Here is a 72,089-nt window from a genome sequence, read left to right as displayed (position 1 = left end):
TCTCGAGGGCGACCCACAGGCTCCACCGGGAAACGAAATTCAATATTTAACCACTAAAATATATAAGATCAAAGCAGGGATAAAATGAGGTTGATCCCTATGTAATAACGCCTGCCTTATCCTGGCAGACCTGCTCTCCCCAGGGGCTCTCCTTATAATGACTGACAGCGCGCAGTTAGGAGTCCTTTAAAGTGGCGTCTTCCTCTAATGAGAATTCCCCCGCATGAGGGCTCCTGGAAATGTTCTGTCTGCCGCGGTTAGCGCTCATCAAGCTGCTTGTGTTCAAGTGAACAGCAGGCCGCCCGTAATAACTGCGGTTTGGGGAAGCAATTATTTCACAATTATAAGAACTTGTCGAAACCTTCGGCCATACTTCAAATCAATTAAAAAGTGCAGCTCATGCAAATTTGTTGAAACTGTTAGCTGCAGCGCGCGCAACGAAAACAAAGAGGCACAGATAAAACAACTCACAAAAGGTCTTGAATGTGCAGACGGTAATAGCACAACACGCTTAGGAGGTAGTGTATTGCATAGAGGAGGCCGTTCTACTTAGTTTTCTAGCAGAATATAAATTTTAAGAGGAAATAATTCTATTAAGTATTGGGATGCAAGAGCTGCCGACTTTGGAACCGGGTTGGAGTCCTGGAGTCCTGGAGTCGGCTCAACAGCCTGTGATGGGCATTTCACTTACTTTTCCTGTGTCCAAAAACAAAACAAAGCAAAAAAATGACTTTGTGTAATGTAATCTGATGCTCATGTAAAACCCTCTAATGCATTTGCACTATATACAACTGCTAAAAAATAGCAGGAGAACATAATGGACCGAGTTCGCATAAGGACGGCTGTGATTTACTCTTGTAGCACTCCTGAATTTCACGAAAAATCCAGGAGCACTACAGCAAAATGTCACACTTACTCATACACCAGTCTTTGTGCATCACACCCATGTCCAGCTGCAAATGGGCAGAATTAAAGGACTTGATTAAAATAAAATCGAGGTAAAAGTGAGTGTGCTGGTCTTTGAATGTGATGAAGTATATTGCATTTCCCTATCGCCTTTTCTTTTCTCCAAGAGAAAGAGTCCAAGTATGCATATAGGTAATCGATGAAAAAAATAAATGAATACATCGGGCAGCCAAATGTATGCCCTTATTGAAAGTTTTTCAATTAACTTTCAATCTGCTGGTGTTATGCAGTAGCGGCTCCTGGAGGGAGTGCTGCGGGATGGGGGAGGGGCAGAGTGGGGGGTAGTAAACTACGCATACGGCCGAACGGAGGTAAGTAAACAAATAAATAAATAAAACAAATGTTGTTGCGCGTGCCGCCCGGAGCATTCCCTCCAGGAGCCGCTACTAGTGTTATGCCATTTTATGTTATCTTAATTTATAACGCGTACGAATCAGCCCGAGAGGGATGTCGCGGCGCGATACCAGGACAGAGGCAAAAGAAAACCACACTAATAGGATAAGGCAGTCTTAAGTCGTTTCCTGAACTGGCAGCGATCCAAGCAAGTTCAGATTTGAAGAGGCAGCTTATTCCAATAAAGGGGGGCTAGGTACGAAAATGACCTGCCCCCTGAACGAGACTTTCAGACCCTTGGAACAGTGAGCAAAGCTTTGCCAATTGATCTCTAAGCTTTGAAGACAAATAGCTGGGACCTTCACCTATCTGAGCCTTGTAAGTTAAACAGCAGATCTTGAAGAAGTGTCTGTTTCGTACCAGTAGCCAGTGTAATGCACGCAGGAGAGGTGTAGATGCAGCTCCAGAAGGAAATTACTGATGAAATGGCGGCTGGCGTGTTCTACACCACTTGTAATTTAGAGAGAAACATCTCATTTGCTGAGGCCAATAAGGCATTACCATAAACCAAGCGGCTGATGATGAGAGCATAGACCAAAGCTTTCCTCGCTGTAAGTGGTAGGAAAGGAAAGGCTCTTCTTAGCAAATGCATCATAGGGAGGAAACACTACAGCGACCCTGGCAGAAGCAGGTGTTCTGTATGTCAAGATTATCACGAAAGCAGCAAGTGATTATCCATAGAGGGAGCAACTTCTGAGGGCAAGGTTTATTGCAATAGAAATAGGCCTTGTGCCATACTGGAATTTCTGCTAACTGGTGACACTTGCATGGAAGTGCTGATGTATAGTGGTCTTTCCTGGTGTTGATGTCACCAAAATGGCGATGGCCAGTTACTGTAATCAAGTGACTGGTTCATCAGCATTTTTGGTGGGATCAATCAAACCTAATGATGGGCACAATGGTGGAGTCCGTACAGCTACTGCCACCTGGCTTGTTAGCCTTTACTTAATCTCTAAATAGAAACTGAAAAGCTGGGTAGGCAGTCAAAAAGTATTTCTGCATTTAACACATAGGAACGTTGTGAATTACTCACTACAAATAAAAACCCAAGTCCTGAAAGTTTATTACATTTTGGTTGTCTCACCCACATTTGAAACCAAAGGCTGTTAGCAAGCAGCAGAAAACAATTCAGGGCCTTCTCATTACCATACCTAAGTCATCATGCCCGGAAAAACACTAGAACATTAAAAAACATACTTAGCACACCCAAGCAATCCAGAGAAAAACTCACAAAGAAATTCATACTGTGAAATGGAAAACAAACACATACGAGTAAATGAAAGGAATTATCAAGAGCCCACCACATAGAAAATCTGCATAAAATGCTACATTGCCTGCAAGGGAAAAATATCTATCCTCAGGTCGGTGTGCGTATATGTGCTAAAATATTGGAACTTCATGCGGTGGAACATCTCTATATTCAAAATTCAGTCATCCGGTTTTCTTGATGATATGCGAGCTGGGTTTTGTCCCACAGATATGAGGACCTCTGCATGGACAGTTATATGGTCTTGAATAATGCCTTTGTCCTCCTGGACCTGTCGACCGCATTCGATAAGGTAGACCATGTTATTCTCCTAAATTGAAATCCAGCTGCAAGCTTGGTGAACTGCTTTGACCTGTGTTTGGTTATTTTTGTCTGAAAGCAGACAAAAGAAGAAAATTAGCCATGAACCAGCAACTTCGGTTATGTATGGAGTACCGCAGGGCTCTTCCTTATTGCAGCGCCTTTTAATATATAAATGGTTCCACTTGCTGAGGCACTGACAGACATGGACCTTAAAATGCACAATAGGAGAATGACTTGCAGATACTATTATGTCTGCCTAAAAAATCTATCCACGCATGAGGCCTACCAATGGGTCATGACATTTATCGAGAAGTGGATGGCAACCAACTGCTTAAGGTTGAATGCGGAAAAGGCAGAAATCCTAGTGGGAATGCCTACTTTTAGCAGTTAATATATTGGCCATGCCACCTGGGGCCATGCCCTGAACCATCCCCTGTAGTGAAGAGCTAGGTGTTAGGGACCGATAAATCACCTACTCTTCAAAAACAGATTTCTGTGATTGTGTCCACCTGCTACTAGCAGTTGCACATTTTGTGGAAAAAGCAGGAAAATGATATTGATGGCGGTCACTCTTATCTCCTGTTCGAATTATGCTAAATGTTGCATCTGAATTTACCCCGATTCTCAATCCAAAAGCTGCAAGTGGTTCAAAATGCAGCAGTTAGACTTGACCTACTGTGCCTTAGTGTTCCTCTTCTCTCCCTTTGTTGATTTATTTGCATTGGCTGCCTATATCCTCGTGTACTCGACTTGTGAGATATTTCCCTAGCCACAGCCTTTGACTGTCGCCTGAACATCTGCTGAAAGGTCCAAAGATTAGAAATTTCAGAGTGTGAGGCAAATTTTTTTCTTTCTGCGTCTCTAAACTTTTAAACTTATTGTCAGATTCACTTAAGGTAGAGACAGGTTATAAGATTTTCAAAACAGAGTTAAAAACCTGGGTTTTTAAACATGCATTTTAGTCATTGTATACCTTCTCGTCTTCCTTACTGCGAAGTGCCATGAAACCTTAGGGGTGTATGTTTGTTTTATACATAGACGTTACCATAATATAAAATAACCTATGTAGTTGCATGTTTCATTGAATCTCAATCACTGGGACGATATAGTGACCTTCACATGTCCTGTCTGTCGACGCTTTTGAACTTGGATTTCAAGCTAGCAAAAAGCCCTTTCTTGATTACTCAATGGGCTTGGGTGCTTTTATGTAGTTTTTTTTACATTCTCCAGTCTCTCTCCCACAGCACTGAATCAATTACTACCTTTCTTCCATTTACAAACTCCCCTACATTGATATGGAGTCTTCATGCCCTACAGCACCAAGGTACCCCCCTTTCCATAGTTGGCGCCCAGTATGAGCTCAAACACAGCCCCGGGCTCCAGCAAGCTGCATTTACCTACCACCACCCGGCCTTCTACACCTATGGCCATCGCCAGCTCTGGGATCGCTCCAGGCCCTAGATCACTGTCTATGAGTGCAACAGCACCCTGAAGGCCTGGCTGAACGAGCACTACAAAAACCCCAGCAATGGCGAGAAGATCATGCTATGTAAATATGTAATATATATTTGTCCAACCATAATCGCTTCAACTTTTCTTAAAATGAAATCTTGAGTGAATTTGCAACTTGCATATATGCAACCCCAACCACTAGTATATGTAGGAAACATATGCACTTAATACCAATTTTATATGAGTTTAGAGTTTATCTGTGTTGTATCTTCTATGTAATTCTTGTACTCTGAAGTCCTTATGTAATGTAACTGGTTCTACTGTAAAGCGCTCTGACAACTTCAGATAAAGTTTGCACTATATAAAAACACATGAATAAATAATCAATTAAAATTATCCCATATTGTCTATTCAATACATATTCCCTTCGATAAAGGCATTGCAATTCATCATTGGCACTGTATAGCTAATATTATCAGTATTTATTAAAGGAAAAGTACACAAAACATAGAGATAATGCACTTTTTGTGTGGAGCGAATTGCAGCTTCATGCATGAATATTTTTCAAACGTGCACTGATCAAGACCTTACTTTGCTATCACGTTTTTTTGCTCACAGAAATAATACAGTGTTGAGTAATTGAAATTATAGAGCTTGCAGTGTGAGTGCTATCTCAAATCTTGGACGAAAGTATTGATTTGTATTCTTCTACTACTGCTACCCTCAAAAACTGACCATTAAATATTTACTTTTAATGTTCTTAAGGGAAGAGTGCATTGGGTTTGGGGTAACTTAATGTTGTACTTTGATGTCTGCAAATACTGATGTATTGCATGTTTCTATTTTTATTGCACACCTATTCATCTATAGATCTAGAAGGTGCTACCAAGCATATCTGGTGTTAAGAAATAACAATGTCTTATTACATGGGATTTATTTCTCAAGCGCCGCTTTTTAGCATCTACTGATATGTACATTTTTTGTTTACTAACTAATGCATAAAAATGAAAGTGAGCATTATTGGCATCTTAGTACAACCATTTGCAAGCAGATCATTTTTATTCATTTTAATGACATGAGCTAGTGTGCACTGCAGGGCTGATTTAATCCAACATATATTGCTTTTGCAGAAGGCTAGAGTCCCCTATCTTCCTTAAAGACAGAACGGTCGATGAGATTCAATCACCGGGAAAAGCTTGCATTGTGTTTAAATCAACTGTTAGAAAGAACATACTTTATACTAACAGACATACGCTTCGGAAAGCCAGCTCCATATCTTTCTCTTATTTAATGAATTTACTATTGAACGTTCTTCAGGGACAACATTGTTTCTTGAAGTAAATCATTGTGGATGAACATGCTTTTGCAGTAGTTGTAAAATGGATAAAATAATGTCTTCATAAAAATATAATACTGCTCGTGCAGTTTACTAACACCGTTCACTATCAATAGCAGTCTAACTGTGCAAGTGATAAGACTCTAACCCTCTCTCTTCTATACCTAGAGGGACTTTGGGATAATCGCATCTGTGTGTTTTAAAATATGCAACAAACTAAACTTGATTGAAGGAGGCCACCAATCAAAACAGCATCATAGGTATTTTTATTATGAACAGTACTCAATAACACCTTATTGCCTGACAGCTCAATGCAGAGGAAGGAGCATTCTTAGTAATGTGAGAAAGAAATGTGCAGTCTTCATCACTTCAGGTGGTACGGTCGAATTGTGACTCCACTTTTACATGTTACAAATACATAACCTAATCGTTCACTTAGTACCTTGCCGGTGTGACCTAATGACAATGAATATAACATTTTTGCCCTTGACATCATTACTGCAGTGCATTCACTGTAGAATTGGAGAATTCGCACATGACACTTTGTGCCTTAACTGTATTAAAAGAGCTAATCTTTGGAGACTTGATGAATAAACCATCCTCACATATTTAGAATGGGATTATTCTAGAAACAATAACGGATTGATGTAATGTGTGAACTAATGTTACACGTATATTTCCTATAACATGTAGTTCTTAGCCACACTTACACATGATTAATAAAGATTTACTGTATGCCACATGCAGTATGAATCTAATGTACTGACAAGAGTTATATTCATTAGTGTATGAAAGTACACAAGCATATTAAATGTGCAGCATTGATTTAATATTCTAAACTTGCACTTACTGGGCCGCTAGCAAATGAGCCCCCATCAGGACTTCCAGAGCGTCTCGGCCATCTGTTAGCGGCATTGGAAAGCATTGCCCATGACCAGATGGCCGAGCTCAAAGAACGGGCATCTGGTTGCACTGTGCCTTAATGAACAGGGCTTCCACTTGTCCGTGGAGGGGATGGGGGCTCTGCAGCCCAGGGGCTCAGAGCCCAACCTGACCCAGAGGCACAGGGCTGCGAGGGGGCACTGATGAGCCTGTGACCCGGGTCCCGAAGGCACCTTAACATTAACAAGCAGGCAAAGCCTAGGACCCCCGAACTGGGGCCTTGGCCAGGGGGCAGGCTGGGAGCCCAGGGTGGGAGCACCCTTTCCAGTGCCCAGCGGGGCCCCGGGCCCAGTTAACCCTGCCTCCCACATCAAACAAGCATTTTAAGTGATTATATACAATGGTTACAAGGATAATTAAGACTCAGCATTAGAGGAGTCTATTGCAACATGTTCTTCCACAAATATCATTAAGGCAACAAAAGTTGAAACTCTTTGTTAGTACCTAATGTTATCAAGCAATGTATTTTCTTTTGAGAATACTGTCATTTGTGTGGCCATGCAAAGGTTTTTATGCATGCAGAATCTTTCCAAAAGGATTGTGAGTGTGGAGAAACTCAGCAATGGTCTTGTCTATTCTGTCTGATATTATTGCTTAAGCACAGTTGCTTACAGACAAGTTTTGTAATATTTATTAAGATTTTGATTAACATAAATAAACAATTTACTAATAAAATATAAGCTATTTTCCCTTTTATGTAATTCAAGAAAATAAGTTTAAAGTTAACAGGGCTATATTGTCAAGGGTATGTACAGGCATCACATGCATGAGTGCGTCAGTGTCTGGCACCATTTTCATACTCTCTCACCCTGTTTCCAGTAACACATGAGATGACCACCATCAATGATTGACCAGGTTTAACACTGTCGCTATTCATAACAAAATGTGAACACTCAGGGGAAATAATACACAATTGTATGTGTGAATCTGGAAGGAGGGCAAGCTGTATGTAATAGTCAAGGGCATTGCAAAGCTGTATATATGGGCAAGCACAAGTGTGCATATAATGGACTCCATTTCCAAAGGGGGCCTATGTTTTCTGAATCTTTCCGCAAGATTTCCATATCTCCGTGAACATATTGAACAGGAGGGCTTATAAGTAACTCTCTCATGACCGCACCCTGATAGGCAATCTTGCCTCAATAGACTGTTCTTCTCCAGAGTGGCCCGTGCTAATTCCTGAAGCCATAGAGATTGCAACTCACCTCGTAGTCCTGCGCTCCTTTCTTGATCGCCCAATTCACTCTTTCCTATTTGAATGGCAATACAGCCAACTGATCAATCCCATTGATTAAACTAAATTATACATTACTCTATGATTTCTCTGCGTTTTGTGGGAAAATTAAGAACCTTTATTAGGGTCCACAAAAATGTAGTAGTAAAACATAGAGCTTTATTAGGAGCTTCCACAATGTAAAGCAGGCAAACTCCAACTGAATAGAACATCACAAGCAGTTTAGAATGGCCAAAAGTGAACCAATGAAAACAAAGGTACACAAGGGTAAAGGATAGAAGGATGTAGTTAACCATGCTGGGTTAAAGAATAAAGAATGAAAATAACTTAACACTCTAAAGATTTAAAGTGCTAATTACCACATACCTCCCTTCCTTATAACAGAATGAAACAAAATAAAATGGTAAAAAGAAGGTACAACAGAGCAAAGTTAATACATGACAAAATCATTGTACTTTAAAAGCAACTTAACATTTCTCTTACTTCTCTCAGCAAATTCAGGTACAGCATCACGGAAAGTTTTCCTTTCTGATACATTCTTGGAAAAAGATTTGCTGCCAAAATCAGGAACATTAGTAAAATTGCTAAGAGATTTCATTGGGGAGTAAGTTTTGAAAGGAGAGAAAATTTTAGCAAATCTGGACAAACTCCATCAAAATCCACTGTCGAGTTAAGCTGACGTTTTTCCTAGTCTGATAATTTTCCTGACCTTGGAAAACTTTGAACAACCTTTTTGAACATGAACAGGTAGTTTGATCTTGACTGCATCGGCAACACACAACTTATTTTACGTTTTTTTGAACTCCTGAACCACAGTGTTAGTTCCTTTTATTCCCACATTATGTTTGACCACATCATACATTTGCTTAAGATTACAAGTCATGATTTTGTGAAATAACCACCCAGGATTGAGTTTTTCTCTAGGAGACCTCCCTTTGAGTAACAAAAAGGGATAAGATTTGATGGTACAATGAGGAGTACAATGATAAGACCACAACAAATCAGCAATATTTTGTTTCACATCAATTCTGGACTTAAGAGCCAACTGAATACCCTCCACTAGAGTCCTGTTAAATCTTTCCACCAAACCGCTCATGTTTGGTGAATAAAGTGCAGAAGTAAAGTGATGAATACCAACATCTTTAAAGAAGTCTTCCATGGCAAACAAAGTAAACCGGGAACCATTCTCATTTACAATACTGTCAAGAAAACCTTCTTTCTTCAACACTTCTTGCAGAAACTCAATAATGGTGATGGTATCAGGACGAACTATCCATTTTAACTTAACCCATTTAGAAAAATCACCAATAAGAACTAATATATATATCTTCCTAGAATCAATTCCTTCATATGGTCCTAACATATCCAAGGCCAACTTGGCCCAAAGTCTGTCCGGAAAAGTGGTTTGAATATGATCACCAGGTTGGGTCTTCAGAATCTTATCAGATTTATTACATAACGGACAATTTTCAAAAAATTTGACAATATCGTTGTCCATGTAAGGCCACCACAAATAAAATTCAGACTTTTTTAATGGTACTGGATTGACCCAAATGACCTAAATGGGCAATAGAGATCAATTTGTTTCTGATACAAGAAGGTTGAACAAAACAACAACCTTTTATAATAAGATCACTTTCAATAAACAATTCATCTGTGACCTTCCAGAAAACTTGCAAATCCTTAGATAAAAGCTTCTCTAAAGGGCAACCATACAAAATATAACTTTTGAGAGATATCAAAACATCACCTACGTCATTGTTGCGCTGCAAACCATTCATCCTTAGAAATACCGCCACCCACGGAAAGTACAACATCATCAATGGATGCGACAACACAGTCCTCATGAGATGAACAATTAGGGCTTGCAGCAACATCCCCTGCCAAACGAGAAAAACAATCAGCTCGAACATTTTGTGACCCAAGGATGTATCTCACTGTAAAATTGTACTCATAAAGTTTTAATAAGATTTTAACCAACCTAGAAGAAGCTTTTCCCATGCCATGCTTGGAGAGCAATGAAATCAATGGCTTATGATCGGTTTTGAGATGAAAATGTTTTCCCCCACAAATACATCTTAAAATGTTCCACAGACTATGTACACCCCAGAGCTTCGTACACAGTGGTGGAATATCCAGATTCAGCTATAGATAACGTTCTTGAAGCGAACGAATTGGTGCGTTCAATCCCATCTTTGATTTGACTAAACACAGCACCAAGTCCAGTCGAACTGGGATCAACAGTGACCACATTTGCAGCCTCATGTGAAAAGGCAAACAAAGGTTTTGACTCGATGATAGCTTTTTTAAAGCACTGAACGCTGAGACATGAACTTTCATCCACCCAAATTTTACACTTTTTTTTAACAATGACCACAAAGACTGGATGAAGACTAGCTGTCTGAAACTGAACTCGGACAAGACAGAGGTCCTCATCCTCGGATCTACCCCCTCCGCATGGGACGACTCCTGGTGGCCGGCCATGCTGGGAGCTGCCCGACACCTACCAACCACGCACGCAACCTGAGGTTCATTCTGGCAAGTTAACGCTGTTTCCTCCTCCTGCTTCAACACCCTCCGCATGCTCCGAAAGATCTACAGATGGATCCCCACCGAAACCAGAAGAACAGTCACCCAAGCACTCGTCAGCAGCGTGCTGGACTACGGCAATGCCCTCTACGCAGGAACCACGGCCACACTCCAGAATAGACTCCAACGCATACAAAATGCCTCCGCACGCCTCATCCCCGTACTCCTTCAATACAGCCACATCACCACTCACCTGAGAGACCTGCACTGGCTACGGTTCAACAAGAGGATTACCTTCAAGCTCCTCACCCATGCCAACAAAGCACTCCACAACGCCGGACCAGCATACCTCAACGATTGACTGTCCTTCTACACCCCAAATGGCCAGCTTCGCTCCACCGACCTTGTCCTCGCCATCGTCCCATGCATCCGCAGAATGACCACCGGCGGCAGATCATTCTCCCACCTCACCGCCAAGACGTGGAACACCCTCCCCGCCCAGCTGTGGCAGACCCAGGACCTGCTGACCTTCAGGAGACTTCTCAATACCTGGCTGTTCGACCAGTAGCTGCTTCCCCCACCCCCTTAGCGCCTTGAGACCCTCACAGGTGAGTAGCGCGCTCTACAAATGTCTTGAAAGGTAAAAACAATGTCTGCGAAATTTGGCGTAAAACTCGCAAAGCCCCAAATAGGATTTGAGTTGGTCTTTACATTTAGGAAGTTGCATATCATAGATAGAATTAAGCAAGTCTTCTTTAGGAACAATACCAGCCCTGGAAATGTTCTGTCCTAAGTACTCTACTTAATTCGTGGAAAATTTGCACTTATCTAGACGCCCAGTCATACCTTTCTCCTCCAAGATGGTTAGCACTCTACTTAGTAAAAAGCATGCTGATCATTGGTTTTGGAGAACAGGAGGATGTTTTCTTGGAATGTGATAACCCCATCGATACTTTCAAACAGGCAAAACATCATTTTTTGACATACTGATGCGGCAGACGCTAAACCAAACTGCATCCTGACATATCTAAATTCTCCGTCAGGTGTAATAAACGTAACTAAATGTCTTGACTAGGGAGACAACGCGATCTGACGATAAGCAGATTTGAGGTCTATGGTCGCAAAAACATTCGCCCCATCCAATTTAGATAATAAATCTTGAATTCTAGGCAAAGGATGACAATCAACTAGAATTTGCTTGTTAACAGACCTCAAATCCGAACAGCGACAAAGTTCCCCATTTAAAAAAATCAAAAAAAAATCTGAGAAACCCACTCTGATGAGTCAACAGGTTCGATAATTCCTTCAGCACATGTGTTCTTAAGGATTTGAGACAACTCTGCACGAACAGACAGCGGAACATGTCTCAATTTATGCTTAACAGTTATAGCATCTTTTTTCAAGTTAATTTGACCTAGTTCCTTGCGAAAAAGATTTTAATGTTTATCTAGGATACACTCTAATTTGTTATCTTTTTCAGTAACACTTTAAATACAACCAGCATCCTCAGCAAAACGAACTTTAAAATTAGGATGAAGAGTAATATTGAACTTTCCTTGATGTCTCCAACCTAATACTTGTAAACCATCAATAGCAACATAGACTTTACCAAAAATAACTTTATGTCTGATTTTAATCTCAGACATAAAATAACCACTTATGGCAATCTCTTTTCCTCCAAACCCATACACTTTGATATCAGAAGGTTCTAGAACATTGTCATGCCAATTTTCCTTGAAAAACAAATCTGAAATGATGGTGTATGGAGAACCTGAGTCTGCCATGACTTTTAAAGTTCTTCTGTCAATTGTAACATAGGTGAAACATATGGCTCTCCATCTACATCAGGAAACACCAGAAATCAACTGACATTCATCAGATTCACTCATACAAGATATTGCCACATTCCTCTGAGATGTGGTTGCCCCAGCATCAGAAAATAAATGATCTTCTGTAAATTCTGCCGGTTCAATTGAAACTACATCTTGAGAAGTAATTATGCAAATATCCCTCTTCTGAGTAGACATATCAGAACTTTAACCCTCTCTAATGCATAACAAAACATCACGAACGCACTGTTTTTCATTGACATTTTCTTGGATCATAGAGACTCTTTTACTTTTGCTTAAACACACATTTCCAAAATGACCATTTCCCGCATGAAGCACATTCTCTAATTTTGGCTGGGCAATACTAGTATCAAGCTGAATCAGTTTTATAACTACAATGACTGCACACTAATTTTGACATAATTATTGTAAGGGGTGAAAGGTTTTGAAAATGTTGCTTTTGCAAATCCAACTTTACTATTATCTTTGACTGATAATGCTGCTACTCCCACAACTTTGGTGTCTCCATTTATCGTTTTGAAAGACCTAACAGAACGCTCCACACTTTTAGCAATGTCAATAGTCTCCTGCAGGGAAGGATCACATTGAAGAAGGAGCTGTTCTTGAATTTTTTTGGGGGGAACATTGAATGATCAGCTGATCTCTGATATAGGTATCAACCTCAATGCCCAACACACAATCAGCAGCAAGAACTCTTAAGGAAGAGACAAAGGCATCTACAGATTCATCAATCAACTGGTGACGAGTATAAAAATGGTATCTTTCTAAAACAGTGTGTGGCTCTTACTTAAATCTTTTCTTTAATCGATCCAAAGCTTCAGAAAAGCAAGCATAGTCACCAGCATCCACTCCATGCGGAGGTGCTACAGCAGGTAAATGTTCAAAAATATCCTCTGCATCATTACCCATAAAGTTTCAAAGTAAAGCTGTTTTCCTTTGGGGAGGAAACGTTGCAACCTTAATGACCAATAAGTAATTATTAAAATGATGAAACCATTTGTCCCACTTTGTGCAGAACTGATTGGGACCTTTGAAAAATGTGGGTGGAGGATTACCACAATTGGTACTGGCCATGATAGATAAAAATGCTACCCCAAACTTAAAGGAACAAACAATAGAAAAATATTAAAATGAACAAAGCGTCAAACCTATAGATTTTCACTCCGTTAGATACCAAACAAGATAAGCAAAGTTGTGAAAAACAGCTTGTCGCAGAGGATCGGGCTGAAATGCATGTAGAAAGCTGACATTAGAAGGGTTTCCAGGTAAAGTAAGGGCTGGATGCCTCACCCAAATGCTTGAATCGAAATGCTGCCTCGAGGAATCTTCTTGTGCCGTTTCCAGGCAACACAGCGTCTGCACGACGCGTGCCGTATCTAGGCAATAACATATCAGGTCGACGTGTGGAGGAATGCTCACGATCTGTCTCCAGGAATCGCTCACAACATCAGCACAACGTGTGCTGTATCTAGGCAACACCACGTCAGGACGACACCTCGAACAATGCTCACAAACTGTCTCCAGGAATCACTCACGTAAATAGCACAAGCGCAACTGCGGGCTGTCCAAATTAAAAAGAATCTAAAAAAACCTTACTGCAAAACCAGCTTCGAGTCATCAGCAGTATAAAAGCGGAAGCTTCCAGAGTTGAGTTCAAGCGAGCCCATCTCAAGACATAATTGACGCATGTGAGTACAGCCAAATTCCAAATTTCATGAATAGTTGCTTCAATGATGTGGAAGGGAGTGGATGCTCCTGCCAAGTGAGTACTTCACCACTCGTCGCCAAAATGAAGTAGGGTCCACAAAAATGTAGTAGTTTAACTTAGGGCTTTATTCGGAGCATCCACAACATAAAAGAGGCAAATTCCAACTGAATAGAACATCACAAGCAGTTTAGAATACCCAACAGTGAACCAATGAAAACAAAGGTACACAAGAGTAAAGGATAGAAGGATGTAGTTAACCAAGCTTGGTTAAAGAATAAAGAATGAAAATAACTTAGCACTCTAAAGGTTTAAAGTGCTAATTACCACAGAAACTCTTCAATAGAAAGACCCATCTTCTATCTCAGGACCACAAATTAATTACACTAAAACAAGGATTGCAAGATTTATTGATGTATATCACCAAGTTTAATCGACTAATATTTAAAAAGGAATGGCCCATAGAGTAACAAACATACTTGTTCGATCAAGGCTTACACAGCACATTGAGAGATGTGCTAGCTGGGGAGGGAAACCTAACCAGTTCCTGTGAGGAGCTAATTGAACTAACAGAACAGCTAAAACATAGACTCTTAGAGAGACAAGGTGCTAAAACTAGGGGAGACTCAAAACTAATCATGGTTCATTCAAAAACCACAAGCGAAGAAGGGTCTAAGAACATAGCCAGGGTTGAACACATGCAAGTGAAGGACATTCGAGGAAGAGCATGAGAAACAAAGAAAAGCGAAGCTTTGCATTCACTGCAGAATAAGAGGGCATTTCATTAAAGAGTGCCAAACTCCAACTAGGGATGAGCTGACACCTGGAAAAAACCAGACAGTGGTCCACAAGGGTTCCAAAGACAATATGGAGTAGGAAAACTAGACACCCTGAAGAAGACCGAGGTCTCTTGTTCAGGTGAAAATGAAATAGAAATCTAATCAGTCATTGCTCACACGCTACAAGTTTTGGTGGCACATATAAACCTGAAAGTGACTTTATGGTTGTCAGATGGGCATCAAATGAAGGCCCCGGCCTAGTTAGAATTAGGGGACACTGGTTTTTTTATTGATCAAAAGTTAGATCAAGAAATAAACATCACTTGTATTGCAAAAGGAACTCTGGGAACTGGTCAAGGAAGTAGAGGGCACACCGTTAGCCTCTGGCCCAGTGCAATATCATACAGACACCCTAATAATGCAGCTGGCCATGGACCACTTGAAATCACTGCACTTTGACCTAATTGAGGCATCACAGTTCCAGTTAATACTGGGTATGCCATGGCTTACACTACATGACCCCACAGTTCGCTGGGCCAATCGCTCTGTATTCATGAATTTCTCATTCTGCCATAAACACTGCACTAAGCATCAAATGTTCTTGCGTACAGCTTCAGATAACCCCTACCAAACACCCGACCTATCGCAGTTCAGGTCCCCAGATATGCTGCACTGTAACATTACCAGAATCCTATTGGCAGTATCTCTCCCCGTATCCTAACCACCAAGTGGTGCTGTCGAAAACCCAGTAATTGAGACTCCATTCATATTATCAGAGACTGAGTCCAAAGAATACACAATTTTTCTTGTGACACCATCTGACAATTTTCCTAAAACCCTTAAATCTCACCTACAACCCATAGTCATTCAAGCATGTGTGCAAGAAGATCATGAAAACAGATCCTAAGAGGGAGAATTTTTGTATCTGTGCAAAGCCTTGTATATACCCAGCAATACATTAGAACAACAGGTATTAAAATGTGTCCATGACTCAACCTTGGGAGGCCACATGGGAAGGGAATATGACCATGAAAAGCCAGTTGGTCTACTATGACCAATTCGGGGGCACTCTAACTCTGGGCAAACTATCTCAAAGAACTTCATTGTAGCGATGCACCTTAGTGAAAGTAACACAGTTATTCCTGTGGTGGGACACTTTATGCCTTACCAAAACTATCAACTGCTGCAGAGTTAGCCAACCTGTTCCTACAACACATTGTGAGATTACAGGGTATTCCAGCGGTTCTTATAACGGATCTTGGATCACAATATACATCTAATTTTTGCAAAGACTCTGTGAATCCATGCATATTGAGGCTATGTCATCTACTAGTTACCAACCTGAGAATGACGGGACAGCTGAGTGATTAAACCAAACACTAGAGCAATGCCTTAGGTGTTCAGTACTACAACGGGGGAAGACCGGAATCCCCTCCTATGGCTGGTGAAATTTGCCAACAACAATGCAGACCACACCACACTAGGGTGCTGCCCCTTTTATTGCTTAAGTGGGATTTACCCAAACACATTGCCATTCCAGTGGCCGTCCACAACCACCCATCCTTCCATACAAGAACACCATGAACACCTTTGCCATGTTATAAAGGAGGCAAAAAGACAGCTAGGTAAACAAATTACAACAGTAAATATTTTTTTTACCGGAAACGCTCTCATGAGACCCCATATCAAGTAGGAGATAAAGTTTGTCTCTGACACTGAACCCTAAAGGGAAACCGTAAATTGAAACCCAAATATGTAGGCCCATACAGCATAGATAAAGTGATACATCCTGTGCCAATGCACCTAGATTTAGCTGTAAGTGGCACATACATCCAGTGCTCCATATGTCCCTCGTTCGCCCCTGCCCTCCCAGTAGTCGACAGGATCCTTGACTTTTTTTTTGCAGAGTTTTAGATAGCACAAACTTGACCTGAATTAAGTATCAGAGCACTTTACATAGCACCAGTTGCATTACATGAGGACACATTCATTTTTGTTAGGCATGGGGAGATTAAGGGCCCGATTCATAGAACTAACTTAAGACAAAATCCTAAACTTACTACCATTTTGGTATTCACAGAAGGCACTTACTCATTTTGGTATTCACAGAAGTTAGGAGTCCTAACTTTAGGACTCCTAAATGCCTTCTGTGAATACCGAAAGTCTTAAAATTAGGATTTTTCTCAGTTTAGTAGTAGTATAGTTAGGACTCCTAACTTTAGAACTCCTAAATGCCTTCTGTGAATACCGAAAGTCCTAAAATTAGGATTTTTCTCAATTTAGTAGTCCTAAGTCTAAATTTAGGACTACTAAATTGAGAAAAATCCTAATTTTAAGACTTTCGGTATTCACAGAAGGCATTTAGGAGTCCTAAAGTTAGGAGTCCTAACTATACTACTACTAAACTGAGAAAAATCCTAATTTTAAGGCTTTCGGTATTCACAGAAGGCATTTAGGAGTCCTAAAGTTAGGAGTCCTAAACTTAGGACTACTAAATTGAGAAAAATCCTAATTTTAAGACTTTCGCTATTCACAGAAGGCATTTAGGAGTCCTAAAGTTAGGAGTCCTAACTATACTACTACTAAACTGAGAAAAATCCTAATTTTAAGGCTTTCGGTATTCACAGAAGGCATTTAGGAGTCCTAAAGTTAGGAGTCCTAAACTTAGGACTACTAAATTGAGAAAAATCCTAATTTTAAGACTTTCGCTATTCACAGAAGGCATTAAGGAGTCCTAAAGTTAGGAGTCCTAACTATACTACTACTAAACTGAGAAAAATCCTAATTTTAAGACTTTCGGTATTCACAGAAGGCATTTAGGAGTCCTAAAGTTAGGACTCCTAACTTCTGTGAATACTGAAATGAGTAAGTGCCTTCTGTGAATACCAAAATGAGTAAGTGCCTTCTGTGAATACCAAAATGGTAGTAAGTTTAGGATTTTGTCTTAAGTTAGTTCTGTGAATCGGGCCCGATGTGATTTGCCCAGAATCACAGGATGTTCAGCGTCATTGCTGACACTCAAACCCAGTTCCCCAGATTCAAGGTTGACCGCCCTAGCCGTTAGGCCAACTCCTCTCCCCATCATTCTTTCATACCCATTGAATTGAAGGAGAACTAGAGTATGAGATAAAGCAAATACTGGACTCTAAACTGATGAGGGGACAAGTATATTACCTGATAAATTGGAAAGTGTTTGGACCTGAGAAAAGATCTTGGGAGCCAGCTACAATCTTTCTGCTCCCACACTCTTATGGCGCTTCAACCAACAACACCCATCGAAGCCCATACACCCACCGAGACAGCGGTCGTTAAGAGGAGGAACTGTCATGGTCACCTGCAGATAACACATGCATAACTACACCAGTGCCAATGTCTGGCACCATTTCTATACACTCTCACCATGTTACCAGTAACACATGAGATGACCACCACCTATGAATGATCAAGTTTAACACTGTTGCGATCAAAACCAAAATATAAACATTAAGAGTAGGGGTGGGCGGAATTTTCGAAAGCGACTTTCGCAAATTATCGCGAAAATGTTTAAAATCTCCGCAAACACGCGGAAGTATCACGAAGATGCGGAAGTTTTTTTCCCTCCCGTTCGCGGTATTTTCTGCGTGTTCGCGGCTTGCCAGCTTACCCATGCGGTTGCTTGCGGGCGCGGCCATCTTGTTTTCACTCTTCTCGCGGTGCATGATCGCGAGAAGAAAGACGTGATCGCGCGACGCAGGACGTTACTGCGGGCGCGAACTGTCGCGAGACAGCGCAAATGGCTACCAACAATCCAACATCTCGTGGAGAACGCGACCGGATCGGGAAAACTTGTCAGCGAACGCGGGGATTCAGGTAAGGCGATCGTGAGCGCACGAGAATATATTATTTTACAGCGCGAGCAAGAACCAAATTATCGCTAAGCTGCGGAATGCGGAAATTTTGACATTTTCGTGCTCTCCGCGGAACGCGAAAATGTCAAATTATCGCAATTTCCGCGAGCGGAACGGAAATTTAGCCCAGGTCTAATTAAGAGGAAGTAATTCACAATTGTATTTGTGAGTCCAGAAGGAGTGCGAGCTGTATGTAACATTTTAGGGGTAATGCAAGGCTATATATATGGGCAAGCTCGAGAGCGCAAATTTCCCAGGGAGCCTATCTTTCTTTAAACTTACAGTAAGAAAGTGTGAGCCTTCCAAATCTCGATGGGCATCTTGGATCTGAGGGCTTATAAGTCACGAGCTCACAACCCCACCCTGCTAGGCAATCATTGCTTCAACAGAAGACACTCCTCCTCTGAGTGGTCCGTGCTGGTTCCAGAAGTGAGTGAAGATTGGAACCTACCTTGTAGTCCTGCGCTCCTTTCTGGATCACTGCATCTTCTCCATCGGGAACGACCATCGTGGCAGATCCTGCCCGGACCTGCAAAACAAAAGAAACAAGAAACAACACTTATGTATATATGCACACACGTATGATAGTAGGACATAATTACCATAACACTAAACAGCATAGCTTATCTACACTCTAGTGAGGATTGTGATTACTCATTTTAATCATGCAAACTACTCATGCAAAGTAAGGATTGTGAATACTAAGAGTACCAAAATCATGTGAAGTAAGGATTAAGCGAATTAAATAAATACTTTGTGCTCAAGTGAGTAGTGAGAATCAAAACTTTGAACTTGGATAATTAAGTGAGCAGTCACATGTTTAGCACTCCAGTGAGCTATGACTCAAAACTTTGGAAAGAGAATGATGAAGAGTGCGGTGTGAATTTTAAGACAAACATCCAAGTCAAAGGGGCCTGAGAACCTATCACGAACCCCAGGAGAAAAGAGTGTGAAACTTTGGGAGTAATTGGGATTGAAGCCAAAATTCCAGTTCTAACTTTGTGATCCAGTTAAACAGCCATATAATACATGTTGAGTGATTTCTGTACATGTGAAATATCAGTGTATGCGTGGCAGCAGATACATCACGGTGTTACTCATACCTTGTGCACTGTATTCTTACAGACAACCACATGTACCAATTGACTGACTCCTTCCCTAAGATGATCTTACAGACGTATCCAGGTGGCACATTGAAAGGATATCCATACAGACTGCAGAGTATCAGTAGGCCTACTTTCATTATTTTATCCACATCTCCATTTCCTTGGGTGTGCTCATAGGGGAACAGTGTCTTCTGTTCTCCATGTAAAACACTGAAGGGAGTGGTGAGACAGTCTTCACACTATTGTTCCAGCTGGGCCAGGACATATCAGGTAAGTGCTTGTTTGTGTGTGCAGTCTTTTAAAACATATAGTACCTGGCTGAAGTAGTGCACCCTACAGCTGCTGAATCAAAGGTTAATTTAGTACTAGCTTGTTCAACAGCATATTTATTCTGTAGATTCAAAAGGGACATCCACTGCCATCTGCTAATGTGCCCCGTTGTGATACTAACTCAACAGTGACATCTAGTATTGGCTTCTGATACAGAATCCTTGCATTGTTGACCCAACAGGCACATCTACGAATGACTTTTGATGCTACACCCTTGGATTGGTGTGTATACAGGGACATCTAGAAATTGATTTTACAACTATATTGTTGTGCTGCTGAGTCAAAAGGCATATCTAGTGCCAGCTTGTAGGTTTGCACTCCTGTGCTGGTGACTCAACTGGGACATCTAGTAACAGTGTGTTTAAATTCATCCTGGTGCTGCAGACTCAGGGCCTGACTCACAAAGGTACACCTAGACCTGAAGTCTAAGTTTAGACACAAAGTCTAGGCGTAGACCTGAAGTCCAAACGTACGGCCTGATTATGATGGCGGAAGGCCCGCCACCACCAGCCGTGTGGTGGCGGGCCCTCCGCCATCTGACTGCCAATTTCCCCCCGCCCCATTACGATGGCAGGGGGAATCGTTCCACAAGACCGCCCACCACGCATCCGCCATAGGCAATTGTTACGATTGCCTGGCGGATTGGACTGGAACTGTAAAATGCTGCCAGATTACAATGCTGGCTTCAGCCAGCCTTTCCATGGCAGTGAAACAGCCATTGAAAGGCGGGCAGAGAATGGATTTGGGGTCCCGTTGCGGGCCCTCTCTGTATTAGGGGGTGCACTAGGAGGTACCCATGGTACCCCCAACATTTCCCTGCACAAAGTGGCAGGCACCGCGTGGTCCCTGCCACGTCGTGCAGGGAAATGCACTGCATGTCATTTTAACATTGCTAACGGTGCTGCAGCCAGCAGCACAGTCTGCGATGTTAAAGCCCCGGAATGCGCACACCATACCAGCGGGTGCATCATAATTTGATTTGCGGGACTGCCGCATGACTGGTGGGCGGTCACAACCACCGCAATGATAGCGGGCAGACTCACGTCCGCCGGCCATCGTAATGACCCCCTCAGTCTTCAGGACTAAACTTGAGTCTTTAGGTCCAAGTGTACCTTCATGAATTATGCCCGCCATAATGATATCTAGTGTCAGATTGTAGGAATGCACCCTTCTGCTGCTAACTCAAATTGGACACCTAGTAACAGTTTATACTGCTAATTAGCACACCATAGCCAGGCATTTTGGCTTTGTCAATACTAGCTCTTGCCAATGTTGAAGAGCTGGTCCCCAGAGAGTGCTGCAGACTGATAGTTAGAAATGGGATTTCTGGTTGTCTAAGGCTTGCGCCAAAGCCAGGCAGAAACCACCACTCTAGTCAGGGCAAGGGAGTTACATGCCAAAGATAACCCCTCCTCACCCCCTTGGTAGCTTGGCACGAGCAGTCAGGCTTATCCCAGAGGCAATGTGTAAAGTGTTTACGCAACACACATTCAGCAGCAACACACTAGACACACCACAAAAGGAACTCCACACAAGGTTATATATAAAAATAGTCTTTGTATTATCCAAAACACATTAGAATAGTAATCACACAATCTACACGGTACCAACAGGCACTAGGCAATATTTACAGGGGATTATATACACATGACAGGGCCAATTGGGCCACTGTCAGAACCATCACAAAGTGAAAATAGTTAATGTCGAACCAATAATAACGTACAACACAACCAGTAATTACTGGCAAAAAACTGTACTCAGCATTATCCTGCAACATAAATCATAGTATGCAAAACCTCATAATCATAACCCATGCTAGGGGCATCAATAACAGTAGAAAGTAACATCATAACCATAAATCACATTAGGCATATCATCACGTAAGGGTCATAAAACAGAGTATGCACCAATCACCAGCATAAACACATTATGGAACTTTTTAGAGCCTGGCGCTCTACCAATCTCCCCCCAAAATGACCCCAGACCAACTGGCCTTCCTCTGGGTCATAAATGCCCTATGTCCACAATGTCAGGGCTTCTAATGGGGTCTTCCAACTGGCGCCCCTGGCTGCCTCTGCAGCGAAGCTACTGCGCAAATGTGCTGGGGCGTGGGGTGCAACTCACCCCTGTCTCATTACCAACTAAATGCCCCCAAACGTTGCTGCTGCCCACTGTCCGGCGGAGAAGCTGTGAAGAAGACAGAGGCACGGGCACCTCTTTGCCCTTGTGAAGCCCCGCTCCAGGACTTTGCAAAACAAATGCCCCCAACATTGGAGCGGCCTGCAACGGCAGGACATCTCAAGCACTGACCTTGACTGTGCCTTGACTGGCACTATCAGCCGAGTGCAGCTGCCCGTGATTGTGGAGCAGCTGTAGAAAACATACAAAGACTGGCACTCGTAGCGCCTCAGGGGCCTTTATTAATGAAGAAGCCCCACTCACCGGGGCCGCGGGGGATAACTCCTTCGGTCTCCCACTGGACCTCTCCAACTTGACTCCCGCCACCTCCGGCAGCCACGGGTGGTCCCTGCTGTCGTCTCTGGGCTTCGACGAAGGGCCCCCACCGGGCCTCTCCTCACTTTAGTTGGGCCCTCCATGCCGAGCCCGCGAGGCTCCATATGGCTTCCCCAAGGCAGGGGGAGGTGGAAATGGAGCCTGCGAGGCTTCGTCCAGCTGTCGTAGAAGGCCCTGCCCACAGACAGGCGCGGGCACCTGTCTTCTGCTTTTGGTGCTCCCCGGGCTACGGCGGTGATTCCCTTAATGTGCAGGCAATATGGGGATATGCTCCCGTTTTAAATAAATACAAGAGTGGGGTGGGCACCCGCTCTCTCTGGTGAAACCACAGGGTGGGCACCCGCTCAATTTAGAGATACTTGCGGGGTGGGCTCCTGCCGAAATTGGCAAGACGCGGAGTAGGCTCCCGCTGAACACCTGAAGGCACACACAAATGCGGGGTGGGCTCCCGCTCTAGGAAACAGCACAGGGAATGGGGGAACCAGATGCAACTGGTTCAGGGGGGAATTTGTCAGATGGGGGCTCAGTGATCAGACGCACCACAGGGGGCGGAGGCAGCATTGTACAGGCTGGGCACAGTCCTATTCAGAGTCAGGGGATTACTCCTCCCACTACTCCCAGCACAGACGTCCCATTCAGCCTAGTGCTGACTCACCCTGCCCCTCCTGGAGCCACACACACCTCCCAGCCTCTGTCACTCACAATTCACATCAGGAAGTCAGACACATAGCACTCAGAAATGACAACTTCTTAAAAGTGGCATTTCTAAAATAGTCATAATAAATCTGCGCACACCATTGTGTAGCATTTATTATTACTATTCCAACCATACTAAACTTGACCACACTGCTCCTCTCATAACAGGAATTACCACTGACACACTCATCAGGGGAACCCCCAATGCATTCCTATCGGCGGGCAAGCCAATATCACGAAATGTAACACAGAGCACGCACGCACTTTACACTGGAGAGCAGCGCTAAAGTGCCCAAAGTCCTAAAACCACTACAACCATGTTGGAGGTAAAGACTAGTTAAGGCAAAAAGATTAGGGATGACCCTGCAAAAAGGGCCAAGTCCAACACTGATAAAATGATAAAAAAGAACACTGTCAGCTAAATCTAAATGTAATAACCAGGCATCTTGCAAATATTGCTGTTGTCCCTGATTCCAATACAGGCTGCAGGGGGAACCAGGATCTGAACTCTGCTTTTATTGTTATTGTTAAGTGTACTTGTAAAGCGCAACATTCATCCTACCAGGATATCACGGCGCTGCAATATTGAGCAGTAGAACCTAAGGCAGTTTCCTGGGACTTGTTGATTATTCTGATATGGGGAAGAATGCAGTTTTTAGTTTTTTCTTAAAGATGGGGTAGGAGTCCGTGAGTCGGAGGTTGATGGGCAGATCATTCCAACATTTAGCAGCAATGTGTGAAAAGGCAAGTCCGCCCATCCTGGATAGCTTGATCCGTGTGGTGGCTGCTTTGGCTGAGGCTTGTGAACGTAAGTTCCGTGCTGGAGCATAGAACTTAATTCTATTCCGTAGAATGAAAGGGCCAGTATTGTGTATTGTTTTATGGGCGATGCATAGCATTTTGAACATGGCTCTTTGCCTCATAGGCAGCCAGTGTAAGGCTCTCAGGCAGCTTGTGGCTGAATCATACTTTCTCTTATTGCAAACAGCTTTAGCAGCAGCATTCTGGACCAGTTGTAGTTTTCTAAATAAGTAGTCCGACATACCCACAAATAGAGAATTGCCATAGTCCAGCCTGCTAACTAGTAGCGACTGGACTAGGATCTGTCTGCATTCCAGTGGTGTCCAGGGGAAGACCCGTTTCAACCTTTTTAGTATGGCAAATCCTTTGCCTCATATTGAGGTGACATGGCATTTCATCGATAGAGTGGTGTCCATCTGAATTCCTAAGTTTCTTGCGGACGATGTGGGATTAGGTGGGGAACCTAAGGAAATTGGCCACCATGTGTTATCCCAGAGCTGTTTAGTCCCACCGAAGAGGAGAATTTCTGACTTGTCAGCATTTAGTTTTAAATAATGACCATGCATCCAGTTGGATAGCTCTGACAGGCAGTTTTGCAGTCTACTTTTGGCGTCATTTTCCCCATTTAGGGTTACCATCAGCTGAGTATCGTCAGCGTAGGAGCAGATATTAATGTCCCATTTCTCGCCAATCGACGCCAATGAGGAGACGTATACATTGAACAATGTTGGGCTCAATGCTGCCCCTTCTGGCACTCCATATTTAATCTTTCGAGGGGTAGAGGTAAAGTTACCTAAACAGATGGACTGGGATCTGTTTGATAGAAAGGACTCCAGCCAATTTAGGGCTTTACCTTGTATTCCTTTAGTGGCAAGCATGTGAATTAACAGTTTATGGGACACGGTATCAAACGCCGCTGATAAATCAAGGAGTATCAGGGCGACCGTTTTGCCTTTATCGACCTGCATTTGGATATCGTCCATTACAGCCAGGAGCGTAGTGTCTGTACTGTTATTTGATCTAAAACCGGTTTGGGAGACATCTAGTAAATTGTTGATTTCCAGATAACTTGACAGTTGTTTTGTTACCAGTCTTTCTAAAACCTTGGATAAGAAGGGGAGCTGTGAAAATGCATCAGAGTCCTACAGATGCACCATACACACATTTTATTATCAGCAAAGTTTCCAACTGCTCCAACCAGATCTGTGTTGGACATTAAGATAAACACAAACAAAAGGAAGATCTGTTAACAATAGGCAAAAGTTCTGCACAACTAAAAATTCCTGCAATGGTTATCCTGTATACACAGGGGTAACTAGTCATAATATCCAAAAAAAATATCGACTGGACAGAATATCGAGTTTTTTATATCGAATGGACAGAATATCGAATTGCAAAAATATAGTGTTGCAGAATATCGAAATGCAGGTAAGAAATATCGATTTCCACAATATCGAAGTTAGTAATATTGAATTTCTTTTAGTGTTTTAAGTGTTGGTATATGTGTTAAAAGTATGTATCATTTTTGTAATGTATGTTTGAATTTTGTAAAAGTAATTAATTTTATGTTAATTAATTTTTGTGTAATTTAATTCCGTTGCGGGTTGTGGGTTTATAGGGGAATAGGGTGGGAAGTAATTTAATTATAATATATGTTTTTAGCATTATTTAGAATTAATTAATTATATGTTAAATATTTTTTGAGTAATTTAAGTCTGAAGCAGGTTGTGGGTTTATAGGGGAATAGGGTGGGAAGTAATTTAATTGAAATTAATTAATTTCTTATTTTATTACTTAATAATTTACTATTTAATAATTTATATTGCTAATTAAGTTAATTAATGTATAACTAATTATTATAAATTGATTAATAATTAATTGGTAATTATGTTAATTGTGTAGTTTATTTTATTTATTAGTAATTAATTAGACATTAATTATTAACAATTAATTTGTAAAATTGTTAATTGTGTACCTTTTTATCAGTGGGTTGAGGGTTGATAGGGGAGTATGGTAGAAAGTACTTTATTTTTAATGTAATAGTTATTATTTGTTATATTATATTGTTAATTGTAATTAGTTAATTAATTAATTGTTAATTAATTACGTTAATTTACTAATATGTTCCAATATTGTTGGTAATGTTTATAGGGGAAAATGGTGGGAGGTAAATTAATTTTTTTTAAATTATTAATTGTTAATTAAAGTTAATTATATTGCAGGAGTGAGTATATTAAATTATTACCCTACGCTATCTAACACTTTCCTTACTGTTGCACTCACTGGAGTGGGACTAGTAAATTTTACCCTCCCGCTATCCAACACTTTCCCTACTGTTGCACTCACTGGAGTGGGAATAGTAATGTTTACCCTCCCGCTATCCAACGTTTTCCCTACTGTTGCACTCACTGGAGTAGGAATAGTAATTTTTACCCACCCACTATCCAAGACTTTCACTACTGTTGCACTCATTGAAGTGGGAATAGTAATTTTTACCCTCCTGCTATCCAACTCTTTCCCTACTGTTGCACTCACTGGAGTAGGCATAGTAATGTTTACCCTCCCGCTATCCAACGCTTTCTCTACTGTTGCACTCACTGCAGTGGGAAGAGTAATTTTTACCCTCACGCTATCCAACACTTTCCCTACTGTAGCACTCACTGGAGTGGGAATAGTAATTTTTACCCACCCACTATCCAACGCTTTCCCTACTGTTGCACTCACTGGAGTGGGAATAGTAATTCAATTCAATTCAGTATTCTTTATTCGGATACAAATATCCATAAAAGCACAGTTCAAACACCATCAACAGTAATGCAATTCTTGTTAAAAAGCACGGTGCATAGAAGCTTTGGTTAAAAGGAACTTTCGATATAAAAAGACTACAATTGTGTACAACATTAAAAAGGGCATAATATACGACAACTATATCCTAATTAAAATTTTCAAGTTGATAGGCAGATAACAACGTTAACATATTAGCACATTAAAAGTGTTGGACAGACATGTAGCAGCAACATCATGTTGAAATAAAGTGTAATTGGTTATTAACAATATTAGCAGCATAGTATAATTGCAATTAAATTTTAGAGTTTTAAGATTTTCCGGCCTACAAATAGCGCTTTAATTGGTGCTCAACTGAGCAAATAAAAGTAACTACGTGCAAAAGAACGATATTATGTGTTCGAGTGCCCTTAACACATTAAAGATTGCTCATAGAAATACGTGGGCGGACTGCCGCTCTCAGAAACGAGCTGACACGGAAAATCAGATCGTCACTTTCAAGTCTAAGAATCTCAAGGTGCGCTGTTCTGTAATCAATATTAGTAAATGCCTTAAAGTACGGAATCAAGTATTGTTTTGTGTATTTTCTGTAAAAGTTACAGAAAAATAAAAAATGTACTACCGTTTGGTTTCTGCCGGTGCCACACGTGCAGGGCATTTGCTCAAGGTTAATATTAAATCCCAGAGGGAAGCAAAGTGAGTATTTCAAAGTGCCATCCCTTAGGCGAAAAAGCTGGCTCCTCCCCCAATGTCCAATGCTCCTCAGAAGGTATTTAGATGGCATATGCGTTTGAGGGCTATTTAACTCTAGTAGGGACATATACCTAGCGACTGAAGGTTTTAAACGCTCTGTGGCGTGTCTTTCGATGTTATAAGATTCATACAATGCACCCATGAGGAGTCTTTTATTCATACCCTCTAGTGCTAATGGGTTTAAGAAGATATGTTCAAGGTTCACGCTGGTTAGGCTTTTTCTAACAGTGAAAAGCCAGGACTAATTGACGTGTTCATAGTCTCGGGCGGGGCTGTGTAAATCCTAGCAAAATGTGCTTCCCATGATTCACTGATTATGTTGCAGCTTAGGGGAGTAAGGGTGAGGCCCAATGATCTTATAGTTTTAACTGCTGCCCAGAAACCGTTTCCGTCACTAAGTGTAGCGGCGCAGGCTAGATTGACCCAACGATCTTTTAAAAGCTCGTCTCTTCGTAGCCTGGCTGCTTCTTTATAACAAGATCGTAATAATTCCTGGGTGTAGCCGCTAATGCTACATGCAGTTCTTTATTTGCTCGCGAACAGGTACTATTGATCCATCTAGGTTTCTCACTGGTGTTTAACGCTGGTCTAGAAATCATTTGTTTGATACCAGCGCATAGGCTACTAAATGCCTCAATAATGTCTAGGTTAGGATCACTAATTGTCAAACAGGTTTCGATGAGCAGTGGGTGTAATTTTATCATATTGGCAAATAGAGCTTTATTATCAATGCCCTTCCAAATTACTCTTAAATTGTCCATTGAGACCACTTAATTATTTGCCCCGGGCTCTTTAACGAGACTGGGTCTGGCAGAGAATCTGATTGTTGTTAAAATTGGATTATGGTTACCCTGCGTGGTACACAAAACCTCTGCCTTTACTAAAAGGTCCTCCAATAAGGCTGATATGAAAACGTAATCGATTGTAGAGAGACGGCCACGACCCCTATAAGTAGGTATTAGGCAATTTTTGTTTTGATGTACGTCGGCTATTTGCATCACGTTAATTAAATTGCAAATAGATAGGTGATCTAGTAGTTCCATCCCTCTTTTACATAAAGGCTCAGGGGCCAAGGAAATAGGAGTTTGGCCGTTATCCCTAGGAAGTCTAGTGTTAAAATCACCACCCAGACAAAATCTAGCCAATTTGTCATACACATTCTGATTTTGTAAATTAGCAATAAACTCAAACAAATTGATAAAATTCATATTTGGTAATAAAACAAATTGACGCCCCTCATGTGTAAATCATTGCTTGGAAGTTATCGTTATTTGTCACAAGAGGCTTTATGCTCCCACCTGCTAGGATATTGTTCCAGGTTGAAAGTCCACCTGATGGGCGGCCTGCTTTAGGGCTAGGTACAATTGATGTCGTATTTTTGGACTATATTGACCCAGTCTGTAGAGTGTAGCTTAGAGGCTAGTCCTGCAACGTTCCAACTAAGCACATGTAGATTTGAATTGTCTGGTTCAGGGGTATCGACGAGGGGGTCTGGGGAGAGTCCATTGATAACAGATGCAGCAGGTGGTGAATGGGAAGACAGTCAATCCAGGCTTTCTAAGCTAGACAAAGCGGAGAACCTATCATGCATAGTGTGTGGGGGAATAACACCAGTATGTGGTCCGGGGTTGGTTTATAGAAAAAAACCTAAGGGAAATGACCAAATGAGGGTTGGGAAATTGTTATTGAATTCCTGTACTGACAGTAACAATTTTACCAGTGGGGGTCGTCTAAAATTAATAACGATGCAGTCCCCTTTGATGTTCTTTTGTGAGGGTCCTACCCAGCCCACCCTGCGCGCCATTAATATCTCACTGACATTTGCCACCCTTGGGCCTTTATGTTTAACCAACCAGTTGGCGCTTTTATTCCGGAGTTGGCCCCAAGTCTCAGTTTGGTTTTTCCTTAAGGGGAGAACGCCTGCTAGGACTAGGACATAGGGGCATGCTGCAGGTGGTAAGTTGAGAACATCATTCCTTGTCTCTAAGGATGGCCCTATGTCATGGTTGTCTGAGATGAAGGTGTCACTCGGGGTGTTAGATTGCAAGGGGGCCAGAGTTGTGGGGTTATGGGTAACAAAAGGGTTAACTGAAGAGGTGTTGCAATGCAAACTATTGCTGTTATTAGTGCACACTGTGCGCGTTAAAGGATTCTCACTGCGGATAGGTTTGGTGAGTAAACTATCTTTTTGTTTGCTGCACATTACACTAGCATTATTAGAAAGAGAGGATATGGGATTTGCAGTTTGCTGTTGTGTATTTGTGTTTGATGCGCTAGAGGGCTTTGTATTCTGAACCCCCCCGGTTTTGCTTGAGACTTTGGGTATACTTATATGAGTATTTGATTTATTTATCAAAGCCTCCAAGCGATCTAAGCATTTCAAAAGGGCATTCAAATTTTTATCCACCAAGTTTTTCATACGTTCATAAACTGAGTCCACTATGGTGTCAATTGAGATGTCACCGGGTCTAATAAGAGTCATCAGGGCTATTGTATGCTCAGTTTGTGTATGAATAGAGTGGGTTATGGCTTCTGATGAGGTCAGATCGATGGTGGTATCAATTGCAGTATTGGTGGGCTCCGTGTTTACTGTGATCGCCGGGGGCAGCCGTGCCTTGTATCCATGAGCTCAGGGCTGTGCATTGTGGTTTTAAGTGATGTGGTTGTTTCCTCTTAGTACTGATAGGTTTTGCCAAAGTTCTTTTTCTTTTAGCCCCTGTGGTTTTGGGGTCTGGGGAGATTTCTTAATTTGGGACAATGTCTTTTGCGAGGGTTGAAGCTTGACTATCCATAAGGCCTACATTGACCTTGTTACCCTCATTGTTTGCCAACTCATAACCGCCTTTCTGAGTTGGCGAGTGTCTGATGGTGTTAACAATTACATTTGGTGTCAGAGGGGGGCCAGTGCAAACCTCCTGCTCCTCTTCTTCCATCAAGGTAGGTTGGTGTGTCAACAGTCCCAAAGATAGTCACCTTTCTGTTAACTCGATCTCTGTTGAGACAATGCTGACTGCTCTTTCTAACATACTGTCTATGGTGTTGGTAGTGGTGGGACGGGAGCCTGGTGTAGTGGTGCGTTTCCCCATATCACAATATCTGATTAGCACTCACCTCACTCCAGTAACACGGCAACTTCGGAGCACCACTCAGGGGGGTGGCTCAGGCTGGCCTCTGACGGGGGCACAGACAGGCATTTCTACAGCAAAGTCTTTATGCAGAGGACTAGCACAGTGCTAACCTTGCCGAGCTGTAAAATGACAAAAGCCATTTACCACTCCAGGCACAGTATTATTCCTTTGAATTGGTAAAATACCAACCAAGCCAACCTGAAATGAGTAAAGCAATCCCTGACACAGTGGTTCGCTCTAATTAGAGCTCTTCAGAGAGGTATAGCTTTGCCCAGACACAAGGGAGCACCCAGTATAAGTCAAAAAAATACCCTTTCAGGCATAGAGTGACGAATAAATTATGAAAAAAAGAAGTAGAGAACTCTGGGTAGTTCTCAAGTTTAGGTGGAAAGCAGCTCCTGTATAGAGCACTCTCAACACCAGCGACACTCTAGATCTGCTCACCTCAAATGTCTGCTTTTCTATCAAAGTCTTTAAGCATAGGATTAGCATAGTGCTATCCACGCCGAGATAGAAATGGACAAAGTCTTTTGCCATTTCTACAGCAAAGTCTTTAAGCATAGGACTAGCACAGTGCTGACCTTGCCGAGCTGTAAAATGACAAAAGCCATTTACCACTCCAGACACAGTATTACACCTTTGAATTGGTAAAATACCAACCAAGCCAACCTGAAATGAGTAAAAGCAATCCCTGACACAGTGGTTCGCTCTAATTAGAGCTCTTCAGAGAGGTATAGCTTTGTCCAGACACAAGGGAGCACCCAGTATAAGTCAAAAAAATACCCTTTCAGACATAGAGTGATGAATAAATTATGCAAAAAAGAAGTAGAGAACTCTGGGTAGTTCTCAAGTTTAGGTGGAAAGCAGCTCCTGTATAGAGCACTCTCAACACCAGCGACACTCTAGATCTGCTCACCTCAAATGTCTGCTTTTCTATCAAAGTCTTTAAGCATAGGATTAGCACAGTGCTATCCACGCCGAGATAGGAATGGACAAAGTCTTTTGCCATTTCTACAGCAAAGTCTTTAAGCATAGGACTAGTACAGTGCTGACCTTGCCGAGCGGTAAAATGACAAAAGACATTTACCACTCCAGGCACAGTATTACAGCTTTGAATTGGTAAAATACCAACCAAGCCAACCTGAAATGAGTAAAAGCAAGCCCTGACACAGTGTTTCGCTCTGTATATGTAATTATATTTAAAATTATGGTTTTAGCATGTAATTATTAAAAATATTGATTGATTTTTAATATTATTAAATTAATATATATGAAATAAAAAATAAAAATGCATGTTTTTTTTTTTTTTTACTTGCATTTATTATTTAGTCATTTTAAGGTTATTTAAGTATTTCTAAGTATGTTTTACTTAATTATATTTATTATTTCATTAATTTTACATTACTTTTAAGACATTTAAAAAAGTCGATATTTTAGCAAACTATATTATTTACAACGATATTTAGGATTCAATATTTTTGTACTTACCTGTTTGTAGATAGGAATTCGATATTCTGGTAATCGATATTTTGTCACCGATATTTTTGGAGGTCGATATTTAGCTCCTCGATATTCTGTCAGTGATTCATACACAGGCAAACAACTTTGTAACAAAGTTTCGCATTATTTGTTCATTCTCTTTAAAATGTGTTTAGGCATGTAAACTTCCCTGAAGAAACCTGCTTGAAATGCCTTATGTTCATGAAAGACCTATCAGGTAACTTCAGCATAGTCGCTGGGTCTGTGATGTAATGAATCCTTAATATGTTTGTGCGCTTTAGTGTAAGCGCTTGTTGCGCCCTTTACCAGTAGATTTGGTTGGAATCAATAACCTATTAGCACATCTACATATTTCTTGAAACAAACTCACAATTTGGTTAGTTCTACTACCTCTGTCAAACAGTTTCCAAAATTAATCGTATTGCTTTTGATAATTTCAAGGAGAAGTTCCTTTGTGTGGATACCAGCACATTTTAATCTAACTACATTCACTGAATGGCCTCTATATCTTCTTTGAAATTCTGTTCTCTTTTATTTTTAATTATCTCAGTGTTTATAGGTATTGTCATTAAATTGTGCCCACTGAGACATGAGGTTACACTAAAATGTGGCCTATGGCCTTTGCTGCACCTCTCTCAATAAAAGTAAACGTAGATGTTACTAGGTAATATGTCCATTCCTAAACTTAAACTATGTATTAAAAAGAGCTCAATTGTATCATTATCATATGATGAATGACAGAAGTGAGTCTGTTTCTTTCCTACCCTATCCAAGATTACACAAACGTCTTTAGCTGGAAGAATTCATAAACCAATATTAAAATTTCCTGCCCGTACAAGTATAACACTTTCCTTAACAAAAACTAAAAACATTCCCAACTCATTAGCTAATAATTTCACAATGTCCTCCCTAGTGGAGTCAACACAGTTGTTATAATAATTAACTGTGACTAAATGTTCACCTTGGTCAATTTGTAAATGAAAAAATTGGGAAAAATCAGAAGCAAGGAAGATCTTTTGTAGCTTGCATGTTATTAGATTGGAGACCAAAATGGCAAGATACCCCCTTTCACTCTCCCTGAAATAGTTAGGACAGCAGAAATTAAAAAGTATTGAAAGCCATCTACGGTAAAGGTATCAGTCATAAATGTCTCCTGTAAACAAATAACATAAAAACAGGAGACATGTTACAACCACTCTGGATTTGTTAGACTTTTTGAAAGACCCGCCACATTCCAGGAGGCAAACTTACATGGGTCGCAGAACAAACTCTGTTGCCCTGACTTAGTTATAGCTTCTTCTAATGTTGCTATGTTTGATCCTGGCACTCTCAAACAAATGTAAGATGTCTAAACCATTAGAGCAAACAGAATGAGAGTATGTCAGTCAATCAACCAAATATAAAGAAATCAGGTGAACAAAACAATTATATAAAGATATATTGTACATAGAATTTTCCCTGTTCCCTTCGTTCAGCATTCTGCCTTTCAATGGAGTTGGAACTTATAAGAGGTGGTCTATAAAAAAAAACCTTGAGGGACTAAAGAAATAGGGGTTGGAGATTCAATAGTACTGGTTATCTTTGATAGCACTGACCTTACCAGATTAGGATTACAAAAAAATATCAGAATACAATCCCCTCAATACTTTTCTTTGAGTTACCAAACCAATCCACTCTTCTTATTGTCAGAATGTCATGAAACAGAGCCCCATGTTACTTATGCTATTTTACATCCAGTGTACCACCTTATGTTTTAGAGAAGAGTTTTCTGCTCTCATGGAACGCACCCCCCCCATCATTACACACACTACTCAACAGCTTCAACGCATACATTGGCGATCTGGTCCTGAACGTTAATATTATTAAGAAGACCTGTATGATGATTTGTGGAAAAAGACCTCCAAACCTTATGCCCTTTATTATTAACAATGGTAGGATTCCAATTGTTCCTACCTTCTCATACCTAGGAATTCTATATGATAGCTTAGGAAACTGGAAATCCCAACTTATGCTTGAGGCACTAGGGTAAACATTACAACCTCTGCAAATTTTAGGTTTGCGGCAAAACTAGGCTAAATTCCTATTAAATATATGAGCACAATTTATAAAAGAAAGAGTCATAATGAACTAGATTTGCTCTTTCTTATACCTACCATATGTGCAAGACCCAATTAGTAGTGGCTTTCGATCTGGACAAAATCAGAAATAACAATCAGTAAAGCACTTGTTTGTGACTGCCTCCCTTTACCACCCCTTCAAAATTCTGTGATTAAAAAGATTCAAGAATCCCATGTAGATTTAGGCCTCAGATTGGATTTTAAGGATCCATAGATTATTTCATCTTTATCCAAATTTAACTGAAAAATATTAATAGAGTGGATGGTTTGGCCTGCAAGGGTCGCTTTGGATAAAGGGAAGCCGACTTACATGAACTACAATTTGCTTTCCTTAGTGCCTGGATTGCAGCACTATTTAATTGCTGTTCATAGTAGCCATCACTGTTTTATTAGGTCGAGCCTAGCGGCAGTGCGCATGCTCTGCTCGCTCTGAGAGGCATGCTGTATTAGGGTATGCTGTGGAAGCTCTGCCCACTCTCCTCCCATATTTTTCATTGGCTGGTGTCATTGTCCTTGGAAAATGCTGGCTTCCAAATCATTTTGAGGCTTGTTAGTCCCTCCTTGTTACCCCCTTGTTGCCGTTTGTAAACTCCTTTGGCGACTGGCCCCTTTACTTCGGTTGCTACAGGATACCTGTTATTTAGTCTGTAAGCACTCCTTTCTTTATTGAGTTTATTGAAAGCAGGCGCCCATGTGCTGGCTGCTTTCAATAACAACACGGGTGCCCGCTTTCACTTTACACGCGTGCCCCGTATTATACCAATCCCCCACCCACCCTGTCCCTGATTATTCTCGCCCTCATGTCAGTGACGCAAGTTCTGTTGCTTTAACAGAGAAGCACATATGGTTGCGCAATCATGGTATCGTTGTCGCATTTACTTTGATGAGGTGCGGGGTTCATGACATTTAGAAATGGGGGGACCACCTTCCTCACCAGAATAGCAGTCACTCTTTGTTGTTTATACAGGCCGTGTTGCAAGGGTGCCCCTGGCCCAACTAAGTGGGAGCTTGTTTCAGAGCTGCCTGCACCCGGGTATACTCGGGTCCACTCAGGCATGTTGGAGCTCCTGACAGCCTGCTTGCACTGCTTGGCATTTTAACAATGTCCTTTTCTTTCTATTATGGTACTTGGTTACTACCTTCAGGGTATGTCTTTAACCAGCAAATGTTAAAGTTTGTGCCAAGTACATCTGCAATTGACATAATTACTTAAATAACGCGCTTCACAACAGGAACCAAACTGCCAACTACAACTATGAACATTAGAGTGCGGGACTGGCATCCTATAGTCCGTGTGGGGCTCAGTGGCAGTGCACTCTGTGTGTGGTGACCAGCCTTAACAGTACTGTCAGCGCGCGACTTGCAGTGCTTCTAAAATGCATATTTTTAATTTTACCAGTCTTGCTGCCCTTTGCCCTCAAGAAGGCATCGCTGGGGCTCGGGCAGGCTCCCGTGAAACGGCGTGCAGATGGTCCTGTAAGGAGTAAAAACTGCTAAGAGGCAGGGCAAGGAACTCCAGAGGAGAACAGACTATGGCTCTCGAAGTGCTCTGACACATTTACATTGCAGCTGTAGCCGTTTACCCTCCGTCCCGGCTGAAGCACCAAGACACGCAGTTTAAGATTGTAAACAAAGCTAGCCGGCTAGGTTCTCAGCTTTGAGACGCACTCCCAGGCAGTGTTGAAATGTAGCTCTCAGGTGAGTCACCTTAGAATTTTTATCTTTCGTAGAGAAACATTACTGGTCAGTAGATGCTGTTAAAAAAGTCTGCTGATACTAAACAGAACTGGAAACAAAATGTTATTTATTCGTTTGAAACCTGCCATTTCTGTAATTGTTTACTTTGAGTATTATTCATGGATCACCTCTGAAATACCTTTTAAAAGTGCCTAAGTGGTCAGAAATAAAAGTAGGTATGTGATGCGCTTTCTTTGGAGAACGTCCGGTAATACAGAGTCAGAGGGGCAGATTTTTATCAGACTTGCGCCACTTTTACGCCGCCGTTGCGTCACTTTTGTGACACAGCAGTGGCATAAACCCTGCGCCATGTTGCGCCCCATTTACATTGTGACGCATCTATGGAGATGCGTCACGGTGTAAAGCCCTGCGCCACATGAAACCCGCGTCAGGTTTCATGTGGGCGTTTCTACTCAGGGGGGGCGTTCCGTCGCAGGAACGCCCCTGAAAAGTGACTCAGTGAAATCTATAAGATTTCACTGAGTCACTTTCCCACCGCTGATGCGTCAAAACCCTGCGCCTGCTTGAAGCAGGCGTAAGGCTTGACGCACCATGTTAGGGATAGGGTAGGTTGGAACAGTGCTGGAGTTGCGTCGCGCTTGCGATGCAACCTCAGCACTGCGCCAACCTTACGCCGGCAGATGCGTCACGTATCTGCTTGTCATTGCGCCACGATGCACCGCATTGTAAATGCGGCGCATCTGCGGTGGCGCAAGGGCAAACTTGTGTGACGCATCTTCCCTGGCGCATCCATGCTGATTTGCAGGGATGCGCCAGGGAACATAAATCTGCCCCGTAGTATCCTGGGGACGCATCGCAGTGCAACCCTTTCTGCCAGAGGGTTGACCCTACAGTTACAGACACCAGGGGCGTACCACAGGCCCCCGCACCCCCCGTGGTGCGGGGGGCCCCAAGCTCCAAGGGGCCCCCTTGGCACTGCACTCTTGCTGGAGAGCTCCTGATTGAGCCCGGAGGGGGACCCTCGCCGTACCGTGCAGGGAGGCCCCCTCCCTTTTCGTTACGCCAGTGACAGACACCCATCCATCAAAGTTGAACAGACGCACGTGCCAGGTACTGCCAGGTTTGGGTGTCTGCTTGGTTCCCCAGCCCGTTGGCCACAACAGTTGAGTGCTGTCGAGGTAGATGAATCCCAGCCAGTCACCCTGCTTTTGGAGAAAATGGCAGTGGACCACCATTGAATGTCACTCATAATTGTGCTGAAATTATGAAAATGTCACACATAGTACCTGGAAACCTTGGCAATTATGTGGATGCCTTGCAGCCCCGGTGCAGGATTCTAGGTTATTTTGTTTTCGTTAAGGCCTGAACCACAGGGAAATCAGGTGAGCACATGGCTCTCGTGCTCCTGTCCCCACCTCCCCCTAACAACATAATAACTGTCAGTGATGCTGCTGGCCGCCCTTCTGTCATGTTGTTCGCACCAAGGGAGCCGAGAGGCCCCATGTACATTATACCGCTTCCAAATTGTCTTGATCGATAAAACTGAAACTTCGCCCTCCCACTGTACCACGTCATCAGCAGCAGCCAAAGAGAGCCTTTCTGCATCTCTGGGAACAGCAGCCATTCTGGGACCGCAGTAATGAAGAGTTCAGTAAAAATGTATCATATCCCAAAGAGCAGCATTGAGCTAAATGCATGCTGCAAAGATCAGTTGCTTTGCATCAGTTTCAAGAGTTTCTTGTTCTTCAAATGGGTGACATTTCTGGTGTTTATGTATCCCTCATCGTCATTGCTTGATTTTGTTCGAGAGAAAGTGGTACTAGAAGTCATTGAAATGTCACTCATAATTACACTGAAAATGAAAATGTCCCACATAGCAATGTGAAACCTTGGCAGCTATGCGTCACTGGATTTAGTATTATTTTTAACCAACCCGAACAACACATATAAACACCAGCAAAAACCAGCAGTAAGTGGGTTAAAAGGAGAGGGGCACACGCAACTGCTTGTTTTAGTTGTGTTGGCATTTCACGTCGCCCACAGTAATATGATCAAATGTTTTAATTTCTGAGCAGCAGTTTCTTCACAAGTGTGCCCTACACGTATCTTTTGACATCAGAACTCTGCCAGCAGCAGAATAAGGGAGAGTGGTTTCCCATTGGGAATCCTCTTCTTACTTTATTAAGGTCTAATTTTGAAGGTCGCAGCATTGACAACATAATTCCTGTTCTTTCACTTCCTTCAGAATCTAAAGAATATGCGCGTATGAAGTAGTGCTGGTAAAAAAAGTCCTTTGTGCCCCAGAAACTGAAAGGTAGGTCGGGTCTGAAAGGTTTTATGACAATACACATCTCTTTTTGCAGGGAGATGTACAATTATTCAGGATGTTTCCTGCTGGAGACATGTAATGTAATGTGGGGCTCCGGCATGGCACAGATGATTCCATATAATTGCACTCTCCCCTGCCTATACTCAACAAGTCGTTGGCCCTCATTACCGAGTTTGACGGTGAAGTGAGTCTCACAATAACCAGGTCCATTAGTGCATGGCATTTTCTGCACTCACCTTAATGCATTTTGCTTACACATATACGTATGTTCCTTTTCCAAGTAAAACGTGTAATCATTGCAGGTGATAATTTTTACAAAAAAAATGCTGAATGACCCCACTTTAGCACTTGTAATAGGGACATGAAATGCATTTAGAAATATGTGTTATAGTTTTCCAAGTGGCATGTGCCTGGTATTGGTATGACCCTATCCGCTCTGGGTTGGCTTGTTCATGACTTCTTATGTGGACATGGTTTGTTATCCTGAAGAATTATAAATTGGGCACTATACATGTCTCAGAGGTCATCGGTGTTACATTTCAGAGTAGAGAGGATACGTTTGCCATTGGCAGCGATGCTGGCAATATGAAATTTAAATGGTGGAATATGCCACATAGCAAGAAGTAGGACTTTTAATGTTGTGGTGTTTGCCAGAAAATGTGTTGTAGGTGTATCTAAGATGCACTTTAGTGTTGTCATCTGGAACTATTTGTCACTGTGTCAGTCGTTCTTATTCTTTGGTTGTCTCTTTGGATTGTTGACCAGCTAATAGGCATATATATAGCTAATACATAGCCAAAAAGAAAATAAAGAGTTTTTTATCCACCCCCAAAAAACGTGTCAAACTAATAGATACAGCAATCAACAAGCAAAACCTAAGCACACTTTCAAAACAAAGATAAACAATGGTCACTTCCCATGTGCTGGGAGAAGGGCTACTCCTTCATCGGTCATTATTCTACACAATGTACACAATTCCATTAGCCTCTATCAATTCTTGTTAAACTTATGATATTCATTTCTATGCTGAGGACTGTCAGGTCTGTTTCTCTTTTTCAACTTTCTCTGACTCGCTCCATGATTATATGACACCCTGCTTATCTGCTCTAGAAATTCGAATAGTTCTGCACTTTATAAAAAACTGTATTCCAAAGAAAAGTGAGATCCTCTTTTTACCTGCTTTGGATTGGGTTTTGCGTGTGTCATATAAAAATTGTAGCCTGCAACTGGGATAATGGTGGGTGCATGTCCCACCTTTTCTGAGAAGTTCACTCCCACGGAGTATTGCCGCAGGTACAAGCAGCGACGCGCACGCAGTCCCTACATGCAGTTCTGACCTGAGAGTGCTTGCTTATTGAAGCTGAAACAATCATCTGCTGTCACACATTAGTGTGTATGGTCACAAATGTGGTTTGAAAAAGACATGGGACATGTCAGTTAAGCTAGTGTTACTGGAAATCACATGACGCATTTGTCAATTTCCTAGAAGATTCTCGAGTCTATTAAGTACCAGCAGGGTACACGCTGTTTTTGACCAAGCTCACATTTTTGGACACATTTATAAGTGACAAACGGCAGAATGGATAGTAGCGAAAATAGAATTCCTCTAAATGCCCCCACCCTCCCCGTCACTCCCCTCACCACATGACATGGCAGTGCCTCTGAAAAAAGTTGGGTTTTGGCTGAGTGTTTTCATGTCAAGCACAGCATGGCACGTGACTGACTCTGTTCCAGCCCCAAAGTCCTGTGAGGTCCGAAGCGTTTGGAATCTCAACTTGCACCGTGTTTACACCAAGGGACTCTGGGGCATATCATCAACGAGGCGATGAAAAATTATCGCCGCTTTTGCGTCCGTTTTCGGACGAAAAGCGGCGATAATTTTATCGTCTAATCAGCAAGGTCGCACTATCGCGTGAAACCTTGCATTAGCGCCTGTATTCTGAACGCCCAGCTTTGCATCTCTAATAAGATGCAAAGTGGGCGTTCCTGCCCTGACATAACTGGAGAAATGTAGCCTTATCAGTGGGCACGCTAACCTGCAGAGCGACAAGCAAAGTAGCGATAACCTCTGTTATCGCTACTTTCCTTACGCCTGCTTCAAGACTGACTTAGCCATGATATCCTATGTAAGCTGGATATCATGGCTAAGTATGCCTTGCCCTATCATCAAGCTATCGCCAAACTTTGTGAGATTATCGCTGGAAATCTCACATTTGGCAGTTAGTGCTTGGAATTTTCTCACTTTTGAGATAAGCGTTGCTAATAGCACGCTATCGCAGCGATAAAATTCCACGTTACCCGGCGATAATTATCCTAGCGCTAAGTGCGCTTAGTGATAATTATCGCCGGTCCTTGATGATATGCCCCTCTATTCCACTCTAGTGACCCACTTCAGTTGTCCACATGTTCTTATCAATGTAATAAACATACAGTTTTTTAAATCACCTAAATGTTGCCCAGGTCACTTCGGAGCGCTAAGATCTGACATGCATATGTTCGTCTAAGCTGGCTTTGTTTTGAAATTACTCATATGAAAGGTGTTTGGCTAATGTGACGTGGCAAGTTTGGAAAGAGGAAAAATCAAAAAGCAGCTAAACAGTGCCTTCTCCGTGCAGAGCCCAGACTTTTCTGGATTCTACCACAGCCCATTATCTTACGAGGTTGGGTGTATATATGGTCACTTTACTATGGATGCATACATACACCAGGCCTTTTTGGTGTGTGTGCACCGAGTCTAATTGCTCTTGGTGCGTGTGCGCATACAAGGAATTCGAATTTGTGTATGTGTGCAGTCATTGCTGTACTCTCACCCTGTGTGCACATATGAAGGGTCCCACTTTCAGTTTTGCAAATGGCCCTCTCGGCAGTCACATGTCCACACAGGACTGCCTTGCTGAGGAAATTTTTTTTTTAAAGTGTTCATACATGCACATATGGCTTGCTGTGACCACAGAGCCAGGGATTTGCACATCCATGCATGTACTTCCAAGAACGAATGGACAACAATGCACACAACAGCAGGGAACTCTTCAGCATCGTAAAAGAGCTCTCCAACCCCAGCGCCAGCAACAATGACATCACACCATCGCAAGACCTCTGCAACTCCCTCGCCATGTTCTTCCACCGGAAGATCGCCGACATACACGACAGCTTCGGCGCCCAGACCCCGCCTCCAGCCATCGAACCAACGCCCCCTACCGCCACCCTCAACGCCTGGACACCCACCAGCACTGAAGTCACCACCCACGTGATGAACACCATCCACTCCGGCTCTCCCTCTGACCCATGCACTCACCACATCTTCAACAAAGCCGACACCATCATCGCACCCCAACTCCGGAACGTCATAAACAACTCCTTCACATCCGCCACCTTCCCAGAGAGCTGGAAGCATGCAGAAATCAACGCCCTACTGAAGAAACCCACAGCAGACCCTAAAGACCTCAAGAACCTCCGCCCCATCTCTCTTCTCCCCTTCCCCGCAAAAGTCATCGAGAAGACCGTCAATAAACAGCTGACTGCATTCCTCGAGACAAACGGTTCCCTCGACCCATCCCAGTCCGGTTTCCGAGCCAATCACAGCACCGAGACCGCCCTCATCGCAGCCACCGACGACATCAGGACCTGTCTCGGCAATGGGGAAGCGGCCGTTCTCATCCTCCTAGACCTCTCGGCCGCATTCGATACCGTCTGCCACCGCACCCTAATCATCCGCCTCCGCAATGCTGGGATCCAGAGAAAGGCCCTAGACTGGATCGCCTCGTTCCTCTCCGACAGAACCCAACGAGTTCGCCTCCCCCCCTTCCGCTCCGCGGTTACCGAGATCATCTGCAGCGTACCCCAGGGATCCTCGCTGAGCCCCACCCTCTTCAATATCTACATGAGCCCCCTCACCACCATCGCAAGCAAACACAACCTCAACATCATCTCCTACGCCGACGACACCCAGCTGATACTCTCCCTCACCAAAGACCCCGCTACCGCCAAAACCAGCTTCCAGGAAGGAATGAGAGACATCGCGGATTGGATGAAGCTTAGCCATCTGAAGCTGAACTCAGACAAAACGGAAGTCCTCATCCTAGGACCTTCCCCATCCGCCTGGGACGACACCTGGTGGCCCACAGCGCTGGGCACCGCACCGACACCCACGGACCATGCACGCAACCTGGGATTCATCCTGGACTCCTCCCTCACGATGACCAAGCAAGTCAACGCCATCTCTTCCACATGCTTCAACACCCTGCGCATGCTCCGAAAGATCTTCCGGTGGGTCCCCACCGGAACCAGTAAGACGGTCACCCAGGCCCTCATCACCAGCCGACTAGACTACGGGAACGCCCTCTACGCCGGAACCCCGGCCAAACTGCAGAAAAGACTCCAGCGCATACAGAACGCATCCGCACGACTCATCCTCGACATCCTCCGCCACAGCCACATCTCCCCCCACCTGAGAGACCTGCACTGGCTCCCCATTAACAAGAGAATCATGTTCAGGCTCCTCACCCACGCACACAAAGCGCTCCACGACTTGGGCCCCGAATACCTCAACAACCGCCTCACGTTATACACACCATCCCGACCGCTCCGCTCCACCAGCCTCGCCCTGGCTACCGTCCCACGGATCCGCAGAACCACCACCGGAGGAAGATCATTCTCCTACCTGGCTGCCAAGACGTGGAACTCCCTCCCAGCCCACCTGCGACTGACCCAGGACCACCTCACCTTCAGGAAACACCTCAAGACCTGGCTATTCACGCAGTAGCAGCAGACCCCTACCCCCATTAGCGCCTTGAGACCCGCACGGGTGAGTAGCTCGCTCTATAAATGTTTTGATTAATTGATTGATTGTACTTGGCCACGACCTCCGAGCGCATTTACAACTCCCGAGAACTATACACCTAACCCACACTAACAAGCAGCCACGACCGAAGACTGTCCTAAGAGTATGTGTGGTACCCAAGTGGTCACAAAACATTTATGTTTCCTCCCTCGCGATGCCGCAGTAATAGTGGAAGAAAGGAAGAAATTTACCAATTACCTTAAGTGAAAATGCAGTACTAAAATACGTTTGAGTACATACTAGTACACTCCTCTTTATTTCACTGTATAATCTTTTATGTTTTTCAACTTTCTTCCCTCTAAAAGCTCGGCATCTATAGCACACGTCACTTGGCCTCTCGCTTGATGTTCCCTCCAAAAAGTTCCCCTGTTGTTGGCAGGAACAGGACGTAACCTGCAGGTGGATCGTGTTGCACAAAAAGCCTCCCGACTGTTGAAACAAGTACCAGCGTTTTCTCCTACAATACATGCCATCGCAGGTCACGAGCCATTGCCCCCATCTCTGTCACCCATGCCTAACTTTCAGCACAACTTTCTGGTAAATTCAGCTCTTGTTGCCACTTTATTTTTTAGTAGCATTGCAGTTTAGCAAGTTTTAAGTTTATTTCTTGAATTTGCTTCCCCCCACATTGGAGTGCGCAGTACAATCTGAACCGTAACAGACCAGCTGAGAAACACTTACTCAAAGCCCCCCACCCCTCTCTTCACAGCACGAGGATAGAGGTTTTTTTTTTACTTGCCAGGGGAAGGGGGTGCTACTGGTCACTGCTGAAATGTTAATCACCCCTCCACGCTATATAGGTGAAGGAGCAGAGACATCGATTCCAAGCTTTTGAGGGGGGACTCTGACCAAGATCCACATTTCTGGAGACCTTTGTGTCTTTTCGGCTGCCAAGTGACTGATAAGAACACAAGTCAGAAAAGAACAAGCATTTGCAATGCAATTGGTCTCTCATTTGTGAGAGTTTGAGCTATTGGCATTGTAAATGGCAATGCCATTTAGTTATGTGTTTTTAAAACCTGCAAGCAGTGCGCAAACACACACTTTGTATGTATAATCCTTGCTTACGAGAGGCAAGGCTGGCAGTAAAAGAGGCGCCGTTACTGCCAGCCTTGCTTCTTGTGAGCAACAACTATAAGTACAAAGTGCGTGTTTATGCACTCCTTGCAGGTTTTTATAAGACATTAATAAAAAGCACTGCCATTTACAATGCCAATAGCTCAAACTCTCGCAAATGCGAGACCTATTGCATTGCAAATGCTTGTTCTAACTCCCTGTGGGTTAAGCATAGTACACCACTTAGTGGCATTTCCAAAGACTGGTCAGTGGTCCAAAGATGAACAAATCTGTCCATGTGATCGCCTTTCCGTGCAAAGTGTACTTCACATCTTTTTCTGCACTTTTTGTAAAGCTGCTAGAGCCGGTCTTTTTAAATCGTATGTAATGAGTTTTAACCAGTTCAAACCGCCTACACTATTTTTAAATCATTGCCAAACATTGTTATTGGCTTAGCGTTAGTACATTTTGTTAATATGGCTGTAAAAATAAGGAAAATGTTGCCCAATTTTTATGTAATGAGAGACTAGTTATTGACACTAGATGTGTAATCATTTGTTATTTTTTTCACTTCTATTTAGCCATAAACTACTGATATTTGAAGTCAGTGATGTGTGACCTCCATAAAGCTTCCGAGGAGGTGAAATGGATAGTGCAACACCACTACTTGAAACTGATTGTTTCAACTATGGTGATAGGCTCACCTTCAAAGTTAACACTGCGGACTCATTAGAAGTTTTTGTTGGGGAGCGACCCTTGACCTTCTGGTAGGTCGCTCCCCCCCGCTGCAGCTCCGCCTGCACCCCCCGCTGTCGCTGTTTGCGCCGGAGAATTCGAGGCCCTTCACCACCCGCACGCTTCCACCTGCACCTCATCCCTGGTGGCCTGTGGTGGCCTTAGGTTCTTTCCCACTTGCTGCCTGTTGCTTTGTGCCTGCATCTGTCTGTGCCCCCTGCCCCCGCTCGCCGCTCTGCTCTGTGCCTTTACCCTTGTGCTGTTTTTTTGCCTCTGTGACCCTTGATTTTGTGCCTGTAACTGTCTGTGCCCCCTGCCCCCCGCTCGCCGCTCTCCTCTGTGCCCCTTTTATTGTGTACCCCTCGCCGTCCTTCATACCCTTGGGCTGACTTTTGTGCCTCTGTGACCCTGATTTGTAACCCTTTTGCTCTTCTGTGCCCCGTGCCGGTCTCCGGTCCCCCGTCCCCGCCGCTGCCTCCCCTGCGGCCCCACCCCCCTCCGCGCCCATTCGTCACACCCGTCCCTCGCCTCCCGCCTCCCAGCTGCTCCTCCCTCCCCACCTCCCCATATATGGCGGCCGCTGCATGGTGAGGAGAGCGACCCTTGACCTTCTGGTAGGTCGCTCTCCCCCGCTGCAGCTCCGCCTGCACCCCCGCTGTCGCTGCTGCCGCCAGAGAATTCGAGGCCCTCCACCACCCGCAGGCTTCCACCTGCGCCTCATCCCTAGTGGCCAGTGGTGGCCTTAGGTTCGTTCCCAATTGCTGCCTGTTGCTTTGTGCCTGCATCTGTCTGTGCCCCCTGCCCCCCGCTCACCGCTCTGCTCTGTGCCTTTACCCTTGTGCTGTTTTTTTGCCTCTGTGACCCTTGATTTTGTGCCTGTAACTGTCTGTGCCCCCTGCCCCCCGCTCACTGCTCTGCTCTGTGCCCCTTTTATTCTGTACCCCTCGCCATCCTTCGTACCCTTGCGCTGACTTTTGTGCCTCTGTGACCCTGATTTGTACCCCTTTTGCTCTTCTGTGCCCCACGCCGGTCTCCGGTCCCCCGTCCCCGCCGCTGCCTCCCCTGTGGCCCCGCCCCTCCGTGCCCATTCGTCACACCTGTCCCTCGCCTCCCGCCTCCCAGCTGCTTCTCCCTCCCCACCTTCCCATATATGGCGGACGCTGTGCGGCCGCGCCGCTGGCGCGCCGAAGGCGCACCTAAGGCAAGCCCATCTGCTCCCGTCCGCGCCTGGACCGCGCCCAGCGCCAGAACCCCTGGCCCCCGCAGCAGCCACGAGGACCACCTCCGCTACGAAGCCAAAACCCTCGTCGCTCTCAACCCAGGAAGGACCCACACCTGCTGCAAAGCCGCCTCGAGGCGCACCCACGACCCCTTCACCTGCTGGAACTGCAGCTTCTCCTGCCACGAAAGCGCCAAAGCACCCACCAAAACGGAAGCCAACCAGCTTAGATGCATCCTGATAAACACCCGCTCCGCACACAAACACGCCGTCGAACTCTGGGACCTACTCGACACCACATCACCGGACGTCGCCTTCCTGACCGAGACCTGGATGAACAAAGCCTCCTCGCCAGACATCGCCATAGCCATCCCAGACGGGTACAAGATCACCCGCAGAGACCGCACCAACAGGGCCGGAGGAGGAATCGCCATCATCCACAAAAACACCATCAGGATCTCAACAAACACCAACGACACCCTCAGCACCGCCGAACACATGCACTTCCAGATCCACACGGACCCAAAGACCACCCTAATAGGCACCCTCGTCTACAGACCGCCAGGACCCCGGCCTCAATTCTGCGAATCCATCGCCGAACTCATCAGCACACACACGCTGACCTCAACCGACTACATCCTCCTCGAAGACCTGAACTATCACCTGGAGAACAACAATGACAGGAACTCCTCCACCCTGGTTGACATTCTCGCCAACCTCGGACTAAAACAGCTCGTCACGATGCCGACCCACATCGCCGGCCACATGCCATCTTCTCCATTCAGCCACGCCTCCGAACTCACCTGGACAGACCACCGCTTCTCCTTCTGAAAACACCTCACACACCACCGCACCCTACAGACCCCCCGCCGCTGCTGGGGCAAAGTCACTGAAGAACAACTACAGACAAGCCTCGCACTCAACCCTCCGACGAACCGCACCAACCCAGATGAAGGTGCACTCGCCCTCGAACGCTGGATGAATGACTGCGCCAACACCGTCGCCCCGCTGAAAAACCCCACCAGTAAATTATACTATTCCAACATCCAGCGCCCCCCTCCGCAAGTCGTTGTTCTGACTTGCGGAGTAGTGGTATGCAGAATCACAACGTGGTTGTTGTAACGACCGCGTTGTGATTCCCTGCGGGGAAAAAGACTGCGGGATAACAACGTACATTCTCTGTAATGCAGTTTGCATTCTATTGATTCTAATCTGTAGCAAATTGATCTTTACCTCTGTTGATATTAGAGTCTAGACACTATTTATCGAATGACGTACTAGGTGCTGGCCACTTCTGCATTCCCATTGTATTTTGCACTTTGATTAGCGCTCCATTTTAAGCCCAGCTTGTATTTTCAATCACTGCAAAACAATACTATGACCTTGTCTCATCAACTCTGGTTGTGATTGCTTACTGACTTACTGTTCTAATATGTAAAAGGCTGTTATGTATATATTTTTTTGCTGCATGTACATTCTATTTTATGTGCTTTTACGTTTTTTTGGTTAAAGATGGATAAAGATTTTTAGATTCGATTTGCCTTAGCAGGTAAGGAGGCTGCACAGTGTCTACCCAAAAATATAAAGCACGACCCAGAGCAATTTAAGTATGGAGCCAATCCTTTTTATTTTACCCATTTATTAAGCATCCATTGCAGGCTTGTGACTCTAATGAATATGTTACAGTCAAAGTGTGAAATCCCGGTATTGTATAGAATGCCTAGGTAATGTATAGAATGCCTGATGGTTTTCGGCAAACTATGAAATATAAGTTTTTTGTGAAAATGTTACATACTTTTCCTAGGCATTCTATACAGATCCTAGGCATTATACAGAATGACCAGTACCATTTACGCAAAGTGTTAAAAGGCCACAAGATGAGATTGCTAGGCATTCGCAAAGTGTGAAATACCGGTATTGTATAGAATGCCTAGGTAATGTATAGAATGCCTGATGGTTTAGAGGCAAACTAGGAAATATAAGTTTTTGGTAAAATGTTACATACTTTTCCTAGGCATTCTATACAATTCCTAGGCATTATACAGAATGACCAGTACCATTTACGCAAAGTGTTAAAAGGACACAAGATGAGAAGCCTTTATTAATTAATACGCATTTGAAGCTGAAAGAACAAAACTACGAAATAAAGCACAGGATATTCTTACCGGAAAACAATGAAAGCAGAACTGATATTGAAGTACTTGTTACACTAAGAAAGGCCAGAGTAACACGTGGAATTGTACTCACTTTTATTCTTCACACAAAAACACCTTATATTTTGGCACTTTGATCTTGTACATACATTTCACGACTTAAAGAAGAATGCAAACAGAATATTGTTACCGGTAAAACACAATGTAGAACTGGCATGACCTACTTGTTGCAGCACAAAAACACCTTCTATTTTGGCACTTTGATCTTGTACATACATTTCACGACTTAAAGAAGAATGCAAACAGAATATTGTTACTGGTGAAACACAAAGCAGAACTGGCATGACCTACAGAATGCGAACAGAATATTCTTACCGGTAAAACACAAAGCAGAACTGGCATGACCTACTTGTTGCAGCACAAAAACACCTTCTATTTTGGCATTTTGATCTTGTACATACATTTCACGACTTAAAGAAGAATGCGAACAGAATATTGTTACTGGTGAAACACAAAGCAGAACTGGCAAGACCTACTTGTTGCAGCAGGGAAGGCTAGAGTGACATTTTGAATTGCATTTAATTTTCTTTTTCACACAAAGGCACCTCATATTTTGGCATTTCATCTTGCACATACACCTGACGAATCCTTGGCTGCTTCCTGTGGACTGAGAAGTAGCTGCAGATCAGAGAGGTATTTCGTGGTCAGGAACGTCTTCAATTCTCATTAAGTTCTTTGGACATACGGTGAATTGTGATCTGGCGTAGAGTTGCTTCAAGATTCCTTGTGCAGTTCCAAGTCGGTAAAAGCCATCTTCCGTCACGTTCATAACAACTGCCAAGAGATTGCGTGACTCACCCCGCCCTTTGTCGACGTCGGGAATTGGAACTCTCACAGTGGCACCCAAAGGCACAGGAGGAATTTTTTTGTCAGAATCCCTTTTCATTTTTATGGCCTGAATCTCAAGGTTCGATTTCGATTCCATTTTACTTTGAATAGCTTTCTCAATATTGAAACAAACATTGCACAAAATGCTAACCCCATAACCTTCTACTTCGTCGCCGTCATCGACTTTAGGAGAATGTCCACAGATGCCATGAACGTATCGGCCACACTTTCGACATGTATGAGCACTGCTGGTTTCTTTTAAGCAGACGCAACAGATAGCGGAAGAAGAAGGATTTTCGGTAACCACGGAAATGGAAGGCTCTTCGATAACCATGGCTTCATCACTGTTTTGGTTTCTTCCATCATGGATTGCATTCTAAGCTATGTCTTCTGCAGGGAGCTGTGCCTCTTGCATTGATTCATCTCGTCTTTCTTCCTGCTGTTGTGTTGTTTGTACGCTCTCTATTATTTTTTCGAGCTCTTCCTCAGTCTCTACGTCTTGTAAAACGTCGTCAGGCAGGGACGACATCGAGAGACCTACTCTAGCTTTGCAGCCGAACAGAGCTTCGTATGGTGACCTCTTAAACCCAAATGAAAAGCTATGTTCTTCATAAGTTGGACGAACCGCAATCCCTCACTCCAGCAGCTAGTTTTTTCATCTTGCATCCAAGCACACAGCATATTTTCAATGTCCTGATTAGCTCTTTCGATGCTCCCCTGACTTTGTGAGTGGTACGGCTTACCATGGCCGATCTTCAAGGTGGGCCAATACTCCTTTAGGCTGCTTACCACATTGTTTGCAAATTCCCTGCTGTTATCGGACTGTAGAATCGTTGGAGCACCAAGCAACGTAAATATGTCGACGAGCTTGTATGCTACTTCTTCCGCTCTCTTTGATTTCAGAGCCCTGAGAACTACAAACTTAGTCAGTCAGTCACAAAGTCTTTATTACGATTATTCATCTTAAAAGACATATATACAATAAAACAATGAAAGATACTGTGGCCCTAATGGGAATCGCAAAATACATAATTTATACACAACAACAATTCATTTAAAATTTGAATAACCATAAAACCATAAAACTCCATCTAAAAGAATAAAATCACACGTTTACTGTATCCCACCATTTCTTTCACGGATAGCCCAAGACCAGCTTAAGAATTTAGCCACCCCTATTATAATGGTATCATTGTCTCCAATTTTCAGGAGACGTTTAGCGATCATAGCAGAGGTTGTACAAAAGGATCTGCACAGGGGTTTGAGCCACATGCCCCTAGCTAAATGATAGGCTGGACAGACATAGAAAAGATGGTTTATGTCTTCAATACAGTCAGGGCAGAATGGACACCTATCTCCCATACCAGTTTTCCATTTACTGGTGAATTTCCTAAGTGGGAGCGTTTCTACCCTGAACTGATGGTACAGCCTACGATCCCGAGGTTTGGTGATCAAATCCCAATATACTTCAAGGGTTGGTTCATCCTTAAAAATCCAAAAGGCTCTAGTCAGCGGGGAGCCCACCAAAGTAGAGAATCTCCTGCTTTTTACTAGACTCCAATATGCTACTCTTAAGTCGGTCTTAGATGGAGGGGTGACGATGTCTGGGAATACCCAGAACTCCCTCATTCCCATATCTATAAGGAGGTTTTTAACATTTTTTAGCCATGGAATCTTATTAGAATGGTCCAACCCCCTTACTTCAAGTAATGCCTTTGCGAAGTGATGTAGTTCTGGGGTGGACCACAACCTTCTCCAAAAGAGGACAATTCTAAGCTGTACAATGTCCTCGATGGGATTACACCCTAAGTCAAACAATAAAGGGATTCGAGGGGTCGATTGTGGGAGGCCTACGATTGATCTTAAAAATTTGTTTTGGGCTAGAACTAGATCAGACAGGTTACAACACCCCCAAATCTCAGCGCCGTATAAAATAGCAGGAACAATTTTTAAAGAATACAGCTTAATGACTGGGGCCACTGGCTTGGTTAAGGAGAGCCTATGCTCCCTTAAATGGGCTCCTGCAAGCTGAGAGTGTTTCAGAGCTAAAAACTTCATCTGTGGGGTCCAGCTCAACTTTTCACCCAGGGTAATGCCTAGGTAAGTAAAGACTTTGGTCTGCTCTAAAGGCTTCCCACCCATTGAGACTTTGGCCGTAACATCTCCTGCCCCATGGAGAACCATAAATTTTGTTTTTTCTACGTTTACCTCAAGCTCATGTTCGCTACAAAAGGCCTCAAAGTGGGATAAAGCCCGCTGCAGACCCTGCCGTGTTTTGGATAAGATCAGGGTATCATCAGCGAACATGAGCAAGGGCACCCTTTGGCCATCCAGCTTAGGAGCATCAGTGGGATATTCTTCAAAGAACTGGACAACCCCATTTATAAACAATGAGAACAATGTTGGGGCAAGAACGCACCCCTGGTGCACTCCTCTCTCTACCATGAATTGTTCTGTGACCTCTCCCGGGTTCCCCCAGCGAACCTGGGCATAATTGGAGCTATGAAGCTTGATCACGAAATCAACTAGTTCCTTAGGCATCCCTAACCTTAACAGCACGTCCCAAAGTTTTGATCTTGGGACAAGATCAAATGCAGATTTTAAGTCCACGAATGCTGCAAAGATGAGCCCCTTGCCCAAAAAGACCTCCTTCCAGTAGAGTAAAACGAACTTGAAAACCTGGTCCAGTGTTCCCATGTGGGCCCGAAACCCTACTTGGAGATTTGATAGTATATCTCCTTCGGCCATCAAGCTATGGATTCTCCCAAGAATGACACAAGCAATAATTTTTTGCAACGCATCGATGAGACTGATTGGCCTGTAATTGCCCGGTGCAGAACGATCTCCCTTTTTAAAAATTGGGATTATTTCTGCACCGGACCAGGAATTGGGGAATGGAGTTCCCCCTGCCAATGAGTTCCTCAGATTAGTTATGTATGGGGTCCAAAGATCGTGATCCCGCCTAAACAGGTCCGCTGGAATACAGTCGGGGCCGGGAGCTTTGCCACTGGGGATGTTCTTCAGGACCGCCTCCACTTCCTTAATGCTAAACCTTAAAGGAGCGTCTATGGCTATAACAGGAGCGAGTGTCACCCGCTCAGAGCCCTGCTGGTATTGGGCTTCGAAGTGGGCAACCCAGTGATGTGGGTCCACATTGTTGTTAGGGACTAGCGACCGCTGTCCATTCCCCCGCTTTATTAAATCCCAAAAATGGGACATATTCCTGCCTTTGCAGGCTTCAAGCAGATCTTTCCAACGGTTCTCGTCCCACTCTCTTTTAGCCTGCTTTAGTGTAGATTTATACAAGAGCCGAGCCTGTTTAATTGTAGGATAAATTCTAGATTTAATAGCGGACAAGAGGGCTTTATGGGCGGACCTACATAGCTCATTGTACCAAGATGTTGGTTTCAAATTTTTGATTGGCCCTCATGGGCTTGGTATCAATAAAGTAGGTCTTCAGCTTGCTGGTGAGCTCCTTGTGGAACAGTGGCACTTTGATATTAAGGGTGTCCTGTGAGCTACATTCGTTCATTTCTCCAAGAGCTCTTACAACCAGGGCCCTAATCTCTGACACTTTTATCTCATCAAGAGCCACCTTGGCCCATTTGACTCGCCTAAAATCATTACCCAATGTTAGTGGGACTCCGCAGGTGGCTGTATTCCCGGCAGCCGGGGGGTTAAAACCTTGAATATCTAGAGTGAGGACCAGTGGATTGTGGTCACTTTCAATGCGAGTTTGAACAACCATATCTAGCACAATGCGCCAGATTACCAAATTGACCAATATGTAGTCAATCCTACTTTTAGTACGACCGTTGTCAAACGTCGCAGCACCCAGGGCATCAGATTTGGTCCTACCATTAACTGCTCTGTAGCCCCATTCCAGACACAACCCTTTTACTTGGAGCGCTGCCTCCGTCCATTTCTTAGCGGGTGGTAAATTCAGCTGCGGGACGCCCCAAAAGGCATCCTCCTCCTCACTCAGCATGCCATCCTCACTGCCCAGGGGTTCAAAACAAGTATTGAAATCTCCCATAATGATGGTGTTATCACTTGTTGGGACTTCCGCTAGAAAGATCTCAAGTGCGGAGATAACCTGGGAGCTCCTACCACCCACTTGGCCCCTAGCATATATATTGAAAAGAAATAAACTTGGGCCAGACTGGAATTTGACTTTAATTCCCAGAATGTCCGGGTTATCAAGGGGAATCATTTCAATACTCACCCCCTTAATTTGCCTAACCCAAAATATTAGACCCCCCGCCGGTCTCCCTCTATATCCCCTGATTGCAGGTTTCGAGAAATTTAAATAGCCTGCATGGAAGATGTTCTCCACTGCCCATGTTTCTTGGAATGCCCAGATGTCAACTTCGTCAATTGATAATGACCAATCAGCTAGGCCAGTCTTGGATTCCAACCCAGCAATATTCCAAGAAGCAATGGTCATGGGTTCCTTAGGCCCTGGGTTGATTCTTGATTGCACACCCAACAGACGTTAGTGGCTCTACATATGGGCTGCCTGACTGCGTTGTGGAAGAAGTGGGGATCCCCATTGGAACGACACACTCTACCAAGTCGACTTGTTGGGATACAACAGGGTCAGCAGCAGTTCCAGTACCGCCTTCCACAGGATACCCCAGACCACCCAACCTCTGTCAATCAATGTCTTCTAGGGAGGATAGGACCTCAAACCGATTGCTAAGCTCGAATCGGGAATCTGGTCTGTGTAGAGCTCCCTTGTGTAGTTGGACACCTCTATATCGCATAGCCACCTCCTGTTTGTAGAAATAGCCTAGCGGTAGAATATTAATGGGCAGCCAAGCAAAGGGGGCATTAGCAGCAATCTCTAGTATATGTTTGACCAGTCCTGGCGACCTAAAACTTAAGACCACACAGTCCCCGGCTAGGTTTTTGTCCGAGTAACCAACCCAGTCGATCCGTCTAGCCATTTTGAAATCCGTATACAGCCTATCCCCAATGCCGGTCTTTTTATTTAGATAGTGTAGAGTCTTATTCCTAAGAGAAGACCAGTGCTCTTGGGAATCCGTTGGTAAGGAGGGAACGTTTGCCAAGACAACGGTATAGGGGGTAGCTTGGGGGGGGCAAATGTAAGAAGGGATGCCTTGTGTGGTCACCTAAGTTTTTACTAGATGCTTGACCACAACTACTCCTAGGGGCCAGAGATGTTTTATTGGGAGGTACCTCTACATTAGATCTATCTGTTGGTACAGAAGTTCTTATATCTCCCACATTCCTTGCCACGTCCACCAAGTTATTAGAACGTGTCGTGACTCCCATCTGAATACTAGAATTGTCGTCTACCAATGATGGAATAACCCCTGCTAAAGTTTGCAGAGGAGGCTGCAGTGTGGATGCTGGGGACATACGAACCAGGGCCTCCTCCATCTTAGCCAACCTACGATCAACCGAGTCCAGGCGTTTGTAGAGTGGCTCCAGAATGGCAGAAAGATTTTCATTTAATAGGATGGTAAATTCCTTTTTAGACAAGGAGGAGTTGATAACGTAGGGGTCGCTAGAGTGGATATCTATAAGAGGGGGATTAAGACCATCATGGACAGGAGCCTCGGTCGGGGCTTTAGCAGGTGTAGATTTGGCTTTAGTTGTACTACGTCCCTTCTTTGTTTTATTCTGGGGATTCTGGGGATCCTTGGCAGGTCTTCCCACAGTTTTCATCTCCCTAGTCTTTCCCCTGACTGGGCTAGCCCGATTGGTATGAGTAGTGGGAATAGGGGAGTGCTCGATAGGCATGGGAGCCAGACTATGGGTGGGAGTCGTGCTCTTGTCAGTGGTGTCAATGGCTATAGGTGGTGATCTAGAGACATATAGTGGAGCGGAAGGGTTAGCCCCCCCCCTAGCAGCCTAGGATCTAAAGACAAACTTAGTGTGATGATCTTGGTACACCATTATAAGCTTGTACTCTCTGTCAGGATGGGACTGAAAATCGATGAGATCGACCTGACAACGGGAGTTGAATTCAGAAAAAACACATTGGCTTGACCACAACACCTTTTTTAACACCTTTTTACTTCTTCTGGCAAGGCTCACAAAGGTGAATGTACAGCTCAATATCTTGACGGGTAATGTTCTTATACTTGGGTGAACGTTCTTTCAACATTCTGTCCCGTCCTCCATAACCAATAGCCAAATGGGCCTTATGGAGTACGTCAAATAACTCAGAGTCCGCGACATAAAACTGAATAGCACTTGTACCTTCTTTAACAGGATAGATCAACTTAGTGGTATTCTCGACCATCATTACGTCATAGTGTTTCACCAGCCAATAGTCCTGTGGTTCCTTCTTAATGGTCGTCTTAGCCTTTTTCACATCGTCCACTAACTTTTGGTAACTGGTTTCGGTTAGGAAAACACAGTTTTTAGCAGCATTGGCTCTTAGATAATTCATCGCAGAACCGTCGTTGCATGTCAGCATGGCGTGATTCCTGTCTTGGCACTACACTCCCTTCCGACATGGTGATATAAGAACCACGGGAAAGGATGATGGCAGAGCGTCTGTGGAACCACAGCCGGATGCTATACACGACCTCTGACCCTGCTTGCAGGCAGGTCGCTCCCCACACCACCGCATGGCTGCCACCTGCTCTTTGCCTGGTTACTTGTGCTGTCTCTGCCCCTCGCTTGCTGGCAACTTGTGGTGTCTCTGCCCCTTACTTTCTGGCAACTTGTGCTGTCTCTGCCCCTCGCTTGCTGATAACTTATGCTGTCTCTGCCCCTCGCTTGCTGATTACTTGTGCTGTCTCTGGGATTAGGTCTATTATATACTTTGCCGGCAGACAATCCGGCAAAGTATACAATGCCTAGGCAATGTATAAAATATAAATTATTTCATACTTTGACGTTCGATTTTCAGGCATTCTATACATTACCTAGCCATTCTATAGAATGCCGGATTTCACACATTGCCGGCCGGGAATAAAATGGTGGGATTAGGTGTATTATATACTTTGCCAGCAGACAATCTGGCAAAGTATACAATGCCTAGGCAATGTATAAATATCAATCATTTCATACTTGGACGTTCGATTTTCAGGCATTTTCAGGCATTCTATACATTACCTAGGCATTCTATAGAATGCGGGATTTCACACTTTGACTGTGACAAATACAACAATATACCTATATGGTTAACAAACCCTTACAGATATATGCTATCTAAATCTTCTAAAAACGTCAGCCTCAAATAGCAAAAAAATCTAATGATTGTCTGTGTGATATGCAACTGTTCTAGTCTGGAGTTTGACAACAATTTTTCCGGTTCACTTTTAGTTCCTCCCGATACATGTAATTTGTCAGTTTAGGAAAAACAAACTATTGATTCCCTGAAATTACGAACAGTTCCAGTACATCCTAAGGAATATTTTAAAACCAAGGGATAGAATTGATATAGAAGCATAGGGCCTCATTACGACCCGCTGTTGGTGGTCCCATCAACAGACAGCCCTTCGGTCCGACCGGCGCATTATAATACATACGGTCGGATCAAAATAATCAGGGGGAAGACTGCCACTTCTGACAGGATCTATGATCCCGTCAGGGTAGCGGTCGGAATCGTATTCCTTGAATGGTGGCAGTGCCTAGGCAGACACCGCTTTTGGGATTAGGATTTCCCTTTCCAATAGCCTTTTCATGGCCTTCACACCTCCATGAAACTGCAGTTGAAAAGGGACTTTGGATGTCCCAAACAGGGCCATCCTGCCTCGGGGGCCACTGCGTGTGGATCTTGGGGCACATGTAGTGCCCCAACTCACATCCATGACTGTGTGTCATGCACCACATGGTGCATGGCGCACAGTGCATGGATGTGCACTAAGTGCTCCTTAAAACTGCGGTTTGCACTGAGGACCTTTTCCTGGGCAGCAGCACAAGCTACCCTGTAAATGAGCACTTTCAGACCACCACCACGGCGGTCATATCGTAATTGGGCAGTCAAACTGCCAGCTGCTTGTCAGGCGGTCTCCTGACCGCCGCAACATTGGACTGCGAGCCGATGCCCAATATCCTAATCAGGCCCATGGAAACTAACATGAGGATTTTAAATTCACCAGGGATTAAATATTGGGATTGAGGGTTTACAATAAGGCTTGCCTCTTGCCTCTCAGGTGCTATTTCATTAGTCTATGTGTTGCTTGAGTGACATAAATCTGACAGATGTGAATAAAGAATACAGTAACCTTCTATAATAAGGTGTTGGGTGGGATTTGACAAGCATAGAGGAATTAGATAGACTCAAGTATGATGTGATCACCCATTACCTATACTCACTTTACTCTCTTCTATTCTCACACCTGATTTTCTGTTTTCTGCTGAAAATCCCTACAGAACAAGAACAAATGCCAGGGTCCAAAGTTTTTCTCAGAATCCCCTCCTGGTGTTGCCAAATGTCACGATTGCTAAAAATGGAGGCTCCTTAGTCTTGATTCATCCTAATTCGTCTTATACATATCACGCTACACTTCCTGTCTCTCTTGCAGGCTCTTTGTAATCCACAATTTCTCCCTTTGTCACTGTTTTACCGAATTTCTCCCTTCATCTTTCACATTTTCTACATCTCTCTCTAGTTGCAGGTCAAAGTCTGATGATGAAAAAAAAGTTTCAGTCCCCAGGACTGAGTGCTGCTGGCCCCATCTACAACCACCAGCTCAAATTAAGCATTAGTTTGACTTGGAAGAACAGACTCTACCCTTAATACATTTCCCTCCTACATTATTTGCTGTGCTACAAACATGGTAAAACAAGAGTGTTTAGAGCTTTTGATTACTAGAAGAAAGGATGTGCAATAATAGAGAGACTTGCTTTTTTTGCCATTGGGCTGCAATTTTATCTAGGCTGGATTTCAGCAACGCCATTTACCTGGGATCCCCAGAATCCACTCTCCAAACTCTGCAAAAAGCTCAAAATGCCGCGGCCCGAATTCTAACTAACACCCCGGCCAGAACATCTGCCAAGCCCGCATTGAGGACGCTGCATTGGCTCCCCATCAGGGAAAGGGTAACTTTCAAGGCCCTTTGTCTGGCCCACAAGGTACTTCACAACTCGGGCCCCCCAATCTTAAATAACTGGATCAAACCCTATAGACCCACGAGAGCTCTTCATTCCGAACATGGAAACTTCATCACGATTCCCAAGGTAAAGAAAGCCCGTGTAGGTGGCCGCCGTTTCTCGGTCAACACGGGAAAAAAATGGAACGCACTCCCCCTGAACCTCAGAGCAGAACCAAATCTCCTGAGATTCAGAAAATCTCTCAAAAGCCTACTCTTTCCCTGAGCTATTTTCTCTTTTTACTCCCGACTCTCCCCCCTGTGAGTAAGAGGTTCAGCGCTGGGATACCTTTTGGGTGACTACGCGCTTTAGAAAAACCTAAAATAAATAAAATAAATAAATAAATTAAATGCTGTAAATGTTATGGATAGCAGAAAAGTATTTGAGAGCCTTTATTCCTGAATGGGACTGGAATGTGGTACATATGGCACAGTAACAAATTGCAAACAGGACATTTGTCACCTGACTGTCGTCGAGAAATGTGTGATACAAGCGAGGTGATACGCATTGACGATATATTTGAACAGTTTAGATAGAAGTTTCAATATTTTGCATTTTTTAATTCTGCTTACAAGTCTCTGCCAGATTTCGGCCTCGCCCATTGTCCCCTAGACAATGGGTGAGACAGACAACACCCGTAGAAGCAATCTTTCAGTCAGTCTAATTCTAGTGTCAATATACTGTCACAGTTTGCTTCAAGTAGAACATGAACTTCTTATAAAGAAGTTGTTTCAAAACCTAAAATCATGCTCTCTGACAGGTTTGACAAATTTTCTAATTCCTACAAAACATGTGAACTTTGCCTAAATTCTTTAGAGCCATCAGAAAATGTTATGAAATTAAAAGCATGCACCAGAAAAGTGTCACCTTAAAACATATTCAATCAAAATGTAAGGACCTTGAGACAGAACACATATTAACTGAACCATTCTGCTAGTATTTCCAGAAATAATCCAGCTCTAAAAGAGTTGATTTCACATTCTAAACTGGAGTGGATTGAAGAGCACTGTTGATCAGAGTAAAGCCTTTCTTTTGAACAAAACACATCTTGACACTTAAAGAGGAAGCATTCAAACTGTTCCATCACTGTATTTCTATAATTTTAAGAAACATGTCTGATTTTAAGAATAATTATAGTAATTATGAAATGCTGCTGAAGATTAATATCAAAAGCCATCCTGTGCAAAAGGTGTAATTTGTCTGCCTGCATCATCTGTCTTTACAGTAATTCTTCCTCTCGCTTACGCAATAAAATATAGACAAACAAAGCTGCGACATCCATACATCGAAACGCCATGTTTGTGTTTCTTACCTTGAACTGTGCCCACGGTATAACAGTTTGCGCAGCGGAGACGAGGAGGTGAAATATACTTTCCTAATCGTGGCCGGACCGGCCATTTAGTACCTCTAGAATTTCCCTGGGAGGATGCAGACTAGGGTTTCAGATTGCTTTCCCCTAAAATAATCCAGGAGGCTTGTCTACTATTCTATCTCCAGTCTTGGAATATTTTGGAGAAATTATTAATTCCCCATGTATTTTTCGGAAGGGTTGAAAAGAAGAAATTGAACACTGCTGAAGTGCTTCACTTAGGGTGACACTGAAGGCAAAAAAAACTACAAACACCCAAACACCGACTTTTTTTATTTTTAAATCACTAATGGATGTAATTACACTGGAGATGAGTTATATGCATGCAGTTTTTTTTCCAAGTAGTGTCACGTTTATTCCACCAGACACACACATTACACGACTCAGTTATCATTGTATTTTGTCTAACCAGAATTCATTGACATACACCTATATTCCTGATAAGAATAGCATTGAATTCAGCAGAATTCCATCTTTGGGAATGTGCCAACTATTAATCAGGAAGGGCCAGAGATACACGGATCTTAGTGCCAAACACCAACATCAGGGATGATTACACTATTAAATCTATCTACAGGGTGCTATGCAACAGTAAGGGGACCCCCTCTGAAAGAGTACTTACAAGGTCAGGGAGAAGAGGGGCAAAACATCAATACAAGAAAAGAGAACGTCTCTCAAGACCTAAATTTCTTTTTTCGATTCAACACGAATTCAAAGATGGGCTAAACAACAGATTTATGAACACTACTGTAGAAACATCAAGATTTTTGTCCGTTTTAACATTGATTTATTTTATTATTTTATTTCTTTTATCAAAATTATTTTTATCATTTCTTTGCCCACTTTATACTTAAAATCATTATCGATAACATTGACTCATATTCTCACAAGATAATGACATTGTCATATACAAACATTAAAAAAGGGGGAGGTGGAGGTAGCACGGGGAGGGAGCAGAGGGGTAAAATAGAAAAAAAGTAATCCTCATTAGTCTTTTAGCCCTATTAGGTTTTCTTTTATTATTTTTTCATAGCTGCTGGTCAGGAGTAGGCTCTGTACAGGATGGCGTAGGCTTAAACTGCGGTCCCCCTAGTTCTCCGTGAAAACAATCCAATGTCTATCATGGAACGTAAATGGCCTCCGAGTCAAAAGTAGGAGAGAAAGAATACTGCAATATTTGAGGGATTCACCCGCACAAATAATTATCCTGCAGGACACCCACCTTATTAAAAAGGAAGTTACTGAAATATGTTGTAAGCTTAGGTGGGTGGAACACTGTCTCTGTTCCGGTCAGTCATCCAATGTCAGGGGGGTTGCTATATTAATCAAAAGGCAAGCCAATGTTATTGTTCAGGATGTGAAGACAGACTCTATTTTTTAGATGGGTTATAGCAATGATTTCAGTAGAGACTGTAGACGGTTATTACGGTCCTAATCAGGATGACCCTTTAACTTTAAAGACAATCTTTTTACACCTACTAGGGCTTCCTGATAAAACAATTTTTCCTGGGGATTTTAATATAGTTTTAAATCCTCAATGGGATAAATCACCAAATAGTAGAGCTAATATCCCGTCTAAATCTAGAGCCTTTCTGAAATCTATGATGAGGCCAAATGCCCTAATTGATATCTGGAGGGAGAGGTCTGGTACCCAATTGGGATTGTCTTTTTATTATAAAAAATATAGACACAAATCCAGGATTGACTATATTTTAATCAGTAATGACTTAAGAAGCAATATTAAAGATATAGGCTATCTGACTCCTCACCTTTCGGATCACGCAGCTGTTTGGATGGAATGGGATTTAGCAAGGAAACCCCAACAAAGAGTCTGGTCGTCTGATCGAACTATTCTTTTAGATAAAGAGGGTACTACTTTTTTGTCCCAGGAAATGAAATCTTTTTTAGATATTACCATTGGCTCTGCCGATATCACTGTTGATTGGGACACTCTAAAAGCCTTCTTGAGGGGACTGGCTACAAACAGGACCTCATATAAAAATAGGAAGTATAGGGAGGAAATCTCACAAATAGAGGGTCAAATGAAAGAGGTTGAAAAAAACATAATTAATTAACTAGAATCTCTGAAAGTGCTTCTGGAAAGCATAGTTCAGGCTAGAATCTCCAGTATATGGGCAGCTAGTAAATTAGCTCATTTTGAATATGGTGAAGGGGCTGGTAGATTACTAGCCTGGAAGGCTAAATCGGACAGGGTGCGTAATCTGATTAAGGAGATAGAAGATGTAGATTCTAATACAATAACAACTAATGAGGATAAAATAGGAGATGCTTTTCACACGTACTTTAAGGAATTATATGATGAAGACAACTGCATAGACAAAACTGCTGCTAGAGACTGGTTAAATTCAATCCATCCTCCAGTTCTGGAATCTATTAAGAGGCAAAATTTAGAGGCAGAAATCGCGCAGCAGGAAGTTAGGAAGGCTCTCTCAGTTTGCAAAACTGGGAAAGCAGCAGGGCCGGATGGTCTTCCAGTGAAAATCTATAAATCTATGGGTGAAGCTATAATTCCATATATCACTATACTCTTCAATAAAGTCCTAGTAGTGGGGGTTAAACCACCTTCTTCGTGGGGAGATGCAAACATCACTTTGATCTTGAAACCGGGTAAATCCTCTACAGATTGCGGGTCATATAGACCCATTTCACTCCTTAATTCCGATTATAAGGTCTTCACTAGAATCCTGGCTGATAGACTAGGAGCAGTTGCAGGAGATCTGCTTAATACAGATCAGAAGGGGTTCTTAAAGGGTAGAAACCTTTTTGATCTCATGCACGATCTGATAGGAGCGATTGATTTCTCTTTCCGTTGGCGGCTATGACCCTTGATGCAACAAAAGCATTCGATAGGGTAAATTGGAATTTTCTCGCTGCAGTTTTGGAGAAACTGGATTTTGGCCCAAAGTTTTGTCGAACTATAAAACTTCTATATAGGGACCCGTCTGCAAGGTTAGTAGTTAATGGCAATCTGACAAAGCCTTTTAGCATTAAGAGAGGAACACGACAGGGCTGCCCTCTCTCTACTCTTCTCTTCAACCTGTACATAGAGCCATTTGCTCAGACTATTAGGGAGGAGCCAGCCATAGTACCATTCAGGATAGAAAGGTAGCCCTGTATGCGGACGATATTTTAATCTTGTCGTCAGATTTAGACACATCATTTCCCCAAGTCATTAGGTTGGCAGAAGAATTCGGCAGAGTGTCTGGCTGTGAAGTCAATGCAGGAAAAACTGAAATTATGACTTGGAACCTGCCGAAGGGTCTCTACCAAACTAAAGATGATATGAGGTACTTGGGGGTCAAAATTGTTCCTAGTATAGAGGAGATAGCAAAGGTAAATCTCTCAAATATTCTTAAAGAGAGCCAAAATCAAATGAAATCTTGGGCTCATCTCCCCTTGACCATTCTGGGTAGAGTAAACTTGATAAAAATTGTTATTTTACCTTTCTCTTCAATACTATCCCACTACATTTCGACAAACAACTGATTGATAGATTTCAGCAGGCATTAAATTCATTCGTATGGGCATACAAGGAAACCAGGATCTCCTGGAAAAAACTGAGACGGAGAAGGGAAAAGGGTGGTCTTGCACTCCCGGACGTCCAGTATTATGCATGGGCATTTCAATTAACCTATTCAAGAATGCTGTTAAAACATCCAGATGACTCGGATAGGGGAAAATTGTTTAAAGCAATGCTCGACCAGTCGGAGCTTCCCCAGGAAGGCTTCCTCTTTAAATATGGAGATAAAAAAAAATTCAAAAAAGTTAGGCTGAAAGTTTTATGTGGAGCAGCCCAAATATGGGCCAGAATAAAAACATTAATGGGACTGGAGCATTATTCAAGATTAGCCCCGTGGTGGGACAGCCCTGGGTCTCCTAGTTGCCTCAAAGATATGCTTGCCACACCATTAAAAACAGCAGGTTTAACAACATGGGGAGACTTAACTGAAGATGGCTCTCTACTTCCTTGGGCAACTTTAAATGATAAAATGGAAGGTGGCATGTCAAAATTCAAATACATACAGCTAAAAAGTTGGTCCCAAAATCACAAAAAGCCGATTGGATTGGGTAATGATCTTGAAGAACTCCTGGTCAAAAAGCCGGCAGGCAAGAAGGAGGTAGCTTCTTTTTATTGGGCAATGGAGGGTGCAATAGATGGAGATTTCAGATTAGCCAGTGAATTATGGGAAGAGTTGATTGTGGAAGGGGATAGTACTGAACTTTGGCAGGTCTCATATAACACTTTGTTTTCTGTTGTGATGCCAGCTTGGCTGTGAAGAAATCATTACTTCACAACAAACAGAGCTTATCTGTCCCCGGCTAGACTGTCCAAGATTTCCAACGATCCACCGGCAAGATGCAAAAAATGTGATATGTAAGGGCGCCAGACACACATATGTTTTGGACTTGTCCGGCTATTTCAGAATTTTGGCAAAAGGTGTCTTCCACTCTGACGTCTATTTTAGGACAGCCAGTCCATATCACCCTTAGCCTAATAATTTTTGGTATTCAAATGGAAATCACTGGATACACTAGGAGTTTTCTCTTCTTTGCTATTCTGCTGGCTAGATGAGAAATATGCAAGAAATGGGTAGTGGTTTTGCCTCCCACACACTCTGAAAGGCTTTCATCAGTCTATAAAACATCTATAATGGACTTGGCCAGACTAAAAAATAGTAAGAAGAAAGCAATTTGGGACTGTCTGTTAAAATGGCTTCCAGCTCATACAGTAGAATAATTAAATTCTTCTATGTAATTTGTAAAGAGCATCTCCTCTTTTATTGTCCTATGATTAGACCTCTTGGGAATCTCTCAGACCGAGATGGATGGATGCCCCTTGGTGTCATTGGGTCACCAGGTAATAGTGATCAAAGGAGGGTTCCGTTCACAACTCTGGTCTCTGGTTTTATCAAAATCGGTAGAGAGCATGACCACCCTCTCATAAACAGCGAGAGGTTAGCAACAGGTCGGATGCAGGTGTACCACTGGTAGGTTGGCGATATCGTAATACCCCTAAATAAACCTACTTCTCCATAGTGTGTAACAGTGGAGACCGGCAGATTACCAGTTTGCGGGGGTCAGAGGCAAATGAGGATTAATAAAAAATAAATAAAAATAACATTAAAAAACCCCAGGTAGAGAAACAACAAACCTTTCAATCCACTTTCATTCCAGCACAACTATTCCGCTGCATTCCCACCACATTCATCACTGCATACATCTAAAAAATAAGAGTTAATAGATTGTTTTATGGTCTCCACGAACATTTAAAGCCACTGCAAAAAGCAGGATCTAATTAGCCAAGGTCGACGCGTTTCGGTGGTTTGAAGTATAGATATACACCACCTTCCTCAGGACCTTCCAGATATCAAACCATAATCGCTCAACCCAGGGGAACTTCTAGTATTTCTCCACTGACACCTTATTGCTCTATAGCGCTGTACCACAAGTTTTAATCATACTTCATTCTCAATAGTTTCCAATTTAGCGTTGAGGCAAATATATATACATAAAGTAGATCTATTAAATCGCACACAAAAAAAAAGACGGGTCCTTTTGCCTTTCACGGTATCGTCACGGTATAAGTAATCACTATTGTCTATTCCATATGTACTACCAATTTCTGGCAACGACTTATATCTGGGAATGCGTGGAGTAGAATCTTAATATGAAATCCTTTCCAGCTTCTTTCTACTGGCCGAAGTAACGACTGGCTTCACATCCGGAAAGCCATCCCACAGTATGTCTACAGGGTGTAGACAAGCCAGATAATCACCATTTTTTCCCTAGACAGTAACTTTAGCGTTTCAGAAGCCAAACACAATCCACATTTTGTACGAAATGATACAAGCAAAATAGTGGCTTATCAGGAGTGGAGACTTGGCCTCAGTCAACGTGAAAAAAACTGCTGGGGTTTTTTGACGGAACAACACATGCCTATACCACGCATGTCTTTACAATACAGGCTGTACAACAAATGCATTGTTGCCTTGTGGGTCTTAAACACGCAAGTCGTTACAACAACTTGCCTTAGAGAAGCACTGGACTTGGGAATAGTATAATTTACTTTTCCAACTCCAGTCTGTGTAACAGTAGGGAAGGTGTTGGACTTAAAATTAAACACCTGTCTAACAGCGCATTCCCTAAAGCAGGTTGCTGTAGTGACTTGCGTGCTGAAGAAATGCCTTGTAATGACACGTTCATTGTAGTGCATGGGTTGTAAGTACTGCATGGTTTAGACTGCACAGTAAAATATGTTTCCCATCTGCTCGGGCTTCCTTACTATTTGAACTACAGGATCCCATTTGCCTGTGGAATAAACATCTGAACTGCAAGAGAGTCAATGTGTGGTAGTGATGAAGGAAAGTCTGAATTCAGACAGTCATCAAAGCTCACTGATAGTTAAACTGTTACTATTTCTTCATATATTTCCACATTTACAATATAAATGTTTAATTTGTTATGAGTTTCAACAAACCCTTTGTTCTTTTCATTTCTGTGCGTCATTGTCACTGGAAGGCCTGGTCAAAAATGCAGAGTGCAGAACTGTGGCTATGACATAGGACACCTGGACTGGATGTCACTCATGGCACCTGTGACAGAGTATACAGAATGCCTGTCAATTGAGTCAACTTTGTTGCCTTGCCTATAGAAACATATATATTCCACTTATGCCCTGATTATGAGTGTCGGTATTTTATCCAGAGTGGTAACTTTGGGTGCAAGTCTACCACTCATTCTTATATATGCAAATTCCAGACAAAGTAATCCCAGATCTGCAACTCTAAACCATGTATTTCAGGGTCCGGACACACTAGCCTCAGTTTCATTGTGAACAGATGCCCATCCAGTGACACCAGTGCTTTGACAGGCGTTGAGGGTAGAAGACCAGTTTGACAAACACTTGACCCTAGCAGCACCTAAGGTTCAAATCCAGTGCAGACAGAATAATCACCAGCCCTAACACCTGCATGAAGGAGCAGAATTCACTGTCCCAATCAGGTGTGGATTGCCATACCACCTCCCACACCTCCCTCCTAAGAAGGACAGCCCGAGGAAAGGGCAGAGATAAGGGTTATGTATAAAGCCCCCAGAGCTCCCCCAAAAACGACAACCAAGGGCCAATGGCAGAGCTCCTGGCTGTGTAAGAAAACCCACCACCTGAGGAAAGACAACCTTGGGCCAGGATTGTGTCAAAATCCCCCCACCTACCTTCTGTAAAAGGAAAGCCCCAAGAAAATGGCAGTCGCCAGGGCTGTGTATAACAGCCCCACCCCTCCGTACCCACAGCACAACATGGGCAGCAAACAACACTAACCCAGTTTACTTAGCACTGTCCAGACTGCTATTTCAGCGGAAAGCTCATATAATTTTCTCTTCATCACAATCAGATATTACTCACTTTAGGCCCACTTCAATGTCTTTCTAAAAAAAATACTTTACTCCCTATTTATCATCTTGATTACCATAAATTACAGTCCTCCTGTGATTCTTTTGTTAAGATAACAGGGACTAGAATATTGAACGTAAAGCAATTCCTTATGAGAGCCTAGAATAAAAAATTGCCAAACACAAGCCTATTTCATTACCTTTCGGAGACTTTGAAACACAAACTTTAAGACAAGAAAATGACAAAAGAATGCGACAAAAGCGATAAAGAAAAGTCTTGAAAACATTTATCTAAAGCCTTAATTTGAATGGACAGATCATAAAATCGCATTCCAAATCATATTTAAGAACAAAATATCAGTGCAAGTAGGCCCTCAATACAGTACAGGAAATACTAATCATGTGAAGCTTGTCTGTGGGGAGAGAGAAAGAAACAGAAACAATTTGAGACTCAATTATCAAATTATACAAACCAAAGCAAGGCTGAGAGATTTAGTCCGTCTTCAATATAGATTCTGGCTCAGTCACAACTGCGGCACTGCGTGCTACAGAAAGAGTTAATTAACCCTTCAGCTGAGAGGTAATTTCCTGTTTAATTTTACCAGCTGGTAAAATTCAGCTTCCTGAATTGAAGTTAGGAAAGTTCAGTTCACAGATTTGGCAGAGAGGGAAATCTAGAGTCAGTTCATCAGCATGCCATGGCAGGGAAAATTAGAATGACAGCCAGCCCCTGACTCCTCCTTCTTTTGGGGGAAATTATAATTCCAAAAGTTCACGGTTTACACCCACAAAGTATCCTTTTATCAGTCCATGTGGTTTCCATTTGTCATTCACAGTGCTCTGGCAGTTCGTCCTGACGCTACTTGACAGGAGACGTTCCGGCCGCGACTGCTGGTTTCTCGAGGTAAGAGGACACAATCTGATATGATATTGTTGTTAATCCCTGATATTTGTTAAGATTTAAGCTCAACTTATTGTGATGGGCCTTGGTTTAATTTTCGGCCACACACAGTTTGCCGTACATACCAAGCGTTGGTGTTTTGGTCACTTTTAAATCTGAGTAAACTTCTTCAATTATTGTAACACCTTGGTTGCTTACTTGGCAGGCGGACTTGTTATTGTATTTTTGTGTTCAATCTTACCAATGCTCCTCGTTATATGGGGCTTGCGACCCACCACCACCTTAATGGGGGAATAGGCAAGCTCAGTATTACAGTGATGTTTTTGACAGTCTAAGTATGTAGCTGGGATCCGAGGTACAGTTGTTTACTTTGGACGTGGTCTTTTGCTTCGAGCAGGTCGTTAAACTTAATCCTGTAAGTGACCTATTATATCTCTCCTCTGATTCAGGTTGTAACTAGCACTTTAATTATGTATTGCTCAAGAATGCTTCACAGGCGTACGATTGTTTCGGGGTCTTATTACTTTCATCCCTTCCGTGTGAAGCATTTACAACTCAGGTTTTTTCTTTTTTTCTTTTATCTCTCTCTCTCTATCCTCTCTTCCTCTCCTCACGTGATAGGCATGTTTTAAATACCAGGATTTATTAGATATCTTGTAAAATTCTTTCATTAGATTTTTATCTTTCTTCCCTTTTTCTTTCATTTTTAATTTTTTCATTTCATTTCATATTTTGCTTTATTGATGTTTTAATCCTAGGCATAACATATTTTTTGCGTAGTTCTTGTTATGTATATAGTAGTCCTGTCATGAATGTTATTTTTTGTTTTTTGGTAACATGTGAGCTGTCAAAGCATGTAAATGTATGTATATAGCAGTTCTGTCATAAATGTTATTTATGGTGTTAGTAATATTGTATATATATGTCATATATCTTATGTTCCGGTCAATGTCCTTTTACTATTTTGATGTGCATATATTTGTTAAATCAACAGCCCTGAAGAAGTCCTTGTTTATGGACGAAACGCGTTGCCTGTTTAGTTAATCCTGATCGCCTTTAATCCGCAGAGAATAAAAGAAGAACTTTAAAGAATACACCTTTGAATACAGATCTGATTTTGCCTTGTTTGTTTTTTGGTGGTGCACCTTTGCTTTTGTTTGAAATTGGGCTGGTCATGGGATTATCAATGCATCACGAAGAAATTAAAAAGAATTAGGAAATCCTTTTGCAAAGTCATTAGATTCATAAAGTTCAATTTGTATTACATGACGGTCCATTCCTCAAAAGTAGGTGGAACTGTCAATATTAAGCACTACTAAAAATATCTTTTATAACATCACTTGCACGTTATCGTTTTTCAAAGCATATTTTTAACGTATCACTCCGAAATACACATTTAGCACATAAACGTTTCCAAAAGTTGCAAGTTTTCATAATATCCATTAGCACTAGAAAAACATTTTAGCATTACAGAGCCTCTTTATGCAGACTTTTATTTCAATTTTAATGCACATTGGAATATTATCATCACAACACTCTCTATGTTAGCTATATTATGTTTCTCATAACACATAAATATGTACATGTGTACTTATCATTATTTCACTCTGTGTTTATGTTTTCATGTTATCTTTTTTGATCACTCTGCATGCTTTTACGATGCAGTATGAGATCTCACATTTTTCGACTTAACCAGTTGATATGTCTTTATCAAAAATTATTGCAGTCAAAATCTTTTAATAGTGAGAACTGATAGAGGCAACTGTCATTTAACATTTACCCTCCACCAATTCCCCCTTTGGTGGTGAATCAAGCCATCACACAATCTTATTTTATTAACTGATCATATTCTGATGTCACATGAGAATGCAGTTGTCTTCATTTGTTTCAATCTAGCCTGTTCCAGGTTTTTTATGTTGTCATATAATTCACATTGTCTATCTTCGTGTTCAATCTCTGCTCTATTTCTTTTTCTACATCTAATTTCTTCTTCAACTTCCTTTCATTTACAATAACAATATATTCGTACTATGATTAATAAGCCAATATAAATTGTTATTATTGGTGTCAGTATTTTTCCCAATAGACTTCCTCCCAGTGCTGCAAACCGATTTCCCACAGATGAGAATCCCTTCCCAATTTTCTCCCAAGCACCATCTGCTTTTAGTTCAGTTAGTTCCTTTCCTAAAGCAGTAATGCTGCTAATACATCACTTCAATGCTTTACTTTTGTCAAGGATATAGGTTCAACATTGTTGAACATTCAGCATGCAACAGACTCTGCCTTCTTTGGCTAAGAGTAGATCTAAAGCAAGTCGATTTTGTAAAACCACAGATCTGATGGCAACCATTTCCTTATCAATAACTACAAATCCATCAGCAGTATCAGTTGACAATGGATCTACTACTGTCGAAAGTTGTCGAATTTTGTATGAATTTAACATTACTCCATCTGAGGGTATTATAGCTCCAAAAATATCCCCAATATTTTCAGCAGCACTAATTCCTGTCCTTAAACGCGTATGTTTTCTTTCATTGGTTTCACTGTTTTCATTTGCATGATACATTTTTGGAAAAACTATTCCCATATAGCAACTCCCATACCAATATTTTGGTAATTTATAACAAGCATTTTTCCCACCCAAAAAATATACTCCCGGAAATACAGGGTCTAATCCTGCTAAGTATCTTCCCCAACCTCCTACAATTAGGAAGGTATGTTCACATTCACTGGAACCAATGAATTTATTATTATGATCTGTTTTTCGTCTCAATATGCAAACTTTTCCTTTACGTTACTGTTAGACCTGGTACCATTGGCATGAGTCTCCCTTCCATTTTTTCTGATTGCCTCCTCTGTTTTTGATATGTTTTGCTGGTTTAGATGCTTTGTGCACTGTGCCACTGCTATTCATTGCCACCGTGCAAGTGCTCCCTATGTTAATTGATGTATTGATTAGTGACTCCATGATTGGGTTATTTGATTTACTTGTCAGCCCCTAGTACAGTGCACCATGTGCGCCCAGGGCTTGTTAATCAAATGCTGCTGGGGGGTTTACAGCACTGGTTGTGCCACCCACAGAAGCAGCTTGTAAAGTGTCACTGTACGTGGTCACAAATGCTTAATACACTGCCTCTGAGATAAGCCTGTCTGCTTGTGCCAAGCTACCAAGGGGGTGAGCAGGGGTTATCCAGTAGTGTAATCTCCTTTCCCTGATTTAGAAGCAAGGGTCCCTATTTGGTCAAAGGTACCTACCTCTGCCAACTAGAGACCCCTAGTTCTAACAGTTGCCAATCAAGAGTCATTGCAGCATATGTTTCTCCCTTTTTGTATTCACCCTCTCTATGTGACCATGGAGGTATTTTCATTTCAGATTTTTTTCTTTATTTCTTCCCACTGATTTTCTATTGAATTAATAAAATCCTTTTCTACACTATGTAAATCACAAGTCAGGTTGTGTCGATGTGCATATACTGGATCTATAGGTGATGTAGGATGGAAAAATTGTCCTATTACTTCAGCATCTCATGCATCTGGTACCACATTTTAGTTTCATTTGACCAGAACTTCTGGGAAAATAGATTCAGAATTTGAATAATAATATTGAGACTGTCCCTTACAATAGAACAAACTTGTTAATACACTAAAAGATATACCTTTGGTTAAGCTTAGGTGATGATAAGTCACATCCTCAGACACAGAATATGTAGTTGTATGCACACATAACAGTCTCTTGCATCCATTGTGCCTACATATTCATACAACAGTTTAGTAAATCTTTTACTGAGAAATCGTTAATAGACTGACCATGAGTAAGTCAGTATTTGTTAAATCATTAGTCATCATCATCTCTTCTTGCATTTTTATCATTCTGATTGTTGTAATCACATGATATTTAGTATTTCAATAAACACGTTGAGGTAGATTTAATATTATTAATAACTAAGCTAGTGTTAAAACAAAAGCAGTTAGAAAGCAAGCACATATACGTTTACACCTTAGTAAAGACTGAATTGGATCTTCTATCTCGAATCTAGGGGC

The sequence above is a fragment of the Triturus cristatus genome, chromosome 8 (genome assembly GCF_964204655.1).
Source record: "Triturus cristatus chromosome 8, aTriCri1.1, whole genome shotgun sequence".
In the NCBI taxonomy this organism is placed as follows: Eukaryota; Metazoa; Chordata; class Amphibia; order Caudata; family Salamandridae; genus Triturus; species Triturus cristatus.
This window is presented reverse-complemented; position numbering follows the sequence as displayed.